This window comes from Perca flavescens, chromosome 20 (assembly GCF_004354835.1).
Source record: "Perca flavescens isolate YP-PL-M2 chromosome 20, PFLA_1.0, whole genome shotgun sequence".
Classification (NCBI taxonomy): Eukaryota; Metazoa; Chordata; class Actinopteri; order Perciformes; family Percidae; genus Perca; species Perca flavescens.
The window spans coordinates 17624885-17680905 of record NC_041350.1 but is presented as its reverse complement, the minus strand read 5'-3'; the positions used below and the strand labels follow the sequence as shown (position 1 = coordinate 17680905).

The 56021-nt window shown below is 40.1% G+C and overlaps 1 protein-coding gene across 4 annotated transcripts; it reads left to right on the top strand.

Annotated features, from left to right (window-relative positions):
* The first annotated feature begins 6357 nt into the window (after nt 1–6357).
* stac (SH3 and cysteine rich domain) lies at nt 6358–48674 on the top strand. 4 transcript variants are annotated; one of them, XM_028565963.1, is made up of 16 exons: nt 6403–6418; nt 8177–8244; nt 9336–9438; nt 10908–11024; nt 12439–12922; nt 15088–15120; nt 17177–17510; nt 26847–26980; nt 35454–35535; nt 35762–35868; nt 36596–36677; nt 37777–37844; nt 40856–40953; nt 44828–44879; nt 45556–45693; nt 47922–48674. In XM_028565963.1, the coding sequence occupies exons 5-16, from the start codon at nt 12809–12811 to the stop codon at nt 48018–48020; spliced, it is 1341 nt and encodes a 446-aa protein (XP_028421764.1). In that variant the 5' UTR covers nt 6403–6418; nt 8177–8244; nt 9336–9438; nt 10908–11024; nt 12439–12808; the 3' UTR covers nt 48021–48674. The 4 variants fall into 4 exon arrangements, with proteins under 4 accessions (XP_028421765.1, XP_028421764.1, XP_028421768.1 ...); XM_028565964.1 differs by lacking the exon at nt 8177–8244 and having other exon boundaries at nt 6358–6418; XM_028565967.1 differs by lacking the exon at nt 15088–15120 and having other exon boundaries at nt 6404–6418.
* Nucleotides 48675–56021: the final 7347 nt, after the last annotated feature.

The following is a 56021-nucleotide window of genomic DNA, read 5'->3' as shown; positions in this document are numbered from 1 at the left end:
CACAGTGAAGGAGTGCTTTCTTTACAATAAATATTACCACACACCCCTTAAATGGTATTATTTTGGCAGGGAAGTTGGCAGTATTGTGCATTGAGGCAATGATTAAATGTTAGAAACATGTTTGCCCTTACAATAGATTTATTTTTAACATTTAAACAACCACACAGCAGCCTTTCTGACCTTATTGCAATGCTAAATTAATACATTTTGCTATTTGGGTACAAGTACATTTGACACAAGAGTTTAGTGTGGTTATACATTGTACCACTTTTTTTTTTTTTTTTTTTTTTTTTTAAATAGAAATGACGTTGATGTTTTCTGGACAGAATGGCTTTCAACTTTGGAAACACAAGAGGAAATACCAGAAGCACCGTGCACTGAGCTTCATGATGATCAAAACAGCTCCCAAACTCTGTCCTCCTCATAATCCACATGAGATAAAGTATGAGGGAGAGAAAACCTGAAAAAGCCATAGTAATATACATATCAAACGTGATTTAGGTTAACTGCTGCAGCAATATGTTAAGTGTTCAGCTAAATGTTAAAAAACCAACTTGATGTGGGCAAGACATTTCAATTGTTTCAGAAATAGAAAAACATCCCAGAATGGATAAAAACACAGCAGCTTTTTAGTGTTTGTCTGCGTGTTGAGTTTGAGTGTCATCTCCAATGTTGTATCATAGCAACAACCAGCTGAATGAAGCCAAAGACTGAGAGGATGAGAAGGGTCTGGGGGAACACAGCAGCTGCTGCTACCACGCTCCCACCCAACCCTCCCCCAGTGTCACCCACGCATCCGCCAGCGTCATCAAGACACAAAACTAACACTTATGACTCAGGAACAGCTCCACAAGAGCGGCTGCAACTCCATTGAATTCACCCTGCTGTTTCTATTTTTAGGCCTCTGTAGTGTCTCTGTCTTATTAGTGGGTTTGCCCTCTAAACATGATTGCTTTGTGATGCAAAGTAAATTGCGTCCATAAGTGGAACTGTTAATGGCACTGTTGATGACGGCGCAACGCCGCTGTCATCAACAGCGAATCAAATGTAACACTATGGTGAACCTGTTGCTGCTTTTTTGGTGTTGTGTTTAACAGACGAACATGTTTCCTGTTAAGCTGATTAAAATATCTGTAATTCTATCAAACATCAGACACCTCAACACTACACCTTAAGGAAATACAATAGTTTCATATTTCAAGAAATACGCTTATTACTTCTTTTTTGCTGAGAGTTTGATGAGCAACAAATTGATACCATTCACAAGACTCACCTACAGAAAATAGGAGGTTACATCCAGCAGCAGGTTATCTTAGCTTAGAATAAAGACTGGACATGGAAACAGCCAGCCCTGCTCTGTCCAAAGTAACAAAATCCACCTACCAGCATCTCTAAAGCTCAATAATTAATATGCTATATCTCGTTTAGAAACCAAAGTGTAAAAATTTTGTAATATAAATGGGACTATTTCTTGGCTGGGAGCAATGACTTCCTAGCTGTGCCCCCCTGTTTTCAGTCTTTAAGCTAAGCTAATAGGCTTTTAGAGCAACAAAGAGCCGGAGTCAAATTTCTTGTATGTGTTCACACTTACTTGGCCATTTAGATTCTGATTCTGATTCTGTAGCTTTATATTTAACAGACAAACATGAGAGTGGTATTCATATTTCATCCAACATCCCAAAAATGCAAAATGTCAATATATCCTTTGACTGTGGCCTCCAACATTTGCAAGTAAGAGAGAAAAAACTGTAATGACCAGGGATTACAGATGAAGCTGATGGTATCTGTATTAGGACAGCACAGCAACCAGATATCTGGGGTGTGTTCTTATCCATCATTTTACTCTGTTAATTGGATCAAGTCATCATCATGGCCTTGTTTCAGACTGCCAGCTCCTCATGGGGGACAACTAGTATTAATCAGCTACCTTAGAAGGAAAATATATTAAAAGTGTCTACAGGAAATGGCAGTCTTATAAAAAAAGACCCTGAGTAGCTCGATGAATGAAAAATTATCCCAGGTTCATGACTGTTTAAGAAATAAGTAATTCTACCAATGAGAGGGGAACACAGAAAAGATGCCCATTTTCTTTTCCTCCTCTCTCTGTTGTCCCTCAGCTCAGAGTAATAAGTCAAGTGATAAGAAATTGATGGGGGCTGGTTTATAAGTCCCAGATGGTACCCCAGTATCATGGCCTATGTGGCTGCCATTCATAAATGATGCAGTTTCCGTAGAAAAAACCCGAAATGACAGAAGCAAATATGCTCTCCAAGTACATACAATTGTGACAAACTATTTATGCTTTTAAAGTGGTTGAATGACATTGTGGATTTTTAAAATACTGTTCATCTTTCATTGCCATAGGTGGATGAGTAAACAACTACAAGACATTTGTTACTAAATTATGGTCATTTTTGTTGCTGATGATTTTTAAGCTGATGAGCTTTCTATTCATAGTTTATTGAAACATTACCTGTCCTATTTTAACCAATTTATTCAAATATGACAAAGAAACGTAGTAGCCATGAGAAGTCTATAATGTCTCCAGGGCTAGATTAACCTGCTGGAGTCCCCGGGGAAGAAATGAGCTCAAGATGCACCCCACACAAACACAACATTTCAGTTTTTATTGTGCTTTAGCAATTAATATTACCAAATAAAACCGTGATTAATCAAATAACCACAATTGCTACAAAGACAACCTGATGCCTTCAAGGCTAACCTGTTGTCCAGGGCAGATGCTCGAGTGGCCTTGCATGTCTCAACTCAAATAAGCCATGTTTCAAGGTTTAGTGTGTACCATTTTGATATTAATAAACATCCATTACATTCAAGCCATTGCCAAATGAGTTGCTACAAAGCTAATTAAGACTATCCTTAGAGTCCATAATGTTTTTTTTAATTGTCCATGTCCTCCTTGGCTACTAGCAACTGCATAGAGGAGGGATGGGGGCACGTGAGCGATCATGTAAGGCTTGTATCATGTCAATATGGTCCAGCTGCGGCTTGCTGCTCACGCCAACAGTTTTGTTGTCATTACTTAGAATTCCTCATGGGGGTGACATAAACTACTCTTCTATTTGAAGTAATTCATATTTGTGGTTAAACACCAGGAACATTCTAACAAGGTAAATCAGGAATGTGATGCTTGAATAGCTACAACCAGAGATTAAACAACTGATGCCAAATATATTGATTAAATTAGTGTAGCCTAATTGTTTTTGTAGGGCGGTACTGGAGTAAGTGCATGCAAAATTGATCTCTGAGTCCTCTCTTGTGTTGGCGTTAGAATGTGAAAGTGCAGTGCAATGGTGAGTCCAAGGAGGAATTTCCATGGAGGTTTCCATGGATCTCATGAGCTGTATTGTACATTGTACAGTCTTGTTGTTCAATGGTTTCCCATGTGGTAAGGACCATGTGTCCGAGACAATATTAGTGAGAAATGGTCAGTGGTGGAAGAAGTATTCAACTCAGTCAGATGAATGTAGTGGAGTAAAACGTACAATATTTCCCTCTGAAATGTAGTGGAGTAGAAGTAGAAAGTGCCATGACAAGAAAAGACTCAAGTAAAGTACAAGTACCTCAAATTTGTACTTTAGTACAGTACTTGAGTAAATGTACTTAGTCACATTCCACCACTGGAAATGGCCTGATCTGATTATAAAAATACAATTTCTGGTTGAGCTTCTTCGTCAAGTTATCAATGTGGCTTTAATAAGTGAGATGTGGATCGAGGTGTACTTCAAGATATTTGTAGGTTTCTGTGATGGTGAGTGTTTGATTTACAAAGTGAATGGGCCCAGACCAAGATTTCTTAGTGGAATTAAAATACATCCCGTTTTCTTGACATTGATAGTTAGATGGTTCGATTGCATTCAGTCATGCAAATAGTGAAGATCAGAGGAGAGTTCAGAAAAAAATTAAAGCGTCATCAGCATAAAGTAGACAATTATAGTGGTTACACACAGTTAGAAAGTCACTGACATACAGTAGAAACAGTAAAGGAACCAAAATGCTGCCTTGTGGGACTCCCATATTACAAGTTAGGGGAAAATGTTATTTGACCTATTTTTACAACTTGCAACCTTTTAGATAGATATGGAGAGCATCATTACCTCTAGGAGAGTTGAAATGAGCTGAGTTTGTTCATAATCTGATGATTCGCTGTATTTAAGGGTCTATAAAATATGGTGACTTGACCTTTGTTGAGTGAGATACATATTTAATCAGTAAATATTAATAATGCAGGCATGGCTGATCAGGTATAGAAGGGAAACCATATCGTGAGGTTATTGCTTTTCACCTGATCGTTTAATTGGTTGGAGATGATTTCTTTTCATTCATTTCCATATTACTGGGAGAATTTATATTGGCATGAAGCTCAAACAAGAGTTGGATCATCTTATTTTAAAATGGGGGTGATTTAAACAGTTTTCCAGCTGGAGGAAAAGAAAGAAAGCCTGATACAGAGATTAATCAGATGTTGGAAAAGAGGCATAAAGCTGTCAGCATGAGTAAAAAAAAAAAGCATATTTATACCATACACTTTTTCAAAGAGTTTAAAATATCAAACAGATAATTCTGTGTGATCTCAGAGAAAGAATTGTGTAAATATATATGAATCCAGGACAGAAGAGAAACAGAGAGACCGCTAATTTGCTCCTTTGTTACCACAGAAATTGACATAACAACCAATAAAGCCCAGCTAGCAATGTTTTATGGGGATTAACAGCATGGTTGGATCCAGTCTTTAATAAATCAGATTGCTTGGCTGAACCGACACGTGGTATAAATAAAACATTACACTTTAGGCAAAGCATGTGAAAAAAAGACTGGTGGTTACAGGAGTTGCATGTTTGATGAAATGACACATTTTAGTTAAAATAAAAGTTAAATGATCTTTATGTAGGCCTATTGTAATTCATACGTTTCTCTTTGCAACTGTCATGGGACCAGAAAATGACATAGTATATATGATATATTTATGTGATATATTATTTTCTTCTGTCAACAAGTACAATGTAAAAAAACCCACAAAAACAAGAATTAATTGATGCTGTGTTGCTTATTTCTCTGTGCCTCTATTGTTGTCCAAAAATTCAAATATACATCAATGGAGTAGTTTGGTTTGAGTCAATCTCATGTAAAATACATACAATTTACAATATATTTAATATACATCTTATTTATGAAGTAGAGAACAGTGTAGATTAAGGAGATTGAAGAGAAAACTGAGAAGCGTCAAAGCTTTGATTCTGATGTGAAAGAGGGCATGAGTCCTCCACAAATGTACTATTTGCTCTTGTTTGTGTTGCATTTGCTGAAAACTACAGTGCCCAGCTGTTTTAGTAAATTAATGTAGTTCTTTTGTCTTTTTTTTAGAAATAAAACTATACATTTGTGAGCTGTTTATAGAGATTTGCATCTTCAATAGGAATCAAAGGGCTTGTGGCAGTGAACCATAGACAGGAAACTAAGTCAGAAAGTATTGCGAGATGGACTGACACATTTTTGGTTTTGGCCCTCTTATGGGATTTGTTAACAATAACAGAAAAAAACAACATAGAATTACGTCAGCCCTATCCTTTCAACTTTTGTTGATATTTTAATGTTATTAAGCATATTGACATAATTAAAACATATTTAAGTTTTGTCCAGTTCCTCTGGTCATGTTTCTCTGACTGTTGCTTTTTAAAACTAAGAGTGTATTTTTTTAGTATGACTGTAAGACTACTTACCTGAGACTATAAGAATATAAAGCAAATTCTTACTGAGTTATCCACATAACTCAGTAAACTTCTCCTGGTATTCCTGGTACAGGCACCTAGCGAACTTAAGGAATTTTGGTTTATTTGACAAAATATGTTGTGACCACAAACAACATTCGATCAACCTGCCTGAGATACCATGCTCTCAGCGAGGCAGAAGATCAGCTGCTGTTCTGTGCTGTTTTTAGTCTCTGCTGTCTCATTTGCTCTGACCAGCTGGAGACCAGTTACATGGGTGTAGGGGGGTCAGCAGTGCGTCACTGGAGCAAATACAGTGATGAAAGAACAATGCTCGAACCTGAACACCACAGAGTTCAACATCTCACTTTTACACCTTCAAAGTGCTGCCGATTCACTAATCAGTAGAGACATGCTGAGACAAAGTTAGCATTTTAAAACATTCAGTGTTAATATCAACCTGCCATGTTCACACACATTTTTTATTTGGCAAATTAACGTCTCTGCGTACCTTTCAAGAGTTTGATGAGAAGATTGATACTACTCTCATGAATGGAGTTTTGTTGTCACCGTGGGGGGCAACCAGCGGAATCGCTAGGAAGTCTAGACTACTGGTGGCTTCAAATGGGTCGTGTTTAACATGTTCATGAGAAGAGTCCATATCAACGCCCCCCTCTTCTGTTCACAACCTCGTAAGTACAAGTTTTCTGAAAACTTAGAGTTCACAAGTTATATTAGAAAGCACTTGTTAATGCAATTAATTAGCTTAAAAGGTTTGTCCAGAAGCAGCTGTTTCCCCGTTTCCTGTCTTTATGCTAAACTAATCACCTGCTGCTTGCTTATGGCAAAAGCTGATTAATTTAAACATATCTCATTTTTTTGTGGTTTTTGAGGGATTTACTTGTTTTCCCCTGTATGCAGTCTTTAAGCTAAGCTAACTGGCTGCTGGCTGTAGCATTATATTTAATAGACATGAGAGTGGGATTGATCATCGTCTATAACTCTTGGTAAGAAAGTGGATAAGTGTATTTCCCAAAATGTCAAACTATTCTTATAATTCTTATAAAAATATAAAACCAAAGTGAAGAATGCTTACAATTCGGTAAAGTTATGGTTATTGAACTAATGCGACAACATTGTAAATGGTTTGATTAAAGGAGAGGGTGTCATTTTAAAATAAAAACAATCTGAGTTATGAGTAATTTAACTTTTTTCAAATTTAAGATTACTTTTTGGCTGTTTTGCCTTTATTGGACATCTGACAGTGAAGATGAGAACACAAACCATCGTATATTACAAAGGTCCCTGGGTATGTTTGGCCAGACTGTATACCCCATGATTTTAATTTCTAACCATGATTTGTCGTTTTCTTTAATTCTTTAAATATCATTATATGTTGCCGGGTTGGCTCAGTTGGTAAAGCAGGCATACATATACATAGAGCTTTATGCCTCGATGCAGTGGTCCACGGTTCAGGTCCAATGTGTGATGATTTCCTGCATGTCTTCCCCCTCTCTTTCCCCTTTCTCACCTAGCTGTCCTGTCCATTAAAAGTGGGAAAATCCCCAAAAATAATCATAAAAAAATAAATATAATTATATATTGGTTAATTTAGGAAGTTACATTTCTCTTAATTGAAATCTCTCTTTCTCTCTCCATATATATATATATATATATATATATATATATATATATATATATATAACTTGTCATGTACTCTGCAGAGACTATTCCTAGGATGGCTCATAATAAGATGGGCTAATTAGCTTTGGTTCTTAGGGAATACATTGCCCATTATTGCAACACACGCTGTGTTTGTGTGTGTGTGTGTGTGTGTGTGTGTGTGTGTGTGTGTGTGTGTGTGTGTGTATAATGTCAGGCTGGGTTATTGGTAATTGGTAACATTTTCATTTTTTGCTTTGAGCTGAGGACTCAGAGATGACAGGTGTTAAAGGGCCATTTCAACCACTTAATATCATTTTATTCTCTATATGCCTCCATTCATTTGCAGTAAATACGATCAAATTAGAGTTTTCATTATTATGCTTCACATATTTGCTGTTTGCTTTCAAATAATTAATATTAGAAATAAATTTTAATCATTGACAGAACTTTACAGAAATGCTTTGCAATGCCTTTTTGTTATGATCCATATAAATTATAGAACTGCTGCAGTGTTAAATTAGAAAACATTCATGGTACAGAAGCTCCACTGATCCAATCATAGTCATAACAACCTCCCAAACTAGAAAGTCACCTTCCCATACATTTTTCACGGTGTTGTCAAACAGTGACTATTGTAATAAATATGAAAAAGAGAAATAATGATAAAAAATGGATGGATCATTATTTAGGATTACTACAATCACATGTTAGCTCTATTACTTCTGCCATGAATGTGATAACGTTGATGAAAGGATTTAACTCTGATCATGTCTTCTTGGCACCAGAAACTAATGCGAACACCATGTGCATGAGCAGGAAACTTCACTCCAAGAATAGCTGGCTGACATATTGAGTGAGTAGCTGAGAACCAACCAGAAAGAGGCAAAATGTGGAGTTTGGCACATCCAAGTGTGACAAAGCTTAATAGGGGATTTCATAACCTCATGAGACACAATGAGCGGAAATGGCATGACTGTGTAGTGTTTACAAGAAAAAGTAATATCTTCTAACCAGCATGTTGTGATTTGTTTACAGGCATTAAGATCAACACACAGAAATTATTAAATATATTATGGCTTGAACTTTGCATGTGCAGATCACATTAACAAAAACCATCATAATTTAACAACAACTCATCCTCACTTATGACTACTATCATCACTTGTGTTTATTGCTTATTGCTTCATAATCAGGGCAGTACCATTAAGGCCATGCCCTTTGTGTTTTGGATGATGTAGTAGATGTACAATAAAGTACACAAAAATGAGTAGTAGTTACTGAGGAACGAATGAGGAATGACTGATTAGTTAATGAGAAGTTCCTGAATGACTGTGACTCAAGCACTAATGATTAGTTACTGATAAACAGACTGGGAGTTACTGTATTAAAACAAAAGGAAATACCTCAAGATTAGAACAAATGGAGGAGGTCACACTGGTGTCTTTATATATTCTATTAATAATGTGTTGTTTATACATAGGAATAAAATTGTAAGAAAGAAATAAAGAAAGAAAAAAATCCTTTAAAAAAGAAAAAGACTGTGAGCCATGAAATTGCACAACTTCACATTGCCTCGCTGAAACCTCTCATTTGGAATAATGAACCCATCGCTCCAATCCTTTGTCCTATCCTCCTCCATTGCTCTGTCTTCTTCTCTCATCTTTTCATGCCCTCTTTCCACTGCGATGGTCCACCAGCTGAGAGAGGAAATTATAATGTTCTCTCTGTGTCTCTCATTCCCTCTTCAACACTTTGCTCTCTCCTCTGGCTTCCTGGCACAACTGGTCATACATTTGGCTTTTTCTGCTGACATGATTCACAGTAACCACACACCTCATGGACATACAGTACAGTACATGCACAAATGCAACATTTACTCATGTTCTGGTTGTCTGGCTCTCTGACTAACTCGGGGGATTGTCTTGTGCATTCTTCTGGCAATAGGGTATCGTGTGAAAGCGTCAGCTTAACACCATCCTTGCTACCCTGAGAAATGTTCAGGGAAGACCCTAACTGGTTGGAATCATTTGGACTACATTTTCAACAGGTAAGCATAATATATCACTCTTGACCTTGGAATTAGTAGTTTGAAAAGAAAAAGTACCCAACTAAAGGTCCCCTAATATGCTTTTTCTGGAGGTGTCAACTCCACAGTCTTTATCAGCGGATGGAGTTTCCAGTTGTTGATTAATCTGAAATTCTTAGAAATTCTTTAAAAATGTCATCGTCATTTAGGACTTCTCATCCATGTTGCCGTTTGATTTAATGAAATCATTTGACATTTTTGGAAATATGCGTTTTCGTTTTCTTGCAAAGAATTAGATTACCAGCACTGGTGAGCTTTAGAGGGACTGTTGGAGAATTGTGTTACGTTTGGACAGGCTCGCTGTTTCCCTGTTTCCAGAATTTTGTGATAATCTAAGCTAACCAAGAGTGGTATTGATCCTTTCATCCAACTCTTGGCAAGAACGCGAATAAGAGTATTTCCCCAAATTGTCAAACTATTCCGTAAAGCATGTGAAGTCAACTTGTCATTCTTGACTTGAACAGTAGTTGGACTAAAGATTCCCAACTCAGAACAGCTCGTATGTCAACGGGTCCATAAACAAACTCCATTTGCTGATAAAGCAAGAATTTCAACAAAGCTTCAGAAAAAGTAAGATTACCTTGAGTTGGGATTGTCAAATTGCAGCAATGGATTTAGTCACGTTCTACTTGTCTATAGATATCAGGGAGATCATTTCCTAAGTCAGAGTTTCACCACCCCAGTCTTTGGGGGTCACCTTGGTGTAAATGTTGTTTTTGTGTCCCAGAATTCTCTTTAGGTGATCCTGTTGACGAGGCCTAGTTCAAGAGTTAAATGGGTACAAGGACAGAATGTATGAACAACTGTCCTCAGTCAGTGAGCTCTCTCAGAATACATCTACATTTATAGATTTATTTGGCTTTCACAGCAGTTGGCAGTTATACCCCAAACCTGTCAACTGTGGATTAATAACACCTTATTCTGCACATTCTAAACTAACAAAGCACAGGGTAAACAACCTGTAGCTTAAACTCCATCACATATGAAACTGTAGATATATATACACGCCATCACCCAGACAGTTATTAGCAGTAATGCCTCTCTGTGCTTCATTCACTCTGCAGTGCTTTCTCTGATGTATGGCTCTTTAACACTAAATGCATCATTGCCCCCTGAATACTCGTCATTCAGATGATGCCTTTTGATGATGCTGTAAATTGGAGGGAGCTTGTTTATCACAACTGGCCGAGGAGTGTCAAAATAACACATCCACAGTTTTTTTGTAAAGTATAATCTGACAAAATTATAACTAGCCTCACAAAACAAAAAAGCTCAAGTGATTATTATTAACATTAAACCATATTTAAGTCTCATTTCAGAGCATGAGGCTGGGTTTTTTAGTAGGGAATCCCTTCTGATATCTAGCAGAAACTGAGCTGGATATGTAGACTCACTCCTTGGGACTGTGGTGGTGTTTGCATTCCTGTCAGGATGAGAAGGCTGCAGTCTGGCGCCTGCCTCCTTCATCCCGCTATAGGTTATAACTTCAAGGACATCACATCACAGGGGAGCCTGAAGGGAGGCAGCGTGATGTATCACTACAGCGGGTGAGACTCCTCATATTTCACAGCAAAAGCTTAAGTGTCATAATGTTGTTTATTTCCTAAAGAATGGCTTATCCATGTGTTAATATAGGACAGTGTCATTGTTTTCTTGGTTGCTTCTTGAGTGTATTCTTTCAGAAAAGGTGGGTTTGACAGAGCCAGCGGCTAGCTAGCTGTTTCCCCAGGTCTTTATGCTAAACTAATCTAAGTAAAGGATAATGCCTGACAATTAATGGACGACTGGGAGGCCAGAACCGTCCGATGCACAGTGAAGGACGGTTGCCTCCCCCAGTCCATTCACTCCTGATTATGGACACCTTAAGAAGAATTAGCCCGCCTATACATTGGTCACTTGCCAAAAAAAGAAAGAAGTAAGACCATTAATTTATACTTTAATGCATTTTGCACTCAAAATCTAAACATTTTTACAAGGCAATCCATTTCTTCAAAGGAAACGCTGTTCACTACTCCAGTAAATAGGGTGAACCTAAGATATGACTATGTCATTATCCCCAAACTAATATCAAGAAGATTTTCACAAACAAATGATAGGCCACACTGTTGGACGCAGCCTGAAGTCGTGAGTTGAGAAGCAAATGGGATGCCAGGTGATCGCTGTGATACAAAGTATCACAAGTTCAGATGCAAGTGTACTTCTTGCAGCTTGAGTGTACCAGTTGCCATTCTGTGGTGTTCAGAAGACGAGGCACTAAAGGACTACACTCAGTGTTGTAAATAAAATATTCAGATTTTAGATGCAGACTGTTACTATAGCCAGCACATTGATTTAGAACAGTGAACCGGCCGTTTCACTGGAACTGCTTTGTAGGTGACCGTGCTTTCAGGAATCAGGAATTAATGAACACCCTGCAGCCAATCAGAATTGTGTATTCATCCAGACCATGGTATAGCAGGAATCAATAGACACCCTGCAGCCAATCAGAATCGAGTATTCTCTTCCAATTCATGACAAGAATATTTCCCAACATGTTGAATTATTCCTTTAACAATTCAGTAAAATTTTGGTCAAAACAAAGCTTCTTTCTATTCTTAAATATAATTATAGTCTTCAAATCATAGCCTACTTGATTGAAGTGACAGACCTTTACTGTCCAAAGCACATTTGTCCATTTGTTTCAGGTACAAGTCCATGTCAATTAGACTAAACAAGGAAGATAACTAACTTCCAGAACATTCTATTAAATAAGCGGATTAGGCCTGGAAACATGACACAAATGACATGAAACAAATGACATATGTTGCCACACTTTTAAACATCTTTTTACGTAGCAGTGATTCAGTTTGACCACTTGGGTGTTTTTCTCTGCGTCTTCCATATGAATTTTGGGAGGACACAGTCGTTGTCATATTCCCCATCCTTCCCTCCCTTGATCGCTTACATCTCCCCGCCCATCAGAGTATTGGCAGTGGCGCACGGCGCACAGCGTGGACTTGGAGATGTCTTGGCAGCATTACGCACGACGACGCGATAATTGCGAAAGCCTCCTTTAGAAGGACAGGACACTTTAAAGCCGAACCGGACTGCCTTTCAACTTTTGATTTGGAAAGCACTCTAGCAGCCTCCTCAAGACGTTTTATCATCTTCTCCTGACGGCGGATGAAATTCATATCTCCCTCTTCGCAGTCAGCTGCAGCAGTGGGTCTGGATAACTTCCTCTCCAGGTCACGGTGACTATAGATAAATGGAAACGATGTAGGCTAAGCAGTTTGGATAAAACAAACTCTACAGAGCAACAGTTTTTTTAGAGATCCCGAAAAAAGGGAGGATGATCCCACCGACCAATATGATTCAGGACGAAAGTGGGGGCAAAGAGGACGAACGGGACCAGGATGAGACACCTAAATCCCCGACGGCGAACGCCAGCCAGCAGGAAACAAAGGTAGGACTGTGTTATTATTTATTATTTACCATCCCCCGGATAGACGAATATACTGTGGAATCCGCATTGTGTATCAGTCTAACTCTTATTAATGGAGCAGGGCAAACTAACTTCTATCAACATGACAATAACATCGACTCAACAGGGACCAGCTCCCAAAAAGAACAACATGCATGTAAACTAAGTCACTTTTTAAATCACCGATTCACTGACTGACGAGCCTTTTAAAACAGCTTCAACAAACAGCCTAAACTGATTAAATTTAAGGAGGATACCACCAACCGATGACGGTGGGGGACTTCAAAATGATCATCAGCTGTACAAGTAGGGCAGAAAACACGTTTAAAGTGCCGTGAAGAGCGACTACAGACTCATTTTAGTAGAACAGACCTCCTCAGAATGTAATAGAATGACATCATGATATACTTTATAAAAAACAACATTTAGATAAAGATGAGATCAGTCCAAACTCACTATTGAGCACCACATTCTTTATATGACTTTAATAGAAATATAGTTTTTTTCTTTAGGTTGGAGTCTATAACCTATAACTAATTGGGCGTTATTGCATTTAAATTCATTTTTCCTAGATCAATGATGATGGAACAACTATTTAAAGCTCTTGATCAGCCTACTAATTGTGGAGAAAGACGCAATATGGTGTTAATATTATGTGTATATTATTAAATAAGTGCCATATGGGTTTGTATTTTCCACTTGTGGATGATGCAGGAAAGAAGGCTGTGTGATAGAGAGCCACAGCTGCCTCAGGCGTTTTGCCATCTATGTGGGTCACATGTTGTTCAGACTACTACAATTAGCAGTACTTTTATTGGACTAGTCATGATGCTAGTGGATGGCCTGGACCGGACAGATGAGACTCATACTTTCTCTTTAATATTTACTAAATGACAGTTTGTTAACCTAAGAAAAACAGTTCAAGCTTTTGCTGGAACCATACAGATGTCTTCCTATTTGTATTGTGTCTATTAAAGGGATACGCCACCGTTTGTTGAAATAGGGCTTATCACGTTCTACCCTGGCTGTAGATAGGTGGGCCAACGCATTTTTTGTCTCAGTGCAAGTAATTATTATTATTATTTTATTTTTTTTGGCGCACTTTTACTCACAACATGCTAACTGGCAACATAGGATTCCATTCACTATGCTAAGCTAACTAGCTGCTGCACTGCCGGTGTTGCACCGGACTAAAACAATGCATGCACAAAAAAATGCATTGGCCCACCTATCTACAGTTAGGGGAGACCGCAATAAGCCCTATTTCAACAAATGGTGGCGTATCCCTTTAAAGGTTCCATGGCATGAAAATGTCACTTTATGAGGTTTTTTAACAATAATTCCCCCAGACTGCCTATGGTCCCTCAGTGGCTAGAAATGGTGATAGGTGTAAACCGAGCCCTGGGTATCCTGCTCTGCCTTTGAGAAAATGAAAGGTCAGATGGGCCGATCTGGAATCTGCTCCTTATGAAGTCATAAGAGGAAAGGTTACCTCCCCTTTCTCTGCTTTGCCCGCCCAGAGAATTTGGCCCACCCATGAGAGAGAGAGAGAGAGAGAGAGAGAGAGAGAGAGAGAGAGAGAGAGAGAGAGAGACATCATGGCTTTCAAACGAGCAAAGTGGCAGTTGGTCAAGGCCACACATCCACCCTCCACATTGCCCCCCCCTCTCTCCTCCTCAATAGCTACAGACACAGAAATGGCACATACTAAGGAAAGCTCATTGTGGGACTGGCTCTAATGGCTGTAATTCTGCACCAAGGCTGAATTTCGGGAAAGAGACTTCAGATACAGTATTAGGGGACCACTAAGGTCTATATAAAAGCATCCAAAGAGCACCATGTCATGGGACCTTTAAAGCTTGTGCATGCAAGCTTTTACTTTGGCACATCTGGTCACTGGGTATTTCAAGAGAGTCCTGGCTGACATTTCACATTAAGCCTCTGCCAAACAACCGCACTCCCTTCCAATAACTCACATTATTAGTAGTAGAAGAAAACCTCAGGGAGACAAAAATTCAATTTAAAAGATTAAAGAAAATGTGTTATTATCCTTACAGACAGTACAAGTAGAATGAGTTCCACAATAGACTGAACAAGTTTTCTACCATTAAGTGAAGCTGTGTTTGTGTTTTTATTCCTCCTTTAAGAATACTGTGAGGCCTGAACATCACAAGCGCAAGGTGAGCCTCCACTCTTGTGTAAATTGTAGCGTACTGCTGATTTGAGTCCATTATAACATAACAGCATACCTGCATGTACATTAAGATACAAGTTGTTTTGCGTTACAACTTTTACTGCTTTTTAAGATACATCACTTAGTGACGTCAGTGCCATGTAAGGTTTCATCCACCATCACCCATATTTCTAGAGGGCACTCTTTGTTTAGAGGCTGCATCAGTACATTTACAATGATTTGATTGATATATACATGCCATTAGTGGATTTTGACTTCTTCTTTTTTGCATTATCCAGTCCAGACCCCATTAACCCCCCTTGCTTTATGATAGAACACAGCTCTTAAATATTTGGTGCCATCAAACAGCATGAGCTCCTCGATGCATGCACACATTCCCTCACTTTGCTGATTTAAAGAGATCTTTATTTATTACCGTTATTTTAGATGCATAAAACCACCTTACAGGAGAGATGTGGCCTTTACCATCACATCCTTTGTAAATAAGTACAACTGAAAAATTGCTCGGTATCTACAAATTTAGTTATCTAGAGCTAACTGTGTTAACATTATTGTTATGTTTTACCATATTTTTTCCTTCCAGGGTGTGTAAAAGCCATGCAAGTCAAAAACTACAAGAGGTTGCAGACAGTAGAATATTTGTGTGCTCTATGTTCATGTCTGTTGTGCATTTGTGGTGGCAAATTTTATTTTAACCATTATTGATTAATGATTTTAACCATTTGCTTAAAGATTGTTTAAAACCTCCATAGAATGCTGTTCCTTCCTCTTAGACTCTTAAAGACTAGAGAGGGACAGCTGCAGCCATGAACTCTTAGCCTAGAAGCTTTATTTTGGAGAGACACTAGCCTCTCATTTGTTTAACTTTTTAGCAGACAAAGTTGAGAAGGCCACAAAACCATGTTTCCTTCTGCCTCCTGAGATAAACTATTGTTTAAGCTAATGAAAAGAACAGGAGCAGAGGGGAAGGTAAGGATAGTTTGACTTTTCATGATGTCCTCTTTTCAACTATGGCCAGGCCATAAGATAAAGTGAGAGGGGTGGCTTAAGAGAGGTTTTGACTATATGATGATGTAATGTTTAGATTTTAGTTTAGAAATGCTCATTCAGTTGTACTGCGTGTACCTGTGAATCTGTATTCTCATATTTTGCAAAATATAATAAATGCTCAAAGACCAGATTTTGGTTTAATTCTCAAACAGTCTTTATTCGTTTTAATTTTTATCATTGATATTTACTAAACTCTAATGCTGCAAGAAATTTCCATCACACATTCCTGTGTGTGGGTGGTAATGGTAGTGAAGGGTCCAAATTGATTGTTTCCAGAGTGACCCGTAGAATTGATTGATCTTCTCTATAACAAAGCTGCAATGATGACTTGTTTAGAGTTATACATTCAAGCCTGTACTGTGTGCTGGGATATTATGGATAATTAGGAGTCCTTCCCTACCCATCAATCACTTGAACCATAATCCATTTCTTCAATCAGAGACCTGCAGCCACACACCAACCAGAAACCAGAACCATAAAATCATATTACATTAGCTTAAAGAAGCTTTATTGTGTGTTTGAGCCCAGAATTAAGTGGGTTTCACAGAGGAGGAAGTACACAATGAGAGGTTAAATGAGGAGTTGTCAGGGTGGAGTGTTATGAATAGCATTACTGTAAAAGAGGGGCCTAAGGAGATTGATACAGGCTGAAATGGCATCACAGTGTGTGAGAAATAGTGTTGATGCGATGCATTGCTCCAACCAGGAAATCACATTACCTTCCAGGTAGGGAACCTCGAAGGTTTTCCACTGAGCAGTGATAAGCTGCCCCTCGCAGTGGTATTTTATCAGCCATTGGGCACTGAGACATTTGCCCGAAGGTTTTAGAGACTAAGTTTGTAAATTATTTAGGTTGTTACAGGAATGGATTTACTTCACTCAGTTGCTCTTCAATTCTTCTCTCTCCTCTGTCTTCTCTTTTCTCATTTATTTTCTGTATTTTTCTCTCCCTTACTCCATTTTCTTTCAACTCTTTTATTTCTCGTTTTCAGCTGCAGAGACTCAAGCGCTCTTTGTCCTTCAAGACCAAGAGCATCCGCAGCAAGAGCGCAGACAACTTCTTCCGAACCAGCAGTGACAACAAGATGGAGCTGCTCTCGGACGTGAGCAGCAGCACTGGCCATCTTTGCAACATTGGGATGGCCCCGCCGCACACCACCAGCCTCCCCATCCCTCCGGTCCCTCCAGCCATCCCTTCGGCTCCTCCTCCCACATCGCGCTCCCAAACACGCAACCCGCTGCAGGTAGACTCGGCAGGACACTGCTTCATGGAGCACATCTTCAAGAAGCCCACGTTCTGTGACGTCTGCAACCACATGATCGTAGGTATGGTTACAATGCCTCCCTCTTCATTAGTGTGATCAGCAAAGCACAGTGACAAGATCATAGGAAATAGCGAGGTAAAATAAATCCTGCACATCATCTAATGAACTTTGCAATCACATAATTCAGAATGACCTTTTCATAATGAGACTTTCATCAGATAACATGATGAAGTTATAAGTAAAACTTTTCTGTCAACAGAATCAAAATTAGAGAGTAATGAATATGCAATGATATGCACATATGGTATGGACACAGCAGGATGTAAGAGGTTATTGTCCCGCCAACCTTTGTTTTATATCTCAAATACCATGTTTTCATCCAGTAAGAATGAACACACAAGCCATATGTATCGAAACACTCTCAGACATTCAATTCAATTCTATTTATAGTGTTAAATCATATCAGACGTTATCTCAGGACACTTTACAGGTAGAGTAGGTTTAGACCACACTCTATAATTTACAGAAACCCAATGCATTTGGTGCAACAGCGGCAAGGAAAAACATCCTTTTAACAGAAAGAAACCTCGGACGGAACCTGGCTCTTGGTTGGGGGCGATCTGACGCGACCGGCACCTAACACTGAGCATCTAACTTGACTTACCAAAGTATCTCTATTCTCCTTTTTTTGCACACTGAGCCAGATGTCTCCATCTGTCTGCTGGGGTGTCAGATAGCCAACAACCATGCCAGCTCCTCTACCTGTTCCCCCCCCTGACAGATGTTCCAGCTTCTCTGGCTGCTCCCCTCCGTGTTAATCATCAGTACTGAGGGACCACTAAGCCTATATCTCGCAGGGCCACTGCAGCAAGATAATGACAAGGGCTGCCCGTACCATCTGCTTAACAAGCCACTGATATCACGGCTTTTCCATCCCTGCAAGCATAAAACTCTTCAAGAAACACTGATTTCTGTCATTTCACATTAGGATGGAGGACACTATAATCCTTTTGAAATCAACAGTGTTGGTATTGCTCATCTAAAATACATACTGGCTTTGAATGTATGACAACTAGTAAAACTAAAGTTCATCCCACCATAAAACATACTTCTACATCGTTTACGACCATTGTTCCTGTGTGTTTTATGTGGCGTGGCCAGTCAGGCGCGACCAGTGGCCGAAGACTTGAATGGGCCTCTGGTGGTCCGTTGATAATAGGAAAGTATGATGTCAGGCCTGCCTGGCCCTGTGATAGCTGCTGAGCCCTCTGGTCCACTCATGAAAAAAGATGCAGCCTTCTTCTTCATTTGTCCTGCTTTAATGAGAACACAGTGTGGTCAGCAGCGGAGAGAGCGAAGAGTGGAGGGTGGTTTTCTGTGTGTGTGTGTGTGTGTGTGTGTGTGTGTGTGTGTGTGTGTGTGTGTGTGTGTGTGTGTGTGTGCGTGTGCGTAATGAGCTGCGATGGTGCTGTCAAAGTCAAAGGGCAACACACAGGGGAGAGAGAGAGAGAGAGAGAGAGAGAGAGAGAGAGAGAGAGAGAGAGAGAGAGAGAGAGACTAATATTATTATTGATGTGAGGAGCTACTGGCAGCTTTTTTTATTCAATTATTGACAAATAACATGGTACACATATAAAACATACAAAAACAGAAAAAGCCAGGTGATCAGATCATAGCCATAAATCATAAATCAGTTCACAAAATTTTTTATATAGGGTACTTAGATTCAGGGATTTAATTGATGATGTAATGTTAAATTAGATTTAGTTTCCAAAAAGCTACTGGCAGCTACGGCTTTGGTTTAGGTATGTGTGACGGCCGCAACTGCACATTATAAACAACAGTGATAGACAGATCATGTGATAGACAGGTGATTCATCCAATCCCCCGCCAGGTATTTTTTTATCCAATTAAAGGGGTGATAGAATGCAAAACCGATTTTACCCTGTCATAGTTGAATAACGACAGTTCGGTGGGTAAATAGGACATAGAAGCTCAAAATCCCATTGACACGCCTTTACTATGAAAATCTCATATTTTGAAACTGCCACTGAAAACGTGCGAATCTCAACAAAGCTGGAAGTTGACGGAACCTCCCAAGACCTGTAACTTTGTCACGCCCATGGATGTATTAAGAGAACGATCACGCCCCAACATTTACATAGGCTACACAACTGACCTGAGATCAGGTAGTCTTCTGAATCTAGGTCGCGCAGATCTCTGCTATTCCATTACAAAATTCACTTCTGAAACTATTTTATGCGAGAAATCAACTATGTAAAGCTCAAATATGGGCCGCTTTACGAAAATGGATGGCTAATTGCAAATTTTGTACAACTGTGTGTTGGAGTTCAGCGGCCGGTGCTGCCTGTGTTGCTGCCTCGCCGCCTGGCCTGCCTTCCTTCACAGACCCCGGCCTGCTGTGAGCTCGATTGAGCTCCATTACGGCTGGCAGCCCACAGCACTCCATACCCACGTAAAGTCACCCTTTTTTGGGCTAATGGACTACCAAATGCAGCTGCTCTGACAGAGCTCCAGGGCCTGCCCTCTTCCTGCTAGCTAAATGCCCGGTGTGTGTGAGTGAGAGCACGGTCAGCGAGCTTGTTACGCCAGCAATCTGTTACCACAGGTTCCAGTTAATCTTTTAATGTGTGTAATTATAATGTGTTGAGTTATTTAAACGAACGATTGGGGAAATAAACGCCGCTTGTCTGCGAGTCTCATTGATAGAGCCTGCGGCTGGATGTAGCTCTATCAATAAAAGTTAGCTAGCCTCCTCTTAGAATTCCTCTGAAATTCACAAATATTCATTAACTTGAAATCGGACACCGTTGTTAGCTTTAAAAAACATTTAGGTAGATGTTGTATAAGTGGCGTGACGAAATTCAAACTGTAAATATACTCGAATTACGCCGAAAATGAAGCTAACTATCCGTGATTTGTAGCTACACATAGCTAGGATTGAAGAGACAGTTGCAGCTAACGAAACCCCTAATCTTCACAAATATTCATTAATTTGAAATCGGACACCGTTGTTAGCTTTACAAAACATTTAGGTAGATGTTGTATAAGTGGCGGGACGAAATTCAAACTGTAAATATACTCGAATTACGCCGAAAATGAAGCTAACTATCCGTGATTTGTAGCTACACATAGCTAGAATTGAAGAGACAGTTGCAGCTAACGAAACCCCTAATCTTCACAAATATTCATTAATTTGAAATCGGACACCGTTGTTAGCTTTACAAAACTTTTAGGTAGATTTTGTATAAGTGGCGTGACATGTGTGTAGAATGATGACTTTGCGCGGGTATTGAGTGCTGTGGGCTGCCAGTCGTGACGGAGCTCCAAGTACCTCATAGCAGGCTGGGGTCTGTGAAGGAAGGCAGGCTGGGCGGCGAGGCAGTAACACAGGCAGCACCGGCTGCTGAACTCACAAGACACACAGTCTTACCAAATTTGCAATTAGCCATACATTTTTGTAAAACGGCCCATATTTGAGCTTTATATAGTTGATTTCTCGTTTAAAAAAGTCTCAGAAGTGAATTTAATAAGGAAATAGCCCGACAAACAATGTATAACTTTGCAGTGTCTGAAATATGAGACCTGCTGTCGAGTCTCCCATGTGTTTCTGTGTAGTTTGCTCAAACAAATCAGCGCGCAGCTCATTCTAAATATTCATGAGCATACCATATTTGGAAGAAAAGCTCTTGTTCCAAATAGAGCCATATTCACAGGGTAGTTAAGGACCTAATAAAATAGCATTCGGGCAATTTTCAGCCCAACCAATGTTACATACCCTATTAGGAGACCTTAAGGAACAGTGTAAAATACCCTAGATAATCATTCTATCACCCCTTTAAGGCTTCTGAGATGGTTCTGTGTAACAAACCATCTGGCAATCAGGTTATAGTTGTGGTGGAGGGAACTCAAAAAGGGAAGTTTGGGGTCCCCTGCTGGAGCTGCTCCCCCCGCGACCCGACACCGGATAAGCGGACGAAGATGGATGGATGGATGGATGGAACTCAAATTGGTACATACTGTGATTATTGAAACCTAATGGCAATTCATAAGAAATTGCTACATGTTTATGGAGTTAAAATAGTGCAGTAATTGTTTATAAAAAAAGTGTTTTATAACATTGATAAAGGTGGATAAGGTTCTGTGAAGTGGAAAATATTTGTAACTAAAGGAATATAAGTGCACAGCAAACTAAATACACATTTATAAATTTTTGTGTGCACAAAACCACACTGTGGGTTCTCTCAAGTACAAAACAAGTGTTTTAAGTACAGATTTTCACATTTGTCAGTCTTATCCTCTAGATACAAACCTAAGTAAAATATAGAGATACAACACCTAAAACCAATATAAAATAACATAATTGGAAAGGATATTGTGATCTTTAAATGGATTAACCCCAACCGGCACCGTCAGACACCACCTACCAAGAGTCTGGGTCTGCCGAGGTTTCTTCCTAAAAGGGAGTTTCTTCTAAAATTGAATTGAATTGAATTGAATTGAATTGAATTGAATTAAATAGAATATATTCTCATTTTACCTCTCATCTCATAACCAATATCACTGCCAAAAGGTTTTTCAATCCCGGTATCTTTTTGATACACCCTACACACCCTAATACATAGATTAATACCAATATGCTAATATTGCAAAAGGCAGCCTACAGTAGAAACATTACACCTTCTTCCTAAGGGAGGATCTTTTATTATATAAAAGCCTGTACAAATGAAATGTGTCATCCATAATAGAAGTGGCTGAATTATATTTTAGTGCTCACTGACTCACTCATTAGGTGTACTAGATGAAGGTAGAGCAGTATTACATTAGTCAATATTTAATAGAGCAATAAACATATTACTATTTTTCTGTAGTTTTTTTTTTTTTTTTTTAAACCCCTTTGTACATAAGAGACTAGCTCATACAATGTGTTCAGTTGAACAATTGTACTCCAACATACAGTGAGAATAGTAAATAATAAATACTAATACTGACTATGTGATAATGACTTAGAGAGAAAACAGTCATACACAGGAGTGATTATAAATGTATTTTAACAGTCAAAACTTTATCTATTTGACTTTGACTTTGGTCATGAAAGACACATGTGAGGAGATTCCTTTAAGTATGAAACAAAAAAATTGTCAAAACCAGTTTAAACTTTCAATCTTTCAGGCTGATAGAAGAAAGGTAAAGCTACTACACACACACACACACACAGTCTACCACACATGTGTTTTCACTCAGATTGCCTGATTAGGTCTCTTCCCAGAACTGTGTGAGCAATTGTGCTTGATGGACATCTTCCTCACCCTCCTGTTAGTTTTGTTGCACCTGTCAGGGTGGGACACCCACGCAGTTATTCGTGTTTTTAGATCATAGAGTTAAGCAGAAATTCCACCCAACTTCAACCTGAGTATAACTAAGAAGTGTATTCAGTGTGCACCTTTGACCACATGTTCCTATGTATTCCAAGGTTACTCTAGCTTTTACCATTCTTTTTTTCTTATCCATTACATGGGCTAAATACTATGTGCAGTGTGCAGCTTGTGGCCATAAAAGCAAATGTCCTTGTTGTTAGGCTCACAGTGAGTTAGTTTTACTGTTACAAAAAATGCTCTGATCGAGTACAGGCTGTTGCTGAGATAGTAATTACAAATCCTTGCAGCAAATGGCTTATTAAATTAACATCTACATGAGTGAATGGGATGGTTATTTGTGGCTGACAACGGGCGAAATATAATTTACTGGGCAAGCTTGAAAAAATATATATACACACTGATTTTAAGTTATGAACTTATGTAACAAATTTCACAAGAGCTAAGATTATACTTTGTAAAGTAACTCTGTTTTTCAAAAAAAAAAAAAAACATACTGTATGAGGGATATGTAGATAGAAAATGCAGCAATTTAGGCTACTATTACAAAATATCACTGTCAGTCAGTAACTTTTAATCAACTTTTAGGGATTATAGAGTAATTTACTTACAAGATCCCTTAAATGCCTCAAATCAAGGCATCCAAATCCCTGGATTAATTCATACAAGTTGATATTCAACACAAATGAGAGAGTAATCTCACTCAATTAACTTTCATTAATCTGTGATATGACACATGACAGGTTTGGTTGACCCCAGAGAGAAGTTAATCTGGGGGTCAGAGGTCAAGGTCTGGTAGTAGACAGATATGGCTATGATGCTAACCAAAGTTCTTCCTGCATTAACACATATTATGAACAAACATATCAGACACACACACTCTTTGACTCCTACTGTGTAAGAGGTGTATACTAGTGGGTGACGGTCGTGTTTTCTCTCTTTCTGTCACACACAAGATACAACAGCCGTGTGGTGATAAACTTGCACTTCCACTAATACCGCATTGATCCATTTTAGTGTTACAGTTGACACTTGACATTGTCTGGCATGTCTTGAAAATGTCCCTCACACCAGTCAGTGCACTATTAAAATGCATTATAAAATACTGAACTATATGGGTGCCAGCAGGGAAAATGTCAGCTGAAAAGAGTCAGTTCATAAAAAGTTCAAAGAAAGTGATCTGCTAGCGGCATGCAAGATTAGTTTGTGAACATTATATGTGCAAAACATCAGCTTGTTGTCATAGTTAAAATTTTAACATGCAGCTCTCAGTACAATCTCAAAGAGATGCTAGAATGGGTTGTAGACTCTTAGCCTAAATTAATGTTACATCTGTATTTTATACAGTTAATTTCAGAGATCTCAGAACAGTTTTACTCCACCTATAGCAATATATTCAGCATTTTAATTCTCCAGATGAGGAAATGGGTTTTTCAGTGGTAAAAAATAATCAAAGGGGCGTGGGAGAAACTGGTTAATGTCTGCAAATAAACAAAAAAAAGCTGCTCGGGTTAGTTTTTTGAAGGGGCTTAAGAAGAAGAGGAGGTGGAGGAATTATTGTCTTGATGAAGGTTATTTGCACAGGAAATCAGGAGGCGTGAAGTAAGAACAGTGGCTTAATGGATCAGTAATGTGTGGCTATTGTAAGAAGAGTGTGCAGCGTGAGAGAGATACTGTGGAGAGAAAGAGTGGGAAATTAAGGGAAAAAGACTGTGGGAAAACAAATTAGAGGCAAAATGAAGAAGGTATGGAAAATCTGGCAGGAGTCTGTTCCTTTGGTGTTGTGTAAATGAAGAATAGGTTTCAAAAGCAGAGTAACCAAGAAAGAGCAAATGCCAGAGAGAGCAGCACTGTCACTCACTTTCTCCACGGCTGTAATGCCTTAAGGCCCTGGACTCTTCTCTGAGCCTGGAGGAAAAAGTACCCCTCCAAGTGGTTGTTAAACAACATCATCAGTTGACCTGAATTAGAGTGACCTAAAAATTGGTGCCGGTTGTGCTCATTGCCTAGGCTCCCGCTGTTATAGTTGTGGCGATCTGTGTCTGACCGATGAGGGGTTCAGGCCGGGATCATATTTCTCCCGGTTTCCATCTCAGGTTAACTAACTCCGCCAGCTCTGTGGCAGTGAGGCTCAGCCAAGCAAACCAAAGCACTTAAAATGGGCAATACAGATCCAGTTTTCCACCCATTACTGAGTTCCTGTCACTGCTGCCCCGCTCCAGATAGCCATGACACCAGTTCACAATGCAAGCAATGTGAAGAGCAAGCCAAGCTTTTTTCCCATTATTGGCAAAGTAAATGACACACAAGGGGCTTTGTACCTTAAGTACACAATATCTTGTGTTTGCTGTCTTGTATAGGGATCAGGTGTTCTACTTGGTTTCATGTTTACAATCCAGTGTTAACTCTGCTCATAGATCCTCTTCGCCCCTGCTCATTAAACTGAATATGCTGCATTTTTTAGGATAATCTGGTCTGAAATGTTGACAGTATTTGCTTGCCACTATACCCATTCACAATGCATAAAAAAACTATACACAACTTGACAATCGTTAACATAAATAATAAAGATCTGGAGGTGCATAGCTGCCAGACAACAACTAATAACAGCACTGGGAATTGGTAACACAGTCCTCTCTTGTTAATGTGGAATGACTGAAAGTGGGGGTTTATGTCATGCTATGTGTAACACATAATGGTTTAGAGAACATTTCTCTTCTCAGGAACCACTCTCTTCTTTTATCTTTTGTGAGGCTGTAGCATTTGACAGACTTAAAAAGAATTGTTTTTTACATTTTTAGATATTAGGCTTCCAGAGTCCAGTAACAGCTGGCTCTTATCTTGTCTACTAAGTCAAAGTCAGCCATTCCACTCACACAATTATTATTATTATTATTATTATTATTATTATTATTATTATTATTATTATTATTATTATTATCATTATTATTATTATTATTATTATTATTATCATCATCAATATTATTATTATTATTTAAATGCTGAATATTTATTAATATTTGATGTTTAGGCTCTGGCCACGTCACTCCCTGTGTGAGTGATGATATCTTCCTCCCCAGGGGAACTTAGTCTCAAACCCTTCAGTTGCATGCTGGGGCTTATGAAATGCTATATGAACTTTTTGTTTTGTTTCTGCCCTGAACAAGAATATGGTCTGTGATGCTTCAAGGTCTGAACAGTAATATCAGGATCTTTTAAATTTTTTAAAAGTTTAGGAGCCTGCGATTTCCCCTGCATTGACATTACACTCCTATTTTGCCCCCCAAGCATAGCAGTATCTCTCAATCTTTTGTTGTGTTTCTTTCCCTCACAGAGCTCCAGCTCAGTGATTCTCATTAAAAACTTAAAAACTGCATTGATACAATCTGTTGTTGTTGGAATGCAAGCTTTATTCTATGCCAACACCTTTCTCTTTACAATATCCACCCTGAACAAGACTCTCTTTCTCATCTTAGTTTCCTCATCTATCTCTCTGTCCATATATATTTGTTACTCATTTCACACACCCCTGTGCACAAATGCACACGCATATGCTGAATGTTTGCTGTCGCAATGTTGCGTAACTTTGGTTCACAAATAATTCAGATTAATCTTAATTTATTCCAGCAACTGTGAGATACATTGATAAGTGAGGCTGAGCCGCAGATGTTTGAAATTGTTTTACATGGTGGAGATAGCACTGGCTCAATTACAGTCAGTTTGGTTCAAATGGTTTTGCAGAAGTGCTCATTATGTGTGTCGTGTTTCACATGGCACTTCACAAGTTTTCCCCAGTGCATGCTGGAAACGACTCCAGGAATTCTGGGCTAGGAATAAGTGTGTAAAGACAATAAATTAACAAATGAGACAATGTTCTGAACAATATTTTCCCTTTGCTCTGCCTTTTTGTGTGTAATTTGCCACTCTCTTTTCACATTTCTAGTCCCTGACATGACATGACATGATCTGAACCTGTTGCCTCTTTTCTCTGTGTGTATCAGGTACAACAGCCAAGCATGTGGTATTCCTAGCGGGAAACACAGCAAAGCACGGCCTCCGCTGCAAAGCCTGCAAGATGAGCCTCCACCACAAATGTGAGAATGGAGTGGGACAGCAGCGCTGCATGGGCAAACTGGTAAGATGCATGACACAGAATAATACAAGACATCAAGACATGACATACGGTAGACACAACATTTGTCTTCTTGCTGTCAGCAGTTTGGAAGATTCTGATCTTATTACTGATGTCATTATGATAGAAACCAAAACAGACATATTAGAATTGGCTGTTTCCCACCAGAATGTGCTTATTCAGAAATCACACTTTATGTGTAAGTGTGCTGGTACATCTGTGACCACCATCCATCCTCGTCATCGTCCTCATCATCGTTATATAATCACTCTGTCTGTCCGTGTGTTACATAATAGTAATTTAGCTCCCTATTTAAAAAAATGTAGGCCTAGTGAACCTACCTACCTCTGTAAGTTCTGCCGTGCTGCGTCAGCATAAACCATTAAATGGAGATCATTACAATCACCCCGAAGCAGCTTCATAACCACTATTGAATTTTCACATGTAACAGTGTTAGGATTTGTTTGGCATTTCACATTATCTTTATTAATATGGAAGTAGAGCTAGTGAAATTAGGAGGCGTAAAATAATATTTGGAATAATTATCACATCATTAATGATTCAATTTCAGTTTTTATATCACTAGCAGAGGCAGTGAGATTGTGAAAACCTTTCAGTATGACAAAAATGGGAGGTTGGCAATATTGATGGGTGATAATTATACTGAATAAATTATACTATGGCCACAAAACGCTGCTGTTGCTACCAAGCTATTCAATATTTTTCCTTTATTAACTCCCATAAACACATACTGTACTGAACCCTTAATAGTTGAGGATATAATTTAACCCTTTGGGCTTATAAAACCTTTCCCAAACCTCACTGAAAAACCGGGGTCAATCTTAAAATAAACTGATTTTCGTAGCTTGTGAAAAGCTGGAGAGAAAAGCTTTACATTTCTGCAATGTTATGTCATTGTCTGAAGTCTATGAAATGCATCTGTAAAGTTGCTGCAAGAAGCAAAACATCCATAATATGTTATAATTTAAGCAATTTACCTCCCTGTGTTTCTCTGCTTATGAGCTCTAAATGGGAGCCATAACAGAGGCAAATTAAGCTAGAGCTTATTGGTCGATTACATGTTGACATAAAAAATGAGAACAAAACTGCCTCATTGAGTAGGAGACTTTATTTAATAGTTGGTTCAGTCAAAATGTCAGCTTTTCAGTGTTATTACCTCACAAGTCAGAGGTAATGACCTGTAACCATCCAACTTAAAAATGTTAGACTGAGAGATTAAGCCTTGTTACCGTTATTGTAAATCATCTCCCTCCCATCAACACACTTTCTGTGGTCCTGTCCTCATTTTTGGGTGATGATAATTGAGCTTGTGGGCTATTATGTGATTCACAATCATCATCCATGAACCTGCATATATATAATGAGACCATTTGGTTTTGGAGTTGCTCCGTTGGAGAGGCCTGGGTGTTTTACTGGGGAGGGTTCAGTTACACCAGCGAAAGCCAGCGCCCAGAAACGTTCATCGCTTTTACTTCCACAGCTGTCAGAGCTGACATGGGACTCTTTCTCCTTTCCCGTTGTGACGTCTTTCCACTAGATGCCTGAGGGATGAGGCTTGAAGATATGATCAGCTCTCAGGAGTGGAAAATGAGGTTGAGAGGTCAAGCATAAAAAGGGAAGTTTCCCCAGTGGAGTACAGCTCTAAATTCAACTTACTCTAAACTTGGACACTTCTGCAACCATGCTTGTTTCTCTTGGCTTGAGAACCCTTTAGCAAAGATATCAAATTACCTCATGTTCTGAAACCATGAAACCACTGTATCACTATTTCTTCATCAGGTTCCTGTACTTACTGAGATTGTGACGATGAATTCATAAGAAACGTAGTTGACATAGCAATACTTCACCTTCAGCTTTGGCAACAATTAGCTTATATTTATGTTTTTATGTTTTTTTCAGAGACTCCGTAAAGGAATAGTTAGATTTTCTCTGTAATTGTGTTACTTAGAGTCAAATGGTTTATGGTTGTGTATACAGTTTGCAAATACAGTATGTTTCTTACTCAGCTAACAAAGGCTGACCAGTCACTAAAACAGTGTTGATTTGGCATCTTCTGACACACACAGTTTTTGTTAAGATTCAATCTTGACAGCTCCTTCTGGGAGCCCTTGGAACAAACATGAATAATAATTCAGATGTGTCAGTTAATGTGTGAGTCACTGCTTGAAACTCAGCTAACACTCTCACTCAGTAACCAGTGAGAGCTAAGCACATACCACATATTGCACTATCTCTGCTGCAATGACACAATTCAAAAAGTAGTTTTACGGATTCCCAGTTACTTGTGATAAATAAAATTATTCACTTATCAGTTTTTCCCATGTTTGCAGCCACAGCTAAATCCAGATCTTTCCTTACGTGTCCAGTGTATACTACTACTCTGTGAGATCAAACAGCAGTACTTCTCAAAATAGGAGATGGGGAAACACACCTTTACACTTTTACAAAGATTGATTGCAGCAATAAATATTAAAAGTTACTTATTTCCCAGATAACAGATAAATGTGCAGATAACCATGGCAGATGAATAGGTATGTATAAAGAAACATTTAAATAACTGAACATCCTTAACTCTTTTATGTGTGCATGGGTGCTGAATCCTCAAAATCAAAAATCATAAAGATGACTGCTCTCTAATTAAATTATTTATTCATGCACAGATGTTTAGGCAGACCTCTTTCCTTAGTGTGCAAAGTGATAATAGTGGGTTTTGTTGTACAACTTTCTTGTGCTTGGTTGTAATATTGTTCTGTGCATTCTGAAACATATGTGCATGAAAAATAATAATAATTTCAGTTCTGTCCTCTTCATGGCTTTTGTTTAATAGAAACATGCATATTGTGAATTAAGAAAGGCTTCCATGACTTTCCCCCAGATTTCTCCAAAACCTAACCATGTCTACAATCACTGCTGTCACAACATCAGTGTAGTAAATGAAGTCACTGACAGCGACAGCAAGTTTGTGGTGTCTTTTGTTTCTAGCCAAATGAACCAACAAGTCTTCCTCTTTTCACCTTTTCCGTAATAAGTTTGCCCCTGAAAGTCTGACATCTCAGTTCTCGAGATGGGCCTGAAGAGCTCAAGGGTTGCTTATTTTAGCCGTCTCATCATGAGAAGTGTCAAATGAAAGAATTAATCACGACTGATTAGCGATGCAGATTTCCCCACCACCTTTTTTATATGTACCTCTAACAGTTAACTTACAACAGATTAGTGATATACTAAAAAAACTAAAATATTACAAATGTAAATAAATGAGTATGTCAATAACCTACACTGTTATCCCGGATTAGTTGTCTTTACTAGAAATTTGCGTGGAAACCTGTTGCCTTAAAATACGTTTTTACACAAGGTGAAACTTAACAGGTCACGTTTTATTAACACAGAGCGGTAAGTTGATGCAGTAGACAAATCAAGTTTACATTATTAGTCATTACTTAAAATCATTAGTAAACATGAAATATTTTTTTTCTGGAGTCATGTTGCCTAAAATAAACATGTTTAGTTAAAGCTTTAGTGCGTGACTAAGCTTTTTATATTATATATACTTTATATATTAATGAACGTCCGTTACATTCAAGCCATTGCCAAATGAATTGATACAAAGCTAATTAAGACTAACAGCTCCTCAAAACTCGGACTCGGCTATGTTCAGAAATTGAGACTTTCTATATAATATAATCAAGTGGAGATAATTACCTCTTCTGAAGAGTCCATCATGTTTTTTAGTCCTCCTCGGCTACTAGCAACTGCATGGAGGAGGGGTGGGGGTGGTGCGTGATCACAGAAGGCTTGTATCATGTAGATGTGCTGACAGCTTTGTTGCCATTACTTTGAATTCCTCATGGGGGAGACAGAAACTACACACTACAGCTATAAACATTCCAAGAAAGACACATAAAACATTAGGTTTCCTATTAGTACTACAGAAATACTTTGTATATATAAGTATTGTTTTAACTTTATGAGAGGCTGATTTCAAGAACAACATATTTTATTCTGTCATTCTACAAGCTATATATATATACACCACTGACCATATTTCAAAACTGCCCAGACCACATCAGTCCCCACCCGGGTCTCGGTCATGGTGCAACAATAAATGTAGATTAACATGAACGCTAAATCAACCATACAAAATTCAAACCCAGATAACATAAATGCACACCCCAAACATTAACAAAACATTATTAAAACACACTTTAACTTTCTCCGTGAACCATCACCTTATCGTGGTGGAGAGGTTTGTGTGTCTCTGTGAACCTGAGGGCTGTGTTGTCTGGAGCTTTGTGCTCCTGGTAGGGTCTCCCAAGGCAAAGTGGTCTCAGGTGAGGGGCCAGACAAAGAATGGTTCAAAAACCCCAATGAAGAAGCAAGGTAGAGATGGAGTGACCCTGCCCGGAGGAAGCCCGGGGCCCCGCCTGGAGCCAGGCCCAGACGGCGGGCTCGCCGGGCGAGCGCCTGGTGGCCGGGTTTGCCACGGAGCCCGGCCGGGCACAGCCCGAACAAGCTACGTGGCTCCCATCTCTCAGCCCATGGGCCCACCACCTGTGGGAGGAACCGTTGGGGTCGGGTGCGATGTCACATGGGTGGCAGTGAAGGTCAGGGGCCTCGACGGACCAGACCCGGGCGGCAGACGCTGGCTCTGGGGACGTGGAACGTCACCTCTCTGTGGGGGGGAGGAGCCGGAACTGGTGCGGGAGGTGGAGCGCCACCGTTAGATCTGGTGGGGCTTACCTCACGCACAGTCTCGGTTCTGGAACCATGCTCCTGGATAGGGGTTGGACTCTTTTCTTCTCCGGAGTTGCCCAGGGTGTGAGGCGCCGGGCGGGTGTGGGGATACTCACAAGCCCCGGCTGAGCGCCGCTGTGTTGGAGTTTACCCCGTGGACGAGAGGGTCGCCTCCCCACGCCTGCGGGTTGTGGGGGGAAAACTCTGACTGTTGTTTGTGCATATGCACCAAACAGGAGTTCGGAGTATACGGCCTTCTTGGAGACCTTGACTGGAGTCCTGCATGGGGCTCCAGTGGGGACTCCATTGTTCTGCTGGGGGACTTCAACGCACACGTGGGCAATGATGGAGACACCTGGAGAGGCGTGATTGGGAGGAACGGCCTCCTGATCTAAACCAGAGTGGTTGTTTGTTGTTGGACTTCTGTGCTAGTCATGGATTGTCTATAACGAACACCATGTTCGAACATAGGGATGCTCATAAGTGTACCTGGTACCAGAGCACCCTAGGCCGAAGGTCAATGATCGATTTCATAATCGTTTCATCTGATCTGAGGCCGTATGTTTTGGACACTGGGTGAAGAGAGGGGCAGAGCTGTCAACCGATCACCATCTGGTGGTGAGTTGGGTCAGGGGTGGGGAAGACTCTGGACAGACCTGGTAAGCCCAAACGTGTAGTGCGGGTAAATTGGGAACGTCTGGAGGAGGCCCCTGTCCGACAGACTTTCAACTCACACCTCCGGGCGGAGCTTTTCGTGCATCCCTGTGGAGGCTGGGGGCATTGAACCCGAGTGGACAATGTTCAAAGTTTCCATTGCTGAAGCTGCGGCGAGGAGCTGTGGTCTTAGGGTCTTAGGTGCCTCAAGGGGCGGTAACCCACGAACACCGTGGTGGACACCGTGGTCAGGGAAGCCGTCCGACTGAAGAAGGAGTCTTTCCGGGATATGTTAGCCCGGAGGACTCCGGAGGCAGTTGCAGGGTACCGAAGGGGTCGAAGGGCTGCAGCCTCTGCCGTGAAAGAGGCAAAGCAGCGGGTGTGGGAGAAGTTTGGAGAAGACATGGAGAAGGACTTTCGGTCGGCACCAAAGTGCTTCTGGAAAACTGTTCGCCACCTCAGGAGGGGGAAGGGGAACCATCCAAGCTGTGTACAGTAAGGATGGGACACTGTTGACCTCAACTAAGGAGGTAATAGGGCGGTGGAAGGAGCACTTTGAGGAACTCCTGAATCCGACTAATACGCCTCTATGTTAGAGGCAGAGCTGGAGGATAACGGGGATTGTCGCCGATTTCCCAGGCGGAAGTCACTGATGTAGTCAAACAACTACACAGTGGCAAAGCCCCGGGATTGATGAGATCCGTCCAGAAATGCTCAAGGCTCTGGGTGTGGAGGGGCTGTCCTGGTTGACACGCCTCTTCAACATTGCGTGGAAGTCTGGGACGGTGCCAAAGGAGTGGCAGACTGGGGTGGTGGTTCCCCTTTTTAAAAAGGGGGACCAGAGGGTGTGTGCCAATTATAGGGGTATCACACTTCTCAGCCTCCCTGGTAAAGTCTATTCCAAGGTGTTGGAAAGGAGGGTTCGCCGATAGTCGAACCTCGGGTTGAGGAGGAACAATGCGGATTCCGTCCTGGTCGTGGAACAACGGACCAGCTCTTCACTCTCAAGGATCCTGGAGGGAGCCTGGGAGTATGCCCAACCGGTCTACATGTGTTTTGTGGATTTGGAGAAGGCGTATGACCGGGTCCCCCGGAGATACTGTGGGAGGTGCTGCGGGAGTATGGGGTGAGGGGGTTCTACCAGGGCCATCCAATCTCTGTATGACCAAAGTGAGAGCTGTGTCCGGGTTCTCGGTAGTAAGTCGGACTCGTTTCAGGTGAGGGTTGGCCTCCGCCAGGGCTGCGCTTTGTCACCAATCCTGTTTGTAATATTTATGGACAGGATATCGAGGCGTAGTCGGGGTGGGGAGGGGTTGCAGTTTGGTGGGCTGGGGATCTCATCGCTGCTCTTTGCAGATGATGTGGTCCTGATGGCATCATCGGCCTGCGACCTTCAGCACTCACTGGATCGGGTTCGCAACCCGAGTGTGAAGCGGTTGGGATGAGGATCAGCACCTCTAAATCGGAGGCCATGGTTCTCAGCAGGAAACCGATGGAATGCCTTCTCCAGGTAGGGAATGAGTCCTTACCCCAAGTGAAGGAGTTCAAGTACCTTGGGGTTTTGTTCGCGAGTGAGGGGACAATGGAGCGGGAGATTGGTCGGAGAATCGGGCGCAGCGGGTGCGGTATTGCATTCAATCTATCGCACCGCCAGGACGAAAGAGAGCTGAGCCAGAAGGCAAAGCTCTCGATCTACCGGTCAGTTTTCGTTCCTACCCTCACCTATGGTCATGAAGGCTGGGTCATGACCGAAAGAACGAGATCCAGGGTACAAGCGGCCGAAATGGGTTTCCTCAGGAGGGTGGCTGGCGTCTCCCTTAGAGATAGGGGTGAGAAGCTCAGTCATCCGTGAGGAGCTCGGAGAGCCGCTGCTCCTTTGCGTCGAAAAGGAGCCAGTTGAGGTGGTTCGGGCATCTGGTAAGGATGCCCCTGGGCGCCTCCCTAGGGAGGTGTTCCAGGCACGTCCCAGCTGGGAGGAGGCCTCGGGAAGACCCAGGACTAGGTGGAGGGATTATATCTCCAACCTGGCCTGGGAACGCCGGGATCCCCAGTCGGAGCTGGTTAATGTTGCTCGGGAAAGGGAAGTTTGGGGTCCCCTGCTGGAGCTGCTCCCCCCGCGACCCGACACCGGATAAGCGGACGAAGATGGATGGATGGATGGACTTTAACTAGGACAGAAACCGTTCCGAACATATACATTTTTTCCCATGAGCCTTTGCATCGTTTCAGCTCAGAAGAGTTCAAATGACCCCACCTGGACCCCACCCCTCCCATACAGAAACTTAACATCCTTAGTTATCTGTGCACTGCATACTTAAACTGATCATTACAAACAACTAATTTGATTTAGTAATGAAAATGGTTTTTAACAAAACATGAAAGAATAAGTAGTGACCACTAAAAAGTTTCATTACAACTAAATCTGGGTTTACGCTGTACAATATTAAATAGAGCTGATCCACAACAGGCTGGCGAAGTAGTCATTACAAATTAATATGGATTGTTACTGAGTAGTTCATCATTAATTAATGACTTATAACTGTTAATGTTTTTTGATTTCCTTTTCTTGCATCAAATTGTTCTGGCAACGATGAGAATTAATGCTTACATTTTTATTTTTCAACATAAGGTTTAGTTATCTATATGTTATGAGCACAAACGCAAATTGAATAAATGATTTTTACATTCCTACAGATCATTCAACCATTAAAATGAGGGCTGTGCACATTCAAACACAGTACATTAGACTGTTTGACTGATTAGCCCAGACTAACATTGTGTAGATTTATATTTAAATTGATATATAATTATACTTAGGTATTTATCGGACACTGTTCAGTCTTTTCAGTCTGCAGAGTGAAATATAGTTGTTGTGATTCATCCAAACAGTGATGTCCATCATCCTGTGTGGCAGAACTTTATCTCTGTCACTTGTGCTCAGAAACATCAGACTAAACAGAGTTATGTGCAGTATTTCAGTGTCAGGGTGCTGTGCTGCCTGCAGTGCTGCATATTGATTTGTCTCTAATGTCTGTCGCTTCTCTCTCTTTTCCCCCTATCTGTCCTTCAGCCAAAAGGCTTTCGGCGGTACTACAGCTCTCCATTACTGATCCAGGAACAGTATGGCTGCATCAAAGAAGTCATGCCCATCGGTGAGCAGCTTAAATATCCATAATAATTTCTCTTCTGTGTAGAATGGCATGCCCTAAAGCAAAAACTTTACTCCACTCCTTTTAGAACCACTTTTCCACTTGAGCTGTTTTAGAAGATGTACCTACCTGTTTTTTAGTATTGTAAATCACAACATGCCCTAGCCTATCCTGAAAGTGTAACGTTTGTTTGACGTCAGCTTTATCATGTATTCATTCTTTTCTAAAGCCTGTGGCAATAAGGTGGACCCTGTGTATGAGGCCTTGAGATTTGGGACGTCGCTAGCACAAAAGGCCAAGAGGGCCAGTGGCTCTGAGTCGCCACACAGAAACTCGGTAAGAAAAGGATAATTTATAATGTTGGATAGTGTTTGTTTATACTGGTCACCGACACTTTTAGTTGTATTTATCCTATTTCCTATCTCAAGGAACAAAGTTTCCTATCCCTTTGTTAAGATATAATGCACATACAGGTTGTATTTTATTTTGTCCCTTTGCAACGGACATGCTGTAGCTGATGGTCAAAATAGATACTGCCACTGCAGTGCTGTAAACACTACCAATAAAGGCAGTCTGGTCCAGGCAGTGATGAAGGGCGATGTCGGTGTACTGATTGTACTGTACAGCTACACTCTCCAGCCTCTTTTCCATCTTTGTGTGTAATACACAAGGAAATCCATTTTTCATAGCTTATCACTTTTAATGTAAGCTAAACTGTATATGCAGTCTGGATAGGTGCCTTTGTATGATGACATCTGAAAGCTGTTGGGTTGGGGCCATCCTGTCCTGTCCTGTGCAGCTGTTATTGAATGGGTGTGTGTGTCAATGGAGGCTCACAGAGACAATGTGATCCCAACAGGGGTTATGATAATAGTTTCCAAATGCAGACTTAGGAACAGCATGTTTGCTACACTACGGTTTTCTCCAAAATAGCTGGTTAGACTGTGCAAGTGGAAGCATTTTCAGCTAGTTTTCTGAAACTGAACTTAGTCTATCTATCTCTATCTAACGTTATCTTTCTATCTATCTAATCTGTTTTATCTCTGCTCTCTGATCTCTGCAGACCAGTGACTTGGATAAGGTTCCGGAGGAAGTAGTGGCTCACAGCAGTAGGCAGGAGCTGTCGAGAAAACACAGCGATGATGGTAAGTATCTGTTGCGGTACACTGTGTGCATCTGGATTACAGCCATGTAGTGACACAGGGAAAAACACACTGCTATTGCTCTTGCCACAAGGGTGTCTGAGAAGGTTGCAACATCAAATTCTCCTCCTATGAACCGTCAAATAAGGTTCCCCACTGTTTTCAACTGAACTGAACTCTTGCCTCTCTTTTTGCTGTTTGCTCACTCTGACCCTGCTATAGAATATCCTGGGGAAAAAAAATTCTTTTTTGTATCTGCATTGTGTGTAGCTCTTGATTTAGTGGTGCCTGGGTTCTTTGAGATACACAATAGTCTCTGTAGGAAAGGGCAAGGCATTGACCCTTCACTATCTGGAGCATTCACTCTGAGCAGTGAAGGCACAACTACAAAGAAGCACAGCTACAATGCTGCTCAACAATTTTCTCCAGAGCATAGCACCTGACCCAACAAAAGAATAAATCAATTTGTTGTTCGCCAGGGCCACGTGTCGGCCTTGACACTGCTCTAGTTTGTTGATAGTGCATGGGTTAATGAAAAAAAGGCTATGCCAATGAAAAACAATCATCAAATAAATGGTATGGATATTTGTGAACCAAGTGAAGTTTTTGGTGACACCTTTGATTTAGTGCCACCAGGCTAAGGTTTCCTATTGCACACAAGATATCTCATAATTATTTATTTTTTTAAAGATAATTTTTCGGACATTTTTCAGCCTTTATTTGACAGGACAGCTAAAGACATGAAAGGGAAGAGAGAGGGGGGAATGACATGCAGCAAAGGGCCGCAGGTCGGAGTCGAACCCGCTGCGTCGAGGTGTAAACCTCTATATATGGGCGCCCGCTCCACCAACTGAGCCATCCGGGCGCCCGATATCTCATAATTAAACCAGTTATGAAATTTGCCCTTTTGATTTGGCATTAATTACTCATGGGACAACATATCATTTTTTTGCCAGTTTTCTGGCAAGGTTCTAAATATAGCAAATACATCAGTATGCTTTATTATGTGTCCAACATATAATTGAATTTTGAATTTAATCTTGTTTCGTATAATATGGTTGTAGATTTAATTTAGTTATTCGTTATTTGTTTTTCTTTGAAGTTTTCACAGTCATTGAGAACGGGACAGAGCATTACCTCCAGCCAGAAAGAAACCCTGACGATTTTCCGGTAAGAAACAAATCAATCCATCCAATTGTTTTACATTAAACACATCTAATGCTGACAAGTGTGTGTGTGTGTGTGTGTGTGTGTGTGTGTGTGTGTGTGTGTGTGTGAATGAGTACACTATACATGCCTGATCAGTTCTCCTAACATACACCTGCATTTCAGTCCTGTCAACAACTCAGACTTTCAGATTTCAGCAATAGGCCGATTACAGTAATGTATCCATTCTAGTGAAGGCTCTCTTTATCGGTCGGTTCCTTTTAACAAAAACCTGATCCCAGTCAATTTTAACAGCATGTATACACAGTAATTAACTAATTATTAGATGAAAATGTCCCAAAGATTTTAGGAGCAAAAATAGGAAGAATAAGAAAAAGTAAACTTAATGTGAATGTACTCTTTTAGATAAATGGCAAGCTTGAACTGTCCTGTCAGCAATTCTCATTAAGTTTTCTCCTCACTTTTCACAGAGATTGTTATTCTGCTGCTTGAACTTACAGTAACGTGTATTATTGGTGCAGTCTGAAAACCTCTGAGAGCAGACTGAGACTGTCCACTGACCATTGCCTGAACTCTTTGTGGTCACTCTGAGAACTGATACCCAGCCAGTCTGTTCTGTGTCCATTAAGCATGCTGCTCCTTGCCCCTCGCCTTTATCCTCACTGCTGATTTTCCCAGGACTCTGAAGGAAAAACTTCTCTTCCTGCTGTAACAAATCATACCCGAGCTGACACGACCACTGGCCTGCGCCGAAGGAGAGAAGCCTGACCTTACGTTAAGTTTGGATCTGCAGCTCTGGGGTCTGTCCTTCTGCAACTACTCTCTACAGTGTAGATGCAGTGCTGATGGTGCAAAATTCATGCTTGTGAGAGAGAAAAAGGTTAAACCTCTGTGAATATCTTGGCACCCCCTGCAGAGTAACAATGAATATTTCATGGGCAGATTTCAGAACTGCTCTATTCCTTTATAGCTTCCATGATGAGTTTTGTGGGTGATGTGCTTTCAGCATCAATGTTCTTTGTACACAGTTTCTACGTGCAGCCGTCTATCCTGTTTTTGTTTATACTTTAACATGTTTATCTCAGTTGTCAACAGTGGAAAAAGACCACAGATACTCGGACAAACACAAAAATGAAGAAATAACCATATAAGGCAAAAAATACAGACATGCACAAACATAATCTATCGTCTGCAATACAATCTAGCAGTCCAGCGCTTCCTTTCGGGTAAGAAACTTGAAGTGCATTGTGCTGTGTTATCAGGCTGGACCGAACACAGCTAACAGCGGCCCGTTTGTCTGTCAGACGACAGATGGAGGCTCTGCAGGGTAATGAGCAGAGAAAAACGCTTGAAAACTGCTTCTTCACCAGAGAAGGAGCCTCCAATTTGAGATGAGGCTCACACGCACAAATGGAACACACACAGTCACACACAGGATCCCCATCTGTTCACACTTTCCAGGTTTTGTGTTAAACTACCCAAGATCAATTGACAGTAAAATAGTCTGGCTCATGCTACAGATTTCTTTTTGGATTCTCTGATTGAGAAGTTTGATATTGTCGTCGGTGGTGCTCTTTTTGTTTGTCTGTTCATTTAAGGCAGCTTCTGTTTATCCAAACTAAATTCTGGTGCTTTTGTTGTTGCCAGAAGGTGTAAAATGTATCACCATAGCCAAATGACTGTTCTAAAGATATTAGCTCAAAATTAGCTCTTAAAGCTGCACTTATCAATATTTTTTATAAAATAATGGATCAAATGACAAGATGTAGCGACTAGTTTGTGTAAATAATGGGGCATTTAGCTGCTATATAGCAAGATATTATTCTCAGGAATTGGTGGAGCAAAACAGTGCCAGAGGGAGAGTGAAATGCAACATTCACAACATGACTCCAAATTAAAGCTAATATTGCTCTGTGTTTGCTAGACATGTATTATAAATAGGCAACTGTTGGCTAACAGGTTCACCATAACAAGTTTATAAGGTGATAATATTTTAAAGTTGTTTGCAGGTTGTTTTACTACCCCTAAGTAGTTACATCTTACTGCACTACTTACTATCAGTTACTGCAGAATTAAAGGAATGCACACTGCTCTTCTATTTCCTTTTTTCCATTTTTCTTTCACCACAGTGTCCCTCACTACATATACAGTACGGCCTTTTTTCCGCTAACTCAGTTACAAAGGAGGCTGTTATCTCGACCTGCCCGACCTCTCATTCAGTGTTCCAGGCTACCACAGCATCGAGTGCCTCTCATGGCCAGTGAGCAGCTCTTAGTTAGCTGTAATGGATTGCCAGTGCTTGATGTTGTTGTTTTCACCCAGAGGCCACAGAGGCAGTTTGCCTTGTGGCTGCAGTTAACTCAACTCATCCATCAGCTACATTGCCCATACACATGGATGACGCTCAGGGAGACCCTTCTCTTCATTAACTATACAGCACCACAAAGATGGCAAATTCTCCTGCTGTCTTTCAAAAATGGTCATTAGTGTGTCTTAAAAAGTAATTCTCATATCTTTTGGCCAAAGGCAATTATGCAGGAACAAGTTATCATTTGGAGGGATTTCAGGAACACATGTATTCAGACTCAAGGTATTGGTGAAACAAGAAAATGCCCACCAGTTTTCTGAGCAGTGTGAAGAGCACCAGAATGGCGGCGCATTTCCCTGCTAATTGTGCTCACACGTCAATAACAACTTCTGTCCTGTTTTAACTTCTTGAGCGTTCATTAAAACCTGTTCCTTAAAAGAAACAGATTGCAGAATAACTTAAGCGGCTCCCCGGTCTATCAGTGTTCTGTAAACAAAGGCTTCTCCTGCCTATGTGAATGCCAAAAGACTATTTTAAGATATGACTGCGAGAAAAGTGACAATAGAGAATATGGTGTTGTATTGTATTTGTGTGACTATGAGCTTTGTTTAACCTGTCAGCGTCAGCAAGGTTTTCTTTTCCCTGAGACTTCTTGAAAACCAAATCTGTATGTTTATGTGTTTCCGTGTGTGTGTGTGTTCTCTAGTTGGAACAGATCCAGCTACAGAAAGATGTCCTTAAGCTCAGAACGTACGTGGCCTTGTTCAGCTTCACTCCCCAAGACAGCCATGACCTGGAGATGAGGTTAGTTTACACATACACACATCAATCTAATTAAGAAATATGATCTCTTTTGATACAGTTTTTGCTATTCAAAATGTTCTGAAGAAAAGAGGAAACAAAGAAAACTAGAATGGCACTGGGAGAGTGCAGACTTCTGCCAAGGCATGCCCTATGTCATAATGTTAATGCAATGTGAATTTTCCCATTCAGGAACTTATTTTTTCCAATTATTTCGACACCCCATGAATGCAGCACAAACTCCCTTTCTCGCAATGTTAACTAAAGTAAAAGATAATTTGTGTATCCGCCCCGTGATTTGGATCTACAACAAGGTTATGCTGCTTATTTAATCTTAGAGCAAACAAATCTGTGCCAGTTCCTAAATATTGCAATTACACTTTTTAATGATCATTATTTGTTTGAATATTTTTGCATCTTACATCAGTGTTCAGACTCTAGCTATAAGGGGGAGGAGGAGGAGCGAGGGGGGGAGGGAGGGGGGGAGATTCTCTTATTATTAATTACCCCTATCATCATAATATATTGATTAATTGTATATGCAGAGAAACACAATCTCTGTGTGACTTATTCGTGAGATTCATTCATTGACTCCTGAGCGTTACAACATAAATAATGAACTTCATGCATGTTGCACCTGTCAATTGCAGTTCCTCTAAACTCGCCTTGTATGCTCTGTAGCACACATAATGTAAATCTAAAAAAGAAAACACACAAAAAACTCAATTATACTGTACTTTATGCCCGTATACAGTCATACAATGCCAGACCTAGGCACACAATCACAAACACAAGGTGTTTAATTTACGTTGGGAAATAGGGTGACATGCTGGTCTGAAAACCTCTGTGCTTCTGTGTCTATATTCATCTACTCTTTAATGTCAGGAAATTCAGTTGTCTGTTAATTAGTATGTCTGTCTTTTATCTTATATAATCGCTGTATTTAGAGCACTAGAAGTCAACGTATACAAGTATAGATTTACAAAACTAATTAGCTTCTTCTTTGTAGGTAATGGTCCTCAAAGATTTATTTCTCTGGGGTGGCCTCATTAATAGTACCTATGTGTGTGTGCCATGATGTCTATTAATATCAGTCAATCTCATGTCTTCTTGGATTTATCCTGAGAGTCTTTGGAAAGTCCATTTAGAAGTCCATATATAGCTCCCATGAGGCGTACAAAGTGTACTAGTGGCTAAGAGGGGATATATTATTTTTGATTGCTAGCAAAATAACATATTATTTTGGTTAAAAGTATGAGACTTGTACTGGCCAATACCTAAATACTCATTCAACTAAGAATATGGAGTGAAAACTTACAGAAAGAACTTGAACAATGGCCACAGAAGAAGCTAATTTAAGCTATTAAGTATATCTGGTGTTACTACAAGACAAGCAGTGAGGGTAACCATCCTGCATAAATATCGTAGACAGTTGTAGTATGAATTTGGGAAACTGTGTCATTGAGGGCAAAATGCTACTGCTGCTCTCTGTGGGTTCAAACATTCAAGCATGTTGCCCTTCAATCTGAACACAGCCGAATTACTGTAGTGATGTCACACCTGGTGTTTTGGCTTTGGCAGTTGATTGAAAACACCTGTTGTATCGTCACTGATGCCCCGTTTACACGTACATGCTTATTTTGAAAAACTGAGACATTTCCCTTTGTTTGTGCCCTTCGTTTACATGCAAACGGAGAATTTGTCTCTGAAAATGATTCTTTCTAAAACCTCCGGCCAGAGTGGAGATTTTGGAAAACTTGCACGTTTACATGTAAACTGAGACAAACGGAGGTTTAGGCAGCTGAGAGACAGAAAGAGGAAGTGATTCGTTGCTGTTGTTGCTATTTTCCGGATTCTGATTGGCTAACGTGGGCTTGAGCTTCTCGTTACACTGCCACCTACAGGTTTGGCATGCACTTGGCAGCATTAACGACACGTGTAAAGAAACACTTTTCTGAAAACTGACAGCTGTGCACGATGTTATTTTTGAAAACGGAGAGGTTGAAATGTCTGTTTATGAAAATAGCCGGCCACATAAACGTAAACGTAGCATGATTGGGTTGTGGCTCAATGGCTTAAGAGCTGCGCAGCTGTAGTTTTCTGTCCTCTGGGAATCAGCTTTGATTTACTCTTTAGCTGCAAAATGAGAAAGTTTGCTCCGGCCAGGTTGGCTGGTGGGTGATGCTTGGTTTTGGCCCGACTTGGTCACAAACGTTCTCATTTTGCAGCGAGCAGTATACTAAAATATTTTTCTTAAGAACATTTGAGGCGAGGCATAGGCATCATCTGCAACATACTTTGCAATAGGCCCTGAGGAAGAGAGTATTCATTATGAGCAGTCCTTCAGCCTAAGGACCCATTTGCTCCTGGTTCTCGCAGAAATCCTACGAGGATTTAAGGATATGAGAGTGCATTTGTTCTTTCACTCTTTCTCCTGCGACACACACTCATGGATACGTCCTCTTCAATCGTCAGGCGTAATTTAAAATTCATTGACTTCTTCTCTTGGACTCCCTGTCCACCTGCGATACGGCACAAAGTTCACCAAGCTTTGTTTTAAATGTATTCTCTTATGAAAGCCTTCATCAATTTTTTTTTTCTCTCCTCGAGGTTTCGCTGCAGACAATAATCAAAACATCAAACGCTTGAAGACATAAAACACAAATGAAGGGGAAAATGGAATATTTAATCAAAAGGTTCAATTTTCAGTTTGATCAAGAAAATCAGGTTTGTGATTAGTTTCAGTGGCCGCCACATCCTCTGATTGCATGATTACCTTCGACTATGTGGTGATTGTAATGATGATGAGTTCTGCATTTTAGAATATAGAATCAGAAAACCCACTTTCTTTTTTGTTATTTAATGGACAGTGATTTCACGAACCCTTTGTTCTCCCTTTCATGGCTCACGTTATAAGGATTAATGTGATTTTTAAGGCACAGTACTCGGAAGACATGCTCATACAGTAAATGTGTTTACTTTGTTGTCAACTTAGACATTTTTACAACATTGGGTGCTGTGCTGTTTCTCACCTACAATAAACAATGTTTTCTGAGTCAGGGTGAGCATTGCCAAGCAAAGGACAGACAGTGTTGTAACTGAACCACAAGAGAAAGAAAAAGGGAAATTGCGTAAAGCAACATTTGACTCATGTATGCTGGTCCTTTTTTGTTTTTATTGGTCAAATTTTGCCGACGGCTTTGAACAGATGCTAGTAATTATGGTACATGCGGTGATGGGGTAAAATGATTCATACGTTTCCTGGACAAAGAAGAATTACTCACAGCAAACAGGATTAAGGTGCATCCAATCAGAAAAAAACCTAACACCTTCTCTTCTGCTTGACTATACAGCATACCATACGTGAATAGGAGGACCCTTTTAAAGAGATCAAGTGAAGAGTTAAAGTTCCTTTCATTGTCGACAGAGTTTAACAATGGGTCAACAATTTTAAATAGACATAAATAAAAGCAGGCTTCTCATTTCTACCCAATGATTTTTTTTTTTTTTTAGCTAAAATGATGCCTGTCACTAGTAGATTTAGCTAGGTAAGTTGGTTAAAAAAACTCTCCAGATGACTTTTTAATAATTCCAGCTGTCTCAATTTAAACGAGAAGCATGTTACAGTGTTCTTAAATATGCACTGGATTGGTACGAGATGTTAATAAAGGTTATTGACATTTTATTGTAGGATAACCAATCAGTTCTGTATTGGTAATTGGTTTGTAGACATGTACCACTAAAGCACAGGGCAAAGGTAGGTCATTAATACCTGCTTTGTAAAGGGGCTCTGTTTCAAAATGTACATGGAGTTATCCAACAATGCAGATAGGAAGAGAAAAACTTAATTTCTCTTTTGTTTTGCTCTATATTGCAGCGCGGGAGACAGAATCTTATTGGCTGATGACTCCAATGATGACTGGTGGAAGGTACGATACCAACATATTACACCTAAAATAGGGACATGACTCATCTAAAACTTTTTCTTTGTTTACAATTAGAATTAACCTTCCAAGATGGAAAAATCGAAGCTAATGTTTGCAAGTTAGTTGTTGCCAGTTAACCGATAATGTGTGTTTTCCAGAAAGCGCTTGATAAATTACAGGAAGTCAAGCTGTAAATTATAGGAGCGAGGCAACAGGTTGCCTCAGGACACAACTGCATGACAGATAAATTAGGGAGACAAAAGGGCCTATACGTGACTGAACAGACGCAGCCGGCTGCCACCAGACCATGAAGAAACTCATCACGCATTGTAACTCTGTTGCTGTTCTCTATATGGCGGTAGATAAACAAAGACATCTGGCGTGTTTACCTTACTTTACCTGATATAACACCTGCATACAGTACAATGTATAGGTACTGAAGGTGAAGACATATATGTATACATATGTATATGCAGTATCTTCTTCTTTATATATATATATATGTACCAGGTATATAAAAGTAAGTATAATAAAAAAAAAAAACATAATACAGGTTTTATGTACTGTAACCAACATAACCCCTGTTGTTTATACAATCACTGGGTTTGTAGTCTTCTTATGTACTGTGCAGCTCTCCCATGTGTCAGCTGTTTTCATGTTTGATGTTTTTTTTTTTCAGGGGATAATTGAGGACAGGATCGGTTTCTTCCCAGCAGCCTATGCTCATCAGGTGCGGGTTGAAGACCAAGTGTTCAGGTGTACCAGGACATTCATTGGCTGTAAGGAACAAGGCCAGATCACCCTGAAGGAGGGACAGGTACAGTGCAAACCTTATGAGGATGATGATGGTAGATGATGGATATTTTAAGTGAAAATTCTTCAAATCAAGCCAGGCTGAATAGTAGGTTCCCCTTAAAATAGTTTATTTTTATCCTAAATTATCCTGCTGCTTTATTCTAGGTTGTCTGCGTCAACTTCTGCATCTGCAACGACTCTGCCTTCTATTTCTTCTTGTTTTATTATTGTTGTATTGTTCAGGGCATTACTGGGTATTGACCTTTTGGCAGCTGGTGTGTCTTTTTCAGCTATAGAGACGCTCAACACAATGCAAGCCGCAAGAAGCAGAATGCTACCCAGTAAAGATCTATATTAAAGACAACATGTGTTAAGTGTATTTTAATTGTAAATTAAATTATTTGTTGTATTCTGTGAAGATTTTTCACAGGTCAGTTTTGCAGAAATGTAGTGCATGGATGTCAGCTTGTAGGAGAGCGTTGTTGCTGTTTCACCAACCAACCAGGTGCCCAAGTATCAATGGACCAAATAGGAAGAAAAACACTAGCTGAATAACTGCATTAATGTAATGTAACAGTGGCCTTTTTGATACACTGGAGGTCAGAAATGTTTGAATTGCAAACTGTGGCTTTAAAGGAATGCATGCAAGAAAAAACTGCAACCTTTTGGTAAATAAAAGCATTTCAAAACCTGCCAGATAAACCAGAAAATACCTGGCAATCGAGCTAATAACAAGGCTAGTTTTCTTAGTTTATAATTAAGTGACTTTTTAGAGATGAGAAACTTTCACCAGACAGTAACGATAGGTTTGTTGTTAAGGTTAATTGCCTGCCCTTTAAAGCCACAAAACATAAAGGATTAATTTAGACCAAACATTAGCAGGGTTGATCACTTGAACGTCCTCGTCATCCTGTGTTGGCGAAGCAATGACCTTTATTGTGGGGACATTAAAACTTCCACATTACACCTGTGTCTAATTCATGATCACACCCCAGCCATTGAAGCACATCGGATTCACATCATCCAGCAGCTCTTTAGCCAGCTTATTACCCTTCTGCAACTCCCACGTTGCCTCTTACCTCCAGTGACTCTTCCCTTGCATATGCTTATTCACTGAATAGCTTAGAGGATCCCTCTTAGAAGTTACCATTGGATTAGCATTTTGGCATAATGCTGTACTTAGATTAGCCCCCCCTTTTCCCACAATGCTTTCCAGGACATGATGGGACTCAGAGGAGACTAAAGTAAGCAACCCCCAGTGGAGATAAAACCACTGAAAACAAGATGATTCTGTGACCTGCTGCCTTTCTTTTCCAGTCACACAAACCCAGGGGGAGATTTTGGATAGTACTAACCCTAACCCACACAAATATGATGTGTCGTGGTCCATCATGAGGGACTTTTTTTGTTGATATAAAATAACAGTATTTATTCCTCAGAACACCCCCTATCAGGTTTGGCTGTCAGTACTTACAATCAGTAGACTGGGTAAACCCAGCCCTGCAGCTCAGGTTCTCTTAATACATCCAGGCTGGAAACCTGTACATTTATCTATCCTGCTTCCATTACAAATTTGTGGGAACCAATCACAAACTGGCTTATCCACCTGTCGCGCTACTGACGGGTTTAACACGATGACGATAGAGAAGCGACCAAGCAGCTTCTTGTTTACATTCAACAAGCCGGCCACCGAAGTGCAGCACTCCATGGCGGCAACCCGTTGATGCTGCTGTCGCTGCTACGTTGGTTGGTTGGTTGAAGGACTATCCAATTGCGTACAGAGTCATTTAAACTATGCCCGTTGATCACGCCTCTTGTACAGAGAAAATACAGAGCAGACTCCCCAGACTAATGTTCGATCTTAAAAGATTGAGCTTGGTATGGTGATAGCCAGATTACACAATCAGTACACTAATCATAGCAATATTATTAACAGTAGTAATTGGTTCATACATAAAAAGCTTTTCTGACAAATATATTGGCAGAAGACCATGTAGCAAGTAGTATGTACTGTAGTAGAAGAGTTTTAAATCAACATGAAAACTGACAGGTAACCAAAGTAAATGCGGGCCTAACTTAAACCTTGAGAAAGAGCCCCAGACTGAAAGTATGTGACCAATGGTATGTCAACAGTGTTGTCCGTATGCTTTTCAAATGTTTTAACCAAATGTTTTGTACTATGTTTGACTACTTGTTCACTGTACTTTCTAGTTTTCACATTAAAGTAAAATTTCATTTTTTCCCCCTTAGATCTGTGTGAGCAGTGAGAGTGAACGCAGCGGCTTCATCAGAGTGGGGAGTGGAAAGAAGAGAGGCTTTGTGCCCTATGACGTTTTGGAAATCATCTGAGACAAACATTCAGAGAAATGAAGAGAGAGAGAGAGAGAGAGAGAGTGAAAGACAGAGAGGGGGAGGGGGAGGATCTGTTGCCTGGATGTTAGAGGAGGAGGAAAGTGAACCTGCAAAATAGCTACAAGAAACCAGTGAGGGAGATTTGATGTCATGGACCTAAAAGTGATGCTGGCTTTGTCAATGATGAGGACTCTACTCAGTTGCAGGTCAGAGTCTCTGTACCTTACTTTACTTCCTCTCAGCACAGAGAAAGATGCTGAAACGGCAGACTGTTTGTTGTTTGCAGGGAGACAGGAAATCACTGTTTCACTGGACTTGACCTAATTTATAGAGCCAATGTGTTTGTTACTTTTCCCCTTAGTTTTATTCTGTTACAAGCTGTTCATTTTTGGAAAGTGGAACAGTTTTCTGGCTGTTTCAGCCAAAGAAAAGGAAATAAACACTTACTACAATGATTATTTTTCAAGGTTTCAACACACACAATGACATTCCCCTTACAACTAGTTTAGTTTCTCATGCTAAGCATGCTTCGTGCTTTTAATGCAAAGTAGTCTGCAATAGACTCTGAAGTGTCTGATTATTTTGGATGACAAAATCCTTGGTGTCAGAAAGGTGATGGAAACATTGAATAAACAAATACAATAACATTTACTTTCTTTGAAGCCTCAAATCTCCCTTAAAATATATTTAACTTCTACCTGTCATATATCTTTCTGGTAAAGGTAAGGTAAAGGTACTTTATTGTCACATACACATACATGTAGCGAAATTCATTCTCTGCATTTAACCCATCCTTCAAGGGAGCAGTGGGAAGCCATTTACAGCGCCTAGGGACTCCAGATCTGAGCCAGTGCCTTGATCAAATACACTGACTGGAGAACCTAGTACATGTTTTTAGATGGTGGGGGAAACCGGAGCACCCGGAGGAACCCACGCAAACATGGGGAGAACATACAAACTCCATACAGAATGGTACAGTTACAGTCCTATGAAATAACTTCAAAAGGTTTCCATGTGTTTCAGGTGAGAATCTGCACATCGGATGCAACAAAGAGATGCGTGGGAGTATTTTCAGAGGAGTTAGAAACAATAAAAGACTTTTGAAGAATTCTCAGTGGTCTTCCAAAAATACCACCCTCATATTCCCTGAGTTTATAATGTCTTACCCATTGTAATCAACGATTTTACTTAATGATGACTGTAATACATTTATATCATCATTAGAATCAGGAGCTAACATTAAAAGCTTGTCTTTAATTAAATTTTCTCTCTTTTTAGTCGTTTTTGTCGAAAGATTCACGGCTTCATTGCTATTAAAGCGAATGAGAAGGTACAGCTAGGATCAAATCAGGACATTCATGATTTAATGATCGTGTGATCTGCTGGGGATGACCTGTGAACACATGATGGTGCTGTAAGACAATGAAACATTTCTAGTTTGCGTGTTGACTTTAAATGTGATTACTCTCGTGTGGTTTTCTTCTTTCTCAGCACAAACAGTTCGGAACAACACTTCTTGTTCAGATTCCAGTTAAGTTCGTTTTAAAGAGGTGTTGCATCAAAGTAGATATAGTATATATCTCTTAAAGGTTGTTCTGCACTGAAACTTGGCTTTATTGAATGTCCAAGAACTCCACATTGTACATAATGTATATACAAGATTAAAATGTCTTCTTTATCACAATAATGATTTTTGTGGTGTCTTGCATATCTTGTCCTCTTTCTGTAAAACAGAGTTTTTACAATGAATTCTATAAAAAAACACATGCCTAATATTTCACATATCTCATCCTGAATGTTACTTCATCTGTCTGTCAGAAGGATTCCTAAATTTCTGTCATGGTTCTCTTTTCTCTGGTGCTCATTCATTTGCAATCGATAATAAGCTTATCATTCGCTCAAGTGGGCCCGACAAAAATGATGCATCATGCAATTATCCATATTATAATGTGATTTAGTTGCCAGTAAAAACAACTGGATTGTGACTCAGCTATTAAGAGTGCGTAAAAAAACAAACCTATTTTTTACAGCAATAAAGACAAGTAATGCACTGAGATGCTTTTATAAAGTTTTATATGCAACATTTCCTTTGTTTCAGTTTTCACATCAGTCCCAAACTCTTAGTGCTAAAAGTCATGCTTCTAATTATGGACTAATTATAGAAGCACACAATCATGGAAAATTAAATGAATTTGCTAAATGAGGTAGTGCATCGTGCACATGTTTCAACAAGACAATTGTTATCTAAATGCATTCTCAATCACACAGCCATCAGTACACGATTGTACAAGGCATTATGAATGTATTAGAGCCCATTCTGATGCAAGAAAGACAGAGAAAGACTGCATGTGTCTAAAACATAAAACATTAAGCCTCTTCTTTTAATGCTGTGTGGCACCAGTTTATTGTGCATTACTTTGTAGGTTCATGAATATAGTAATCCATAACAAGATTTATTCAAAATGTGCTCCTGCTAATTTAAAATTCCAAAACAATTAACCCCAAACAAGCCCAAGATAAAAAGGATAGTAAGATCAATAATCAATATATCTCTATTTGAGATTGTCAATTCATTCTTGACCTTCATGAACAACAGAAAACCTCTAAAAGTGGTCAGAATGTCTTTGATTGTACATTTTTATCGAGTTTGTTCAATTTTGTGCCCATCCTCCAAACAAATCAAGTTTGAACATCTACAATTTCATGTCGACTATGCAAACTTCCTCTGTTGATAAAGACTGAGTGATACGACTGAAAGTACGAGAACAAAGGAGTAAGTGGACCTTGAGCGGAGATTGTTTTGTCACTAGCTGTATTGTTGCAGCCTGTTGGGAAAGAGAGATCATTGGCAATCACTTTGCTGTGTCACTAATTTGGTTGTGTCATGCAATAACTCAGAGGTTTTTCATTTTATATTCATTAGGTTCATTAGGGATTTTGCTTACACTGTTATCCAAAGCGTAAAATAAACTGTAAACTGTTATTTCCAGGACACTTTATGATCTTTTCATCTCACAGCTCATTAAGTCTTGCTGGTTTACCCCCATTTCATCTCCCGGACCATCTGACCAGACAATCTGCGCACCCTGCAGTCCACCATGAGAGTCTGGTTCAGACTTTGGAGGCTTCAACAGCTCCATTAAGCAATGTTTAAATTGTCTCTGGAGGCACAGCCCAACTATACAAGTTGATACAACTACAGGCAGTTTTATATTTCAGTGTCTGCCCATTTTCCTGTTCTGTGTCTGTGTAATGGCACACACCAAGCCGTCAATGCAGGGTGCCGGCAGGTCTCAGAGAGTTTATTCTAGCACCACCTTTTGGTTCATTAGAGTAACAGCAACATCTAGTTACTGTTAAGCTTACTCCAGGGCTGCCACAGCGCAGTGGAGATAATGTAGGTCTGGCAATACAAGACTACTGAAGAGCTGATTCTGTAATGTTCCAGTGCAATAGCATCTGAACTACTGAGGAACAAGTCACATCTGCGACTTTTCAAGTTGTGAATAATGCAAAGTTGTGCTTTGTGCAAACTTCTTTTTACTGTATTGATAGCTGTTTATTTCCAGACAAGAGAATACAGAGGTCAGAGTAGGACCACTTTATCAAGTGATTTTTTATTTTTCTTACAGAACAAATTATATGTAACAACAGAGATACTCATTCACTATGTGTCTGAAATTACAAAATGATTGGTGACACTTCATTTCTTGGCCCAACAGAAGGACTCAAGTAGAAATTATTTCTATGCAAAAGTTTAACTTAAAGCTGCAGTAATCAATATTGTTATATGCATGTGAAAGGGGTTGCTTGTATTGGTAAGGCACAATTATGATTACTAGCCTACAGATTATTATCACCCAATTCTGCTGGTCCTCTCAGCTCTAGAGAGCTTTATAGCATCTTCCACCTCATTGTTTCAGTTGTCCAGCCCACAACTTTATTGGTTTTAGTTTACTCTCTCCACTCTAATAAGTGTTGTTTCCAGATGCAGCAAAGAGCTGTTTCCAGTGAAAAGAAAAGCTAAAAACCCACTGTACACAACCTGGCCAGCACCAATTAGAAGACAGACACAGTTGCCGTCTATAGCTGGTGAACATAGTGGAGCATTTAGCAGCTAAAGAGCCACATATTTCCTGCAGGAATTGGAGAAACAAAAAAACAGAGTGAATACTGGACTTACATTCGCCAGGTGACCAGAAACAAGAGTCCAAGTGAACTATAATGTTACTCTGTGGATGCTGGGTGTGTAAATGGGTAATTGTTTGCTAACACATAACTTTATAAGGTGATAATATGTTAATAATATAATTGTGTTTACAGCTTGTTTTGCTAAGTGGCCAAATAAAAATAAATAAATGCCAGTTCAAGCCAAAACCTCCCTTTTGGTCAATGGATCCCTCCATTTTTTTTATGTATCTTCAAAGATCAGTTTTAAATGGGAACAAGGTTCATTATGGATTAGACTGTTAAAGGGAATATGTGGGATATTCCAGCATTTCCATATCTACAAAAGTGACACAGTACATGTAACCTATATGTTATACTTATTAAAACAATTAAATTAAGTTAAAAATGGTTTACATGTTTCCTAATGTGAATGTGATTGATTGATTGATTTTATTTGACCACTTAAATATAAAAAACATATATGAAACAGCACTCTGCGTCATACACTAGAAATACATAAATAGTCAGCGATGACACAATAAAGCCCAAAGACTTATTTCCATTGTGGTCCCTATGAAGGTGTGTATAGATGAACTGTGGGTGTTAAATATAACTGAAGTGTGAAGCAGGAAGGAAACTGCCAGCACATTGTTGTTGGTGGTGTGGGTTTTACTCTAAACAGTTGAAGAAATGTCCATGTTCATATTTTGCTGAACCCCTCAGTGAACTGCACATGTGGACAAAACATAGCAACAAGTTTGTACTCCCGTTAAAGTGAACTGAATTGCAACAGTCTACAGGGCCATGTGTTTGCACTGCTCTCATTAACTTGCTTAGTGGAGCCATAAATGTTGACACACATAGCTTCCTAAAGCACATTTGGAAAGTTAACACCCACAAACTTGCTCTACGGGCTAACATGAGGGGTTTTTTGCACATGAAATATTCAATGTAATACCATCTCTGGATGGTATTACCCTGGCCTCCAGCACTGCTGTCAGAAATTTAGGAGTTATTTTTGATCAGGATATATCCTTCAACGCCCACTTAAAACAAACCTCAAGAATAGCCTTTTTCCATCTTTGTAACATTGCCAAAATTAGGAATATCCTGTCTCAAAACGATGCTGAAAAACTAGTCCATGCATTTGTTACTTCTAGACTAGATTACTGCAATTCCTTATTATCAGGTTGCCCAAATAAGTCCCTTAAGACTCTCCAACTGATCCAGAATGCTGCAGCACGTGTTCTGACGAGAACTAAGAGAAGAGATCATATTTCTCCTGTATTAGCTTCTCTGCATTGGCTTCCAGTGAAATCTAGGATCGAATTTAAAATCCTCCTCCTGACTTACAAAGCTCTAAATGGCCAAGCACCATCATACTTAGAAGAGCTCATAGTACCTTATTGTCCCACTAGAGCACTGCGCTCCCGGAATGCGGGGCTACTTGTGGTTCCTAGAGTCTCTGGAAGTAGACTGGGGGCCAGGGCCTTCAGCTATCAGGCTCCAGTATTGTGGAACCAGCTCCCAGTCGGGGTTCGAGGGGCAGACACCGTCACCACATTTAAGAGTAAACTGAAAACCCTCCTCTTTGATAAAGCTTATAGTTAGGGAACGAGGAGTTGAAGCGTCCACCTAACCCGGCCCACTGCTTCTCCTCGTAGTCATCAGTTTTATATACTGTATAATTAATAATCTAACGAGAGTAGAGGGAGGCAGGCCAGTACAGCCCGATCCGGTTGGGGAGAGTTCTAGCCCGACCGGGCACCTCTCTTTAACCTGCCTCTCTTAAGTTATGCTACTACAATTCTAGACTGCCGGGGAGGCTGTTCCTTCCTAAGACACACTGAGCTGCTCTCTCATCTCTACTTGTTACTTTTGTATGCATCCTGTCCCAGAACTGCTTGTTACTAATCTAATTCTGGGGAGTTTACTCCCCGGAGTCCTTATGTTTCTTCTTCCCGTGCTCTGCAGCGCCACGTTACATCCCGCAACACCCTGCTGTGATGTTCCTATGCACAGAGTAGTCAGGATCCGGTATAGGAGACTGCACTACTCAGTACGACACAATGTGCCCTGCTATGACATGAACTTCCACGATAACCTTCGAAGTCACTGTGACTTCTAATGTGACTATTATCACTACTGTTCATCACGCCCCCAACCGGCCCGTCAGACACCGCCTACCAAGAGTCTGGGTCTGCCGAGATTTCTTCCTAGAAGGGAGTTTTTTCTTGCCACTGTCGCAATAGCCACTTCTAATGCTTGCTCTTGAGGGAATTACTGTAATTGTTGGGGTTTTGGAATTTATAGAGTGTGGTCTAGACCTATTCTATCTGTAAAGTGTCTCGAGATAACTTTTGTTATGATTTGATACTATAAATAAAATTGAATTGAATTGAATGTTGCCACCACAACAGCACGTTGGTACCAGACACTTCACTCAAATAGCAACAACCAAAAAAACATTGTCTTACCCACCCCTTCTGTAAATATAAAACCATCTGCTTGACTGAAATATCTATTTCTACAAATATTGACATTTTGACTACAGACTTGTTTGTTTGTGGTACTGAACTCAACCGCAGTATGTCTTTCTATCATTTTATATAATACACAGATTTTACAGTGCATCATTTTACAAGGCACTTTGTTTCTAATAATGCAAGTTCAATTTTTTTAAATAATTTTTTTTGTGCTTTGGTGGAGGCAAAATCACTGCACATAATCTTATACACAGCTAATAGTAAAAGAAAAGTGAGAAAATTAGTTTCATTGTGATTTAGGGTGAGTGTACGCGTTAAAGTTACTATAATGTTAATGTATATCATTTTAACTAACTACAATGTTAATTTTCACCACTATCAGATAAACTATATATCAGAGATGTTCACAAGTAATTTTTTGGAAGTCCAAGTCAAGTCTCAAGTCTTTGAGCTTGAGTCCAAGTCAAGTCTCAAGTCTCTGGCCATCTGATCTGTCCCTAACACTGTATTGTTAAATCTTATGAATTCAAAGCATGTCCTGTAGCTATTATTCATACAGTACAGTATCAAAATCAGTTGTAGGATAACTTCATGGGGTCTACTTAACACATCCCTCTAGCCCTCGGACCTGCTGAAATATTAACCTAAGTCTGTCACATCATATGGCTACAACTATAAAGATACAATGTGCCTGTTCCCAGCATTAGCACAACACTTTGCAATGGTTAGTTTGTTACCTGTGACGATATATGCTAAATGTAAAGTCTCTTTCTCTCAAAGAAATGTCTTAGTGGAAATCAAGAGAATAGTGGCAGCGCCACACCAGTTACAGAACAACGTGCATCTCAGTGTCATTCCAAATTACGCACAATAAGCAGTTTGAACTCACTGATGTAATGCCATTTATTTATTTTCTAAGTGTTAGTACGCTCAGTGAAACCCTGACTCAGAGGAGGAGAGGTTAGTGAGGCCAGCGTCTCCACGGCAGGTAACGGTGCGCACGGATCCGCTGCGCCACGCATGGATGAAATAATTAAAGAGTAAATAGGACTACAGTAACAAAAATATGTGCAGAATTAAGACAGTCAAGACGGCCCAGTGTTTGGTGGACCGGGTACACCTTGTTCACTTAATAGCCTACAAATCATCCACGGGATCAATTAGCATCACATGAGTTTGCCCACGCGACACAGCCACTATTTACAAAGTTATTGAAAGCAAAACTAATGACAAAAGGCACAACTCCGGGATGACTTGGTGCCGCCATCGTCAATGTATTTTTTTTATATGTGAGTGCGCGCACATAATTAACGGATGCGTTACGTTGCACATTATGGCAAAG

Excerpts from the sequence above, each read along its gene's own strand:
- stac (XM_028565964.1), top strand. The coding sequence starts at position 12,809 with ATGATCCCACCGACCAATATGATTCAGGACGAAAGTGGGGGCAAAGAG. Across the intron at positions 15,121-17,176 it reads CTGAACATCACAAGCGCAAG|CTGCAGAGACTCAAGCGCTC; the intron begins GTGAGCCTCCAC and ends TCTCGTTTTCAG. Across the intron at positions 36,678-37,776 it reads GAGAAAACACAGCGATGATG|TTTTCACAGTCATTGAGAAC; the intron begins GTAAGTATCTGT and ends TTTTCTTTGAAG.